The sequence below is a fragment of the Micrasema longulum genome, unplaced genomic scaffold (assembly GCF_059751315.1).
Source record: "Micrasema longulum isolate JH-2025_06_02 unplaced genomic scaffold, ASM5975131v1 h1tg000594l, whole genome shotgun sequence".
Lineage (NCBI taxonomy): Eukaryota > Metazoa > Arthropoda > Insecta > Trichoptera > Brachycentridae > Micrasema > Micrasema longulum.
The window spans coordinates 113928-174875 of NW_028277790.1; the positions used below are offsets into that span (position 1 = coordinate 113928).

Here is a 60948-nt window from a genome sequence, read left to right on the forward strand (position 1 = left end):
CATAACAAATGAACATACTGTATTTTTGGACAAACAGTTCCAAAATACTGCCATTCTTATTTTATACCCATCGCTTTCTCATTTATTTATTCTATATTAATTTACAATGAGTATTTCTCAAATAAAGTTTTTTTTTCTGGGAGTTGCATTATTATTTACCTTAAATATTTAGATTGTGATGTTTTATTAGATTGTGAAATCATGTGTTTCAATTTATTGTATTTTTGTCATAATAAAATATTTTAACTATTACTTGGTTAATACTTATCATATATTATATCAACTATATGCATACCATTGTTTACTTTTTTACATGCTAATATGGATTACTAATGCAATAAAACGATGAAAATATACCAACAATATATTCGTATACCACTGATTTTCTCAAATTTAACGATTTGGCTAGGTAGGGAGAAATTTCACCCCTTATGTATACCTACAAACTGTATTTGTATATAAAGTGTTAATATAATAAAATATATAACTTTTACGTCCTATTATTTGTATGCTCTATACAGGGTGTTATTTAAACCCTGTCACATCCGAAACCACGATGATCAGTATGGGAAAGAAGACATATTAGCAAATTTAAAAAAATGTTTAGAACCAACAATTTTTTAAAAGAAAATATTAAAAAAAACAAATGGTTGCGTACTTCTGCAAGGGAGAAGTGAGGGGGGAGCCACCGCGTGGTTGACGGTATATCAGACTCCCCTCTCTCCCTCCTCATGTCCCCCTGCAGAAGTAAGCAATCATCATTTTTTTTAAATATTTTATTTTTGAAAATTTTATTCGTTCTAAAAATTAATTTAAATGTGCCAATATGTCTTTTTGCTCAAACTGATCATTGTGGTTTCGGATGCGTCAGGGTTTAAAGAACATCCTGTATTTATATGAATGCATTAATTATGTCTATCTCAGTTTACTTTGAATTGCTTAATAATTCTATATTATCTTTGATTCAAAGCTGTATGTCGTGCCATTCGTACCATTTTACGCTGCTTCACAGTTACTGACTGCTGCGTATAAAACACTATTTCTCACCAAATTAAACCTAAGATCCAGAGTCTCAGTTGAATGGAACACAAGATTGATGCTTAGAGCCGCATTTAGTATAAAAATATAAGGTAGACATTCATAGGTATATGAATGCAAAAAAACTATTTTTTTATGGGGGTTCGTCAGCTACTTTTAAAACATCAATTTTTACCTGCAGTGCCATCTATCGGATTTCGAAAGCAAAATGTAAAATTTAGGGCCACTTTCATCTCTTTTCATTTATAAAACAATGTCTTGCTTACGTAACCTACCTATCAAGGAAAGTCTATTACCATAGAATCGGCGTTGCGTTTTAGCATAGATTTTTAAAACCATAAACAAATTTTACGCCAAAATGGCGATACGTGAAGTCAGCGCCCGGTAATTATTGTTTCATATGACTTTTAAAAGCTTGTTTTCGCTTATCATGTAGGCATATAAGTTTATTTTTTGTGTAAATGTAAGTATTTTATCGAAGCCTTTTATTTTCGTTGTTATGTTGTATTTTTTCTCTACATTCTTGGTTTACTTTCTTATTATTTAACATGTATTTCTTTGCTTACGCTCTACGGAAGGCGGTATGTGGAAAGTGTAGTAAATAGTAAATAGCTGAGCTCTGTTACATATCATATTGTAACTGACATTTAAAATTACACATAGTTCAGACAGCAGCTTTCACGTCTTTTTACGGTTACAGGTGCGCTGAAGATGCACCTGAGTGTTCCATCCCGTCTAGATAAAAAGAAAGGAGTGAAAAAACTATCCCTGATTAAAAATGACAGAAAGAGGAGCTATACAAGTGATAGTGAAAGTTTGGAGGGTGATAATGTAAGAAAAAATATTTCTGTAACTCGGCCGTTTCAAAGTCTCACAACTGGAATCAAACGACCACTGGAAGACAAATCCTCTCGAATTAACGTCAAATTTTTCATAACTACTGGTAAGTGATATTTGAACTCTTAGGAATTATTGGTTTCTTATATTATTTATGTCAAATACTTCTATGTATTACATGCTTGAATCTGATGTGAGTCTACTATTTTTTTATGTTTCGCCTTATTAGGGTATTTTCAAACGAATGTGAAGATTGAGTCTACTGCATGTCTTTATATCTTCGTTTTCAGCTTTGTTTTCTCACTGCTGGATAAAGGCCTCAGGCCTCTTCCTAACGTTTCCATTTTTTTCTATACCCGCTTTTATCATCCATGTCCTACCGGCTATCGAGTCAATGTCGTCGGCCCATCTTTTTTGTGGCCTTATATACTGTTATACTAGCCTACTTAAATAATAATTTAATAATATCTTGTCCAATTAAAAAAAAAAGAGCCCACTCAAATCAGGGTTTGATTTAATTTTAAGATTTTAACACGGAGTTCTACAAAATAAACACCAACTCCATTGTATGTTTTCTTAAATACTTAATTTTTCAAGCATTCTTTGGCCATTTGTTGTGGCAAGCATTTTGGCAACTCTTGTCCACCTTGAAATCAAATAATTATCTACACCGCAAGACAAATAAATTTACGAGTTCTCAAAAAAAACTAAAATTGACATATAATGAATTATTCTTGATATTTAATTAGTTTTTTTTATATTGTTTGACATATGTGATGACTACTCGTTATTTCAAGGTTAAAATAAAAAATCTTACTCATGAATTGTACTTAGAAATTGCCATTATATATCAGGTATCAGATTACCCGAACCTTAGAGACCCATAACGGTTCATTTATGGTCGAGTGTTTGTGATGGAATAATAAAAGACATGTTATTTTTTAATTCATATTTAAGAAGTAGGTTCTTATCGCTTTATTTTAAATTAAAGTATTTTACATTTAAACATATTTATAACATTTAAAAATATTTAGTACTTAGTGAATTCACCTTTATTTTTTATAACATGTAAAATTCTATTATTTAGAGAAGCGTAAAGCGAATCTAAAATTTCTGATGTTATTTCTTCTTCCCAAACTTGAATTAAGTTTTTTTTTAATTCCTCAATGTTTTTTGATTTTTTTTTCCCGACTTTTTTTTTCATAATCGCCCATAAATTTTCTATCGGGTTCAAATCAGGGCTATTCCCGGGCCACGTCAACGATTTTAAGCCAATTTTCTCCTTGAATTCATTGATCTATAAAAAAACAATAAATTATTTATCATGTGGTCACAAAATGCATTTAAAAATATATATATTTGTACTCACAGTGCGGGCTCTATGGCACGGCGCAGAATCGTCCTGAAAAATTGGGTCCGCGGTATACTGCGTAATGTCCTCGATTGTTGGAATAATATGTTTTTTTAACACTTTTTTGTACTGAATGGCATTCATCGTACCCTGTACAAAATTTAGAGGTCCTAAACCGTATGCTGTCATGCACCCCCAAATCATCACGTAGGGTGAATGTTTAACGGTTCGAGTGACGCACGACGGATGATATCTTTCCCCACGTTTTCGTCGAACTATCTTTCTGCCGTCTGGACCAAAAAGGTTGAATTTTGATTCATCAGAGAAAACAACATTTTGCCAATCCTCCAAGGTCCAATTCTGGTGCTCTTTCGCCCAATCCAGTCTAGCCTTCTTCATTTTGTCCGTGAGTAATGGTTTCTTTGCGGGACTCCGTGCTTGGAAACCATGCTCCAACAGCCGCCTGGACACTGTTTTTACTGAAAATGTTGATGTGCTGGTAGACTGCACCTCTGCGTGTATTTCAGGTGCCGTTAAAAATCGATCGCGCATAACAATTTTTTTTATTAAGCGATCATCTCGGGCAGATGTCACGCGCCCCCGTCCGCTTCCTTTTTTCCGTTCTATGGATCCAGTTTCTTGGATTTTTTTTAATAAAAACCTCACTGCACCTTCTGAATACCCAACTCGACGAGATATTTCACAATTAGATATGTTTTCTTGCGACAATGTGATTATTTTGGATTTTATCGCAATCGACATTTGCTTTGCACTTTCCATGATTGTTGTGTTATGTTCACTCAAACGCGGGTAAAACAAGACTGTTGAGACATTTTAAAATGTAAATATTGTAGAAAGGTGACACATAGTGTCCTTAATTTATTAAACAAAAGAAAGAGGTATCGATAAAGGATTTCTTAGAAAAAGGGTTCAGTAAAGTCAAGGGGCGCGGTAGCAGGTAAACTCGTAATTTTTTTTGTCTTGCGGTGTACATGTGCCCAAAGCACAATGAATGAGAACGACTCCCTAAAACAGAATCTAACTCCTCATTCATTTGAGTACGGGTAAATGTCGTTTTACGCTGGGGTTCCGTTCCGAGAGACTCCGTTGTAAAAAAAATCGGCGTAAAATGAACACAAATAATGGAAGATATAAGGTTAGGTTCCGTGCCAAAATTCTAAGAACAGTCTAACATGTTTATTTCATACATATCCTATATATTTTCATAATAAATTATAAATGTATTTTAAATACAGTTTAAATTCGTTTACAAAATAAATAATAATCTCTTGATATAAATAATGTTTTTTTTTAATAATATATACTAACTCACCAGTTCGTCGGTACTAAATTAAATTCTCAAACTTTTGTTAAAAAAACATCCAATTTCATTTGCTTTGATTGTTGCTTCTATTCTTGCAGAATCATAGCATTAAAAAATAAGTGTTCTTTTAATTTTAATAATAATAAAATAAAAAATATAATCATACATTTTTATTTTTATTCAAAACAAAACTAATTTGGAAACAATTTCACACACACAATAGGCTGCTCGCGTACTAGGTAATAGAATAAAACAAAGTGTAAAAGTGTGTCTGCTATTAGAATCGCGGCACCTACTGTTGTCTGGTGTCGGCCAAACCGGGGAATACCACGCCGACACCAACCGGCATGATTGTAAATCGGCGTAAATCGAACCGGCGCAATACGACATTTATCTGTACTTGGGTATTTTTTGTTTCCCTAAACACAGTATTTGTTTCAGTTTTATTTTTTTATAAATCATTTGAATAAAATCACAAATTTTAACATATGAAAATTAAAAATTATAAAAAATAAAATAAAATTTAGAATAACTTCTCTGTTTGTGATGATATATTATGTAGTATGATGTTGATATATAATTAATATTTCTGCATTATATATTATTAACCTCTGGATCGTATCATAGTGAAGAAAGGATTTCATTAAGTTTATTTGTAAAAAAATATAAGTATATAATATTACAACTAAATACAATTTTTGTATAAATATAATAAATGCAGTCGAACGTGTGTTCACATATTTTATTTCCACATAATTAACAAAGATTAATAATAAAATAATGTGACCTCACAGGGGTTACCCGTGCCGAGGACACTTAACAATATACTTTTGAAAAAAATATTTTTACATGTGTGAATATACAAAGAAGACTTAATATACAGAGATAATTAACAAAATGTTCAGACAGTTTTATACACTACCTATTTATGTTTATATTTCATTTGTGTTTACTCAAATTATTTATATTAAAAAACACACAATCAAAGAACAAAAACATAAAATATAATTGATGAACAATATCTAAACATAAAAGATTGTATGTCGTATGTATTGTTTATTGTTTGTGCAATAAACTTGGTTATTAACATATTACAACAGAGATGAAGAACATTTTAACATAAAAATTTTAACAAATTTGGTTATAACGATCGCGGAAATAGCGAGATCTCGGTTATAATGTGCATAGCTCTAAATTAAAGTGGTTTATACAAATTTATAAACATAAAAGTGTAAAATGTCATACCACAAAGTGACAAATGTTTTTGATAGCAATAATATTTTTAGTAGTTTATGAATGACATCCTTGTTTCGGGGGTTTTGTTGTTTTTCTTTTTTTTTTTGTTATGTTCAGTGCACAATGAACATTACTATTGGGTGATGTCAGATAAGTTGAAGCCTAACCCTTGAATTGTAAACATGACTACTAACATGTAAAAGTGTTTTAATTTGTCAAAAAGTGCCAATTATTTCCAAAATATAATGTTGCAAGAAAAATGTTGAAGTGTGTAAAAAGTTTTCTAAATCCTTATCCACAGTGTCAACATTGTGAAAAAATATTCATGTTTATTTATCTGCAATTGAAATTTAGAAAGTGGTATTTTTTATTTTTTAAAACAAATATTTGCGCTCTTATGATTTACCCAAATATTTGATTTTGAGGGCCATTTTCGACGAGTTGTAAATAACTCACTATTAGAAAATGGAATCGAGTTAGGGTAGAGTGGGGTTCGAACCACGGACCTTTGGTCCGTGAGTCCGAGACACTAGCCACAGGACCACAACCCGATCGAAGTTTGTAAGCATTTATTATAATTTTCAATAGTGACAATATGCAATGGCGATTATATTTTAAAAACCTTCCTCTGGTATAACGAGTAATGCTTATGACGAACAAGTTCAGTCCCGTCTTATTTTAGTTTTATAATCGTATACGGCTAAACTGCCTTTTACTTATAATATAAACATATTTGGTTTAATAACTACGTCTTCCTCGTAATAACCAAGTTTGACTATATTTATATTAATGCTTCCCATTATGCAGAAAAAAAAAACAATTCTTGTGTACGTAATGGAAAGTGATGTCTTACAATTATGTGTTTATTTTATTTTTTATCGAGTATTAAAATTTTTCACTAGGATGCATATCGGTAGCTGCTGAAAGGAAAATGTTTGAAATGTAGAGTATTTCAATAGAGATGGTGCGAGACTGCTTTTTCAGGATGCGTGACCTTTGCAGTAGAGACTTTAATTTAGACCTTCGAATGCGCATTGTACGATATTATGTCTTCTCAGTACTTTTTTATTGCATCGAAATGTAGACACTCACCCGAGAAGAATTAAAGCCTTTGATGTGTGGTGCTACAGGAGGATTTAAAAATCTCTTGGGTGGACAGAGTCCGGAACGGTGAAGTTCTCAAACAGATTTTTATAAAGAGGTACTGAGGACCGTAAAGAAAAGAAAACTTCAGTACTTTGGGCATGTGATGATAAGCGAAAAATATAAATGCATACATTATGATATATTGCTCGTCACTCCAACACCGTTTATTTTATATCTTCCATTATTTTGTCTTGTGTGCTAAAGTATGAGTTTTGTATTTTGCTTTTATGACTATACCGCAACCCTATTACACCGCGGTCTGTCTAAATCTTCCATTTTGCAGGAGAGCGAAAATAAACTTTGAAATATTTATTAATGCTCGTAACTTAATGCATATTGAAATTATAATGCCAGGTATTTTTTGTGGTATTTGCTCACTTGACTGTTAAATTATGAGAAAAACACTGTAGCATCATAATTACTGCAGTGTTCTTCTCGATATATTACTCAGTTGATTTCAAAGAATACTGAAGTTTGTGGTATATTTTGCTCAGAAAAAATCAAAGAGTTCTTCCAAGAAAGAGAAAAAGAAAGTGGTTAAATTGCATTCATAACTCAAAACAGCCAAATTTAGCCTTACGATAGTATACTTCTCGGGGTGCGATATTTTCCCTGTGTGTTTTTCTAAAACAATAATAAAATTTTAGAAGGGAAACCGGTAGTATCAAGTATCGGGCAGCATCGGCTCGATATGTTGAATGGCTACCACAACGAGGGCCGCTGTGGGGTGGCCACACTGTCCAACCTCGGAAACACGTGCTTCCTGAACAGCATCCTGTACACGCTGCGCTTCACGCCCAACTTCGTGCACAATCTGCACCATCTGGCGGGAGAGCTGGCGCTGGCCGAGGCCCGGCTGGGACAGGCCAAGGCGCGCAGTTCGTCACTGGGCCGCAACCTCGCGTCGCTGGCCGCCGGCTCCCGCTCTTGGAGCACTAAGGACCTGCAGGCTGTGGGGCAGGCGCATGACATACCCAAGTCCGTCATACAGGTACTTATATTACTACTACTATCACACTGTCAAACTTCGCATCGCTGGCCGCATTTGTAAATTAAATATACAGGCTCTGGTTACTTGCCCAAGTGATGTTCAAGGTTATCCTCTGGCCGCAGATAACTCGCTACTGTGTTTTGGCTCATTTTCCTTTCCAGTGTTCCTGGTGTGCCGTGGACTTTTGACTTTATGGTCACTATGAATAAGGGCCATAATCCAACTGAGATTTAGGTTTAAATTATGTCAAATATATCCCCTATTGCCATCTGTTGAGATTTGTTTATATTTTTTATGATTCTTATCTAAAAAATACAAAAACTTAGCCAAGTTCCAAATCAAAGCGAGCATTCAGTCTATTTTAAAAATTTATATATTGATGAGAGTATGGTAGTTTTTCAAGGTAAATTAAGTTTTAAGCAATATATCCCGTCGAAGCACCATAGATTTGGTGATAATATTATTTATTGTGGTGAAGACAAATGTATAAATGTTGTGTTGCAATATTTCCAGGTGGCAACAGAAAGAATGCACGAGCTGTACGCTGGATTGCGTGCAGCGGAGATGAGGGACAGTAGCGAGCCGTACCAGGCCGAGACCTTCCTGACAGCTCTGCGTAACGTGAACCCCATCTTTGAGGGTAACCAGCAGCAGGATGCCCACGAGCTGTTGATGTGTGTACTGGACAGTATACGGGAGACTTGCAGGTTTCTGCAGAGACGGTTCAATCACCAGCCTGAGATACCTAATGGGTAAGTTTTCCTGGAATACCATTTCTTACAACAGACGCGTCTCTTCTGCACGAGCCGTTTTTATACATAAATATTATTTGATTATTATTTTTCTTAACTTGCATTGTTACTTATTTCAGTTCAACTTCAGTATTTTAAAGAAATTATGACCACAAACAGGCCAAGCCTTCCTATTATATTTTTTGTTATTTTCATTTTTATATTCTATATATTTAGTTTATAAACATCCTGAGGGCTCTTACAATATATAGTTAAAAAGTATGTAAAGTATTATAGCAATTGACATAAAATAGAATCATAATTATTTATTTATTTCACTTAATATATTAATAATTATTTAAAAAAATGAAATTAAGTAAAGATGAATGGAATTAAAAAGAAGAGAATTGAGGGGATGGCCATTTAATGGAAAGGATAGCTGTTTTACTTGCAGCAGGAGTGGTGTGGAGTAAGTCCTACAGCTCAGCGTAATTTAATTATTTTGTGCCAATCTTTGATATTTTTTGTCATATTTAGTATTTTTATGCTTACAGTAGTAAACCATTTTTTTGTTTTTACACATGTTGTTTACTTATATGTGAATGAAGTAGATTTAGAATGATCTTATATAATATGTGGTTAAATTATTTATGTTTTTGAGGTTTCGCAGAAAGTATATCATTTGGTTTAGAATAACTTAGACGCTATTTCTAACAATAATTATCCATACATAGGAATCAAAGCATACAATAAGTATAACACATGTGAGTCATTACAGTGATTACAAAACTAATACTGTATTCAGATTAAAATAAAAAGCTCTTCAATGTTTTATTAATAAATTATTATTTTTATTTGAAAAAAGGCAAGCAGGCTTTTCTGCCTATAATAATGAACTTTGAACTTGGTCAGTAACATTAGAGTAAGATTTGTACTCCACCTGTCAAAAAATAAATATTGGCTTAATTAAAAACCTTGGCTTTGTCAGCTTCATTGTACAGTGGTTAGCCTGTCGTGTTTGCCTACCGTGCAAGAGGTCTCGGGTTCGATTCCCAGCATGGTTGACATGAAATACTTATTTAAAAAGGTGTTTTTACGTTATAATATTTCTTAGTCCCTGGACTGGCACCTGAAGCTTAAGACTGACTGATCATCTTACCTTCATGTAACAAAAAACGATCAAGAGAAGCTGCGATTGGTATACCAATGCAGTGCTCTACGCACCATAAGGTGTGGAAAGGGGAATAAAGAAGATTTGTACTACTATTAAAATAATAATCTAGTACTTCAACCAAATCATTGTGCAATTTTGGAAATATTTTATAATTATGAATTTTCAGAAAAATCTTGACTGAACAATTACCTATGGCAGAGCTTGAAGACACATCTCTAGCCGGTTCGAAAACTTCCTTCGGTCGGATAAGGAAATCTTGGAAAAACAAGAAAAAGGCCAAAACTTCCAAACTGGACTCTCCCACCAAGGACCCTCCTGTGATCGAAGAAGAGAACCCCCTCTCCTCTGGTGAATGGTGCCGAAACATCGGTTTTGATTTTGTCGCCGAGGATTTTGAAGGAACCACGGTGTTAAGGACAACTTGTTTGGAGTGTGAAATGGTGACAGAAAGGAAACAGACAATGTGCGATATATCAGTGCCCATCTCTGAGGATAAGAGCGCAGAGTCAGGTGACCCCAGCGAAGTGTATCAACACGCGTGCGTTACCAGCGAGTGTCTACGGGACCAGAACAAATACTGGTGCGATCGTTGTGCGAGGTACAATGAAGCCAGGAGACAAGTCTCCTATGAAACTCTTCCCCGGCTGGTTGTGTTGCAGTTGAAGAGATTCAGTGGCGGAATGGAGAAATTAACTGGATATATGCCAACTCCGCGAAGGCTCGCGTGCTTCTGCGACTCTTGCTGCCAACTCGGTGTCTCGCAACGACCCCACCAATATGCTCTGTACGCCCTAATCATGCACTTAGGACAGACGCTCACGGGCGGACACTATATCGCGTACGCTCGTGCCAACTACGCCCGCTTCTCCGCCCCCTACGTATCCTGCCAGAGGGACAGCCGCAGCGGCGCTCCGCCAGCTGTAGGGGAGAAGCACAACTTCATGAAAAGCTTCTTCGCTCGCAGCAAGAGCAACGGCACAGCCGGGGGCCCGGAGAAAGGTCCGCCGGTGAAGAGGAAGGTCCCCGTAGCGAGTAATGTGAGCGCACCGGTCCTTCCGCCATCAGAGCCGAGTGTCTGCTCCAGTCTGGAGTGTTGCGGTGTGCGAACGGGTTCATCGGAAGAAAGTCCGGAAAGGAACATGTGGTTAATGTGTGACGACGAGACCGTAAAGCCAATTTCGTACGAAGAATTTGACGAACTTCTCTCTTCGAAACCAAAAGTGAGATCCGCTTCCACTCCGTACCTACTTTTTTATGTTAAGATAGATTCTGATTAGTACACATATCAAAATACTTGTCTAGGAATAATTGAGTACATTTCCGCGTTGTGAAATTAAAATATCTTCTTTTAATGAAACTAGAATAAAAGGATGTACATATTTTTAATTAATCGGCACCTGAGAATCCACCTGACAAGAGTGAAATCCTGAAAAAACGGGGTCACTGTTTGACTTGTGTTTTTGAACGAATTCCTATATTTTTATGAAATTTTCTATAAATCACAAAATGTAAGAATACGTTTAGTAAAAAGTATTTTTAAAGTGTTAAAAATCAGGTGGAACTCATCTGTTTCCTTACAAAAAAGAAGGGTTTATCATGAAATGGAATCCATTTCACCAACAACGCATATAGAATTCATGAAAATAGATCGACTGATATTTTGTGACAGTTAATTATTGTTTTTTCAAAGTAAATGTAAACTGCAGAGTTCCCAGTAAATATTTTTGATACCGGACAAAATACATTAGCGATCCCACTCACTGCCAGACAGTTTGGTTTAATTACTTTGGGGTACTGGTGTGCTTTTTGGGTTTCTAAAGTATAACCATGAAAGATGGCGTAAACTTTGTAATGTTGACCTTTAAAAGGGAAAGCTCCACACCCGACCGTTACTGCAACAAGACAATGCGAGATCACATACAGCACACAAAATTAAGGGAGTTTTAAGTGATTGGGAATTACTGCCACTCCCACCTCATTAACTGGACCTGGCACTCGGCGACTAAAATATTTTTCCAGAACTCATAAAACCTCTTCATGACCATAATAATCCAAAATTTCCATTATTTTAGAAACACCCCTCGTACATAATTTGACACACATCACTAGATAGATGTTCCATTTTATAACTTAAAAAAAAAAAATCTGCCAGAGGTAGATTCAAAGTAGGTTTTGAGGTTTAAAAATAACATTTTATTAAGAAAGTGCGAGGTGCACATTCATTCTGGCTATCCTACCCCCAGAACACTAATAGGTTATATAATAGATAATTTAGAAAACAGGGAAACTGTTCACCCTCTTATATCAGGCTGTAGAGAGTTGTTAATGTATTTCTTTTTGTGACAACAGCGACAAATATTTTTTGTTAAAATAGATTAGAGAAGTTTGAATCGTTTAATAAAAATATACCTGAGGTAAAATTTAGTTAGATGGTACCATATTATTCTCAGGTGTCGTATTGCAAATTCTGTTGAACAGAATAATGAACAAATATTAATGGCACTTGTAAGTAGGTTTTTGTTTTTTGCAAGATGCAGTGGTGCTATTTAAATATTGTATTCTCAATTCCTTTATGAAACAGTAATATTTTATTTTTTTAATATACGTTGTAATAAATGTGCTCGGATGGAATTGATTTCAATTGTTCAGTCGTCCATAGAATGTCTATTGTTGTCATTCTTTTATTTTATTTTTATCTTCGATTCATTGGTTGTTTTTTATATTTAAATGTTTGTATCCAAAAAAAAAAATGGTTGCATGTTCTTATCTAATGTACTTTTGAGTTGTAAAATTAAAATATTTGCCTCAATGTTTGACCACAAAGTTAATGCTTTAAATATTAATAATGAAATATTTCAATTAACATTATTACCAAGGATAAGTCATTACAATTCACTTGTAAGAACAATGTAGCTTTTTCATTACTAAAACACAATTAATTATCCATTGAGTTTTTGAAATAGACACTTTTTTATTCAATAAAAACATTATACATTCATTAGTTGATTACAGAGACACAGTTTATAGCGACACCACCAGGAACAAACAACCCATGCCTGTGAACAATATATCCATTAAAACATAATTAAAACGTAATTTGCAAACAGTAAACATTCACATCAAGCACCTCTCACCCACTTCCCTGCGATGTGTTGAAAAATGTATATTTTCAGAATAATAGATTTAAAAAATAAATTTAATACCCTATTTTAATGACGGATGTCAATAGCTCGAAGAAAATGCTTAAATTGTAATAATCCTGTTCGAGAAAGCGAGTTTTGAATCTTGGCCATTGTCAAATGTCTCTGTGATAGTAGCATACAGAATTTGAACAGTTGGATCACATGCATGTGCGTTAGTCTATGTCGAAGTGCTAAATGATGTCCAAGGATTTATGGCGTTACTTTTGAAGATACGTTGTAATAATGTAAAATGAATTCAATTCAGTATACCTAGACATCTTTGATATGTGTACTTAAGTATACGATGCACAAAAATTTGTAGGAATGTGTAAAATGTATATAAAAAGCTAACATATTGTAAAATGTTGAATTATTTTTATTTCAAGTGATTTTCATTAAGGGTGTGGCTGGTGTTGAAGTAAGGCAGTGTAATTATTAAAGTTTTTTTTCTAATATTTTTGCATGTGTCCTTTTTTTTATTCATATTCACTTCTGTATTAAATAGAGGGGTGCCCGAGCGATCATTGCAAATGGGTTCTGAGCGAGCATTGCAAATTTACTAAATCCCTGACATTTAGGTGTGGCACTTACAACTATAAAATAGATCAGGAATTGGTCCCCGAAAGATTATTCTTTTACTGATCTTTCAATTCAATTTCAACGTTTTAGTTTACTATGGAAACAGGTGTGTTTCCAAGATCCGTAATTTTTGTTTTTATTTTCAGTTTTCTAACTTGTTTTGTGTACATACATTGTTTTCAGATTCATCGAACAAATAATACTTTTTTATCTGTAAATATGTATAGATCCCCATTATGCCCATGAATTTTACATATTCTAATTTAAGTTCTCTCTAATAGTATTAGACAAACATTGTGCATGTTTGAATATGAACTCCCCAAGTATTGCGTGTTGTCTACTACGGAGCTTCTCGCCGACAGTATTTTCGTACCCTTTATAGATTATCTATGTCATTGCGTTATCGATGAGAAATGTACATATTTTAAACGATGTTATATATTTTTAACGAATGTATTCGAGTGGAATCTTCAAAAGCAATAAATTAAACAAACTAACTGTTTTCACAATAATTTTCTTAATTGCACCAATATTTCATATAAATTTAATTTTGTGAACGCTTTGTTACGGAATGAACTAATTGTAAAGAAAAATGTGTCTAATGTTACCCCCTCCATTCACGAGTCCTCAGTATGTATAGATAATCCCATTCTAAACTGTTTCAGGACCTTAATTTCCCTGTGACTAAACAATACATAAAATATTAAAAAATGTACAATATATGTTTGCAGGTGTAAATTAGATTATGCTGAGATTGGAGAGACTAGTATTTATAAGGGAATATGGAAGTCCTGTATATACCTGTCATTGGCTGGTTTAAGTGGCCACTTTACACACTAACATTGCCATTATGTGTAAACATCCACATTTCCTCAAATTAAGGCAGAATAAACCAGCCAATCACAGGTCATAAGCCCTGTAAATGCCTAGACGTCCATATTCCCCTATCAAAAATGTTTTCCCTCTCTGTTGCGACAAATTTAGATCTAAATAACTCCCTAAGGAGGAAATCCAGACAGTCTACAAACATTTAGACATACTCAAAACATTGTTGTCATTTATATTGTTTAGTATAAGAGTAAATAGATTATGAAATAGTACATCTGACAACCAGCTGAATATTATCATGTTTGTACTGACAATATAGCTTAATAACACTTTCAAGTCATTACTTACATATAAGGTTTTGAAAATAATGATAAGTTAACAGTCTGAGACATTTTGCCGAGCAGTCTTTATCTGCAAGGAATTGATAAGGATGATCAGGGGATATTAATCGGAAGTATGTTTTGTTTTTTTTAAAGTCACACAAATAAATTAAAATGGTTAGCGGATATCAACAAGACCAAAAATTATATGTATTCCCAATTGAATTATCTCGGCAAAGGGAATATTCTTTATTAGAAAAGGAATAACCCTGCGCAACTAAACAAATAAATTGTAATTCCACTCTAAAAATTTCCCAGCTGCAATGTTGTTCGACAAGGTAAACCTATATAACATAGCTATAGAATTGGCAAAAAAAAAACACAAAATTGAAGACAGGAATGGGTGGAGACGTCATGTTGCAAATTTTTCAAAATGTTCCTTTTTTAAACATAAATGTAGATTTTATGTACAGCCCTTTCGCATAAAGCTAACTACACCATCAAAAAGTAGCAGAAAAACGATTTTAAGAGCGAATGGCGTTATTTTATGAAATGTACTGGTATAAAATTTCTTGAAAACTTTTAACCCCGGATATCAGCTTTTTGTTTTGCCACATTACCTTTAACCACTCGTGTCGTCGATTGCCTTATTCAATATGCTGGCATTGCGCATTTTCAATTTGAAACAAGCAAAAGTTGAGTTGAATTTTAAAACTGATTTTCTTTTGAGGTCTAGATTTTTTTAATAACAAATAAAGTATATTTTGAAAGTTTAGTAAAGCATAAAACCAATATGAAGAAACATAACACAACGTAAACGGACCTTTCTGTTTTTTGGGAGCTAGGATTATAAGTAACTTTGAACAATTTCCCCTTGTTAAATTTCAAAACATTCCATTATTATTGGTGTCCATTTTCGTCTTCTGTCTTCCACTGTGAATATTTATGTAGTTATTCCCTCGACTAATCTAATGTAATAAAATATTAACAATATAATCATAAAAAATTCAAGCTTTCTTATCTACTCACAGTTCCATGTTTCCGATTATTTTTTATGACGTTTGTAAATGCAAACATATTGTCACTGGAAATTTGAAATGCTTTTAACGATAAAAATCTCAAAACTGAATTCAAATGTCATTTAAAGTTTTTCGCTATCATTCTATACTATTCAATTCATTTTTTGATGTCCATTACAGCTGTTTTTTCCCGTGATAGTAAGGGTAAATATAGACAAAGTTAAAAAGCTTAAAATAATTCTGGATTAGCATACAAAAGAATATACGTATTTTTTTTAGCTTTATTTTTTGCTCATTTGAATTTGCACATTATCGTAACATAAATTTCCAGTCAAATAATTAATAGGATCAATATGTATTTTATCTAATCAATATTTTTAAACCATTCATTATTTAAACTTTTTTTTTTCACAAGAGAAAAATGACGTATGTGTTTTTCGCCTCATTGAGTTTTTATTGAATTTTAATACTAAAGAGCGGTGATTTGCCAATAATGGCAAACCATTAAAAAAAAATTTAACCAATGCAGCTACACATTAATTATATGGTATATTCCACAAATATCCTTCTAGGATTAAGATGGTGTTAAATTATAAAACATGGTTGCTTTTTGCAGATACATGTACGCAGGCAGTACGGTACATAAAATGTACACAAAAATATTCAAAGCTTAAAACGTATAATTTGTAAAATTCTCACAATACTTCTTTCTTTTTTTTAGTAAATTTGTTTTAGTATTATTTCACAAGTTTTTATAGTGGCATCTAATAATGAGTGAAATATAAACTTACCATAAATGTGTGAACATTGGATAATATTAACTAAACTTGTGCACCTATTGAACATATTCACATGTTAGTGTTTACACAAATTGGAAAGTGCTATAATATTATTTTCCCGGTCGGTGGTTATAAATAAGAAATCGGATGAAATATTTGTATGCAAAATGAATGGCAACTATACAAGTGTAATATTATGTATGTTTATTGGTAAACAAATGTATTTTCCTAAACCAATCTGACCACAAAATCTTCAAAATATAATGGACCACCAGTTTAGTTAAAAGAATAATATTTATTCTGATTGCTTTTTATTATAAAAATGTAATATATGGACATTAATATTGTTTAATAAATTTATTTTCTTAAATAATAACACTTTTGTATTCTTTTTACACATTTGTTTTTACTAATTTATTTTACACTTCAAATTCAAACAAACATTGGTAAAGTTAGAAATGCTATTATTTGTCTCCTTCACACAGTAAAGAATACGTTAATTTTAAAAATGGTTTATGGGCGATGAAAATCTATCATTTAAAGTAATATCTCGGAGAGATAAACTGACAATCATTTTAAGCGCTCATAAAAGGCGAAATATAAATTTAAGACTTTCTAAATACTGTTTTGATTGGATGTCGGGTATTCTTCTAGCGTTGTCTGCTTTTTAAGCTATCTACATTTAAAATTTTCAAATATTTATGTATCATATTGACCCTTTGAGAATGCACAAAATGATAATAATGTAAAGGTAAAAAAATCAACAATTAACAAATATTTTGATTCATTTTTGAAGCGCCCGACCGATATCAAAAATATATTAGAGTGGGTATTGATAAAACTCCCAGGCACGGGTTAAAGAAAGGTTTGTATTTCTCATAAATAAAATGTATCTGCCACTATCTGTATGTACTTTGTGTGGAACTTTGCTATAAATCTAGCAGTTACGTATTTTACAAAATGAAGATTGGATCAAAAATAAGTATCTGATAATTTTATAATATATCCGATACTGCGTGTTATGAGTAAAGGTACTTTGAAGTTTATCTGTTTATACATACATTCCAATAAGCTAAATAAATAATGTATCATTTATCAAGTTTTTTGTGAATTGTGAGTATAATAGACCTACCTAATAGCACATTATAAATACTCAGAGATTAGTTTAATCCTGCAATATTAAATAACCAACCGACCCGATAAACTGAATACAGTGTAGTTAAAAAGGTGTAATAAAATATTTTTAACTTCAGTGTGTTTATTTAATTTTTCAGCAAATTAATTAAGAAATATGTGAGAAGCCTACAATGCTAAAGGATTTTTTTTTTTAAATTTGCATTAAAATAGTATTATTTTACCCGATTAGTGGAAATTAGACTAATTCAAATTCCAGACTGCAGCCCCACTGTTGAACAACAGAAAAAGTGTTTTGTCTTGGGGTTCATTTAATAGGCAGAATGGTTAATGTTACATGGAGTGTAAAGTAGTCCCCTTAATCAGCTAATTTTGTATGTTTTTTTTATCTGTCCCGCCAGTTAAAATAAGTGTCTGAAAAGAGAAAATGTACCTCTCGTTAGCAGTTAGAAGGAACATACGTTTTGCAGTAAATAAGTATAAGCCTTGTAAATAATAAGGCAAAAAAAGAGCAACTCCTATCTTTATAAAAAAATTGTCCGAAGAAAGGTCATAATTTACATATTCCCCTCCCTAGTAATTCCTTAGTTTCTGTTGAGAAATCTGTCTATCTAGTTTAAATTATCGTTAAAAATTCAGTAGGTACTCGCCTACAAAGATCTGGACATACCCACTAAAGGGTAAATTATTAGAAGCATAATTTTGCATCATTCCAACAGAAACAATATTATTGATGACTGAACTGTTAATTCTATATCGAAAGTTAAGCAAATATCTGAAGTATACAGTGATTGAAATCTCGAATTAAATTTTTTTAAATCCCATGAGAAATAAATGCAGAAACTTACGTAAAAACTTGCAAAAATGCCCTTTCTGTCGTGCTCCGTACGCCTGTTACATTTTTTAAAATTAAAAAATCCTTTCACAATCCCATATAAAATAAGTTAAAAAATACTCTAAATGCATTGAAATCACTTAAAAGTAATTAAATTTGCACTGTAATGAGGAACTTTAGCCCTACGGGAAATTGAATACAAAAATGTTTTCTTACACGCGGTAAAAGTTATAACATTAAATTGGATGGCAAAGTTTCTTGAAAATGTACAAAAAAATTATTTAATAAAAATGAACTCTTTTAAATGACGTAACTAGTTCATATGAATCGACCAATAATAATAGAGTTGCGAAAAATTGCAAGGAGACAAACTTTGTACATAAAATACCTAGCTTTGACGGGTGGCTAGTTTGTTTATGTTTTAAAAATAATAATTTATAATGAAGTTACATCCTATACAATTGGTAAAATATAAATAATGAAATATGTTTGAAATACCTTGTAGTAATAATACAAAATAGGTGATGATGATAATACAGTCAAATATTTATCAGTAGTACAAATGTGGTGAAGTTGGAATGTATGAATATTAGTTGAACGAATTTATATTACTTCACCTTCGGTTGAATGAAAGTGAATCTTTTCAGATAAGGCACAAAATGTTTTCAAGACAAACCAGTGTAAGTACATGTCATCAGTATAAAATTATCTACATGTTAATTAATAATTACGTTATTCGAGAAGTTCACAGATAAATACATAACTTATATATCAGAGGGTAATTACTTTAACTAGGTAACTTCAAAATCAGCATTCGTGAGTTACTCACTAAAAACATAATGATAATTACCTCCAAATCACTGAAAAAAATAGCATAAAATATTTAGGCATAATAATTGATAAAAATATAAAATGGAAGGAGCAAATAAATAATATTGTAAATAAAATGAGAAAACTTAAATATGTATTTCTTAGATTGAGAAATATACTAACCACCTGAAAAATTAACATCAATTTACTTTGCACTAGCCAATCCATATTACAGTATGAAATAATTGGGTGGGGGTGGTGCTTTTAAAACAAATATTTTACAGGTCGAAAAAAGGTTACTCAATTATACATTCCATGAACATTGCGATACAGTAATAATAATAATAATAACTTGTTTGGAGTTTTCTTTATAGCCCTAATATTTTATATGCTGATTTTAACATTATTTTTCAAATAAGTAGTTTTCAACAATAATTCTAAAATGTGTATATTTGTATGAAAATTTTAAGTATATTCATCAGTAATCTGTAATTCAACATGTTGAGAAAAAAAAATGGATATAGAAAACTTAATTTTATATCATAGATAAAATTTAAGATAAACGTTAACTTCCTCTTGTAATACGACAAGTAAGAGGTACCTGGTTTCATATGACTATATAATAATTCTTATATCACTTAACAATATTTAAATAGGATTTTTTTTTTTAAAGTCTAACATCCAGATCTTACTGCTGTGCCCGATGTGTTTTCTTTTCCTTTTCCCCTCAATCCATCAACGCTAAAAGTCTCCTTGGGTTATCTCTATAAAATATTTGTTTTCAATATAGTTGATTCCCCTTCATGCTGCTGCGGATATAGGAACATTTTTTTCTTTTTCTTTTCACCAGAATAGGCCCATTTTCAGTGGTGAGTTACAGCACAGGACACCCAGGCTTCAGAAAAAAGTTTTGTAATCTCATGTGCAATCAATTTAATTCCAGTCAGTGAAGAATTTCACTTCCCTCTCATCCTCAAATAAAGGAAGTATTGTATTACCTATCTTCTTCTATCAGCACAAAGATGCCAAGATTACAGAGAACTCTTTTGGGCAGCTTTTCTATTTCGGCAATGAGCTATTTTTCTTTGCATGTGGGCACCACCAAGGAGATTTCAGTCTTCAGATGCGGCGTGCGGTTTGTTGTGGGCATACTGCAGTGATCAATGTATCATTAATTGTATTAAAAGAAAAGAAAATAAAAACACATTTAAAAAAATCTATGATTGCAAATCGATATTTGCACATTTATAAAATGATTGAATCGGGTTGTGGTCCTGTGGCTAGTACCACGGACTCATGGATCAAAGGTCCGAGGTTTGCACCCTGCTCTACCACAACTTAAATTTCATTTTCTAATAGTGAGTTATTTACAACTCGTTGAAAATGGCCACCAAAATTTAAATATTTGGGTAAATCATAAGAATGCAAAGATTTATTTAAAATAAATAAAAAAAAACAATGGATTTTTATAGTAACGATATACAATGTGTTAGAATTTTTCATTAGTGCCTGTCAGTGAACCAAGTAAATCTACAAATTTCGTTTGTGTTAGTAGGCACACTCGAGTATTTTATTTGAAAACATTGCCACCTGCACATAAGCCAAGGATTTTTTTTTTTTTAAATCTTAAAGTAGGGCTCACATGAACACATATTCGTATGTGTGCTCTAATAATAATAACAATGTACATATATTTAATTTATAAGTTGTTTACCATATATTTCTTAAGCTTCAGTTTAAATTTTGATTTTTTTCTTCTTAATGTTTTTTCCAACATCAAAATATTTTTTCACTGCCTCATATAAAACGGAATTTTGTGATTTCGCCTTTTTTCTAAATGGTAGTCTGATTTTTACCCTTTCGCTAGTATTGTTCATGTTGGCTTTGACCAATCTTTTTCTGAAATTCTGTGGATTTTTTTGGAGAATTAATAATATTATACACAAATATTATTGTATTGCAAAATATTCTTTGCTTATAATATAAAAACATTATGTTAGTTCTTTTATTTAATTTAACATCAAATTTACACTTGTGTATAGTTTTTTTTCCAAAATAATTATTAAGGCTTTGTTTTGCAATATGGTTAGTTTGTTTAAATTTTTTTGGTTTGATAAAAATAATATGCTGCTGCAGTAATTTGTGTGGTTTAATAAGTGGTTTGTAAATAATTTTGCTTAAATCCTTATCAACAAATGTTCAAATTCTTCCCAAAATTGTTTTTTTTTTGCAAATTACCATCTTAGTGTTTTGATGAAATGTAAGTTTTGAATCTATTATTACACCCAAATATTTAATTTCACACACTTCATTCAGTTTTTCATTATCTATTGCAATTGACGAAGTTACTTCCATTCTTTTGTTTCCTATATTCATACGCATTGTTTTATTTATATTTAATTTTAATTAATTAATTTTTAGCCATAGAGATACATTTTTTAGATCGTGATTCAATTTGTCCAATATTGTATTATAATTTTCTCCTGATATATATATTAAGGCGTCGTCTGCAAAGAGTCTTATTTTAGAATATTTTAATTTCTCTGAGATATCATTAATGTATGTAATAAATAAAACCGGTCCGAGAACAGATCCTTGAGGCACTCCCAATAAAATATTTAGCGGCTCAGAAACTTCGTCATTCACTTTTGTTATTTAAAATCTGTCTCTCAGATTAAAGATTTGCATGGACTGTACATTGTTTATATTATAAGTCGATTTTCTGTTCAGAAGGCTCTATTTGGCCTGCTGTTGTATATTCCAGGCTGCTTGATTTAAAAAAAGATTTAAATTGAAATTATTAAAATCATTTTTGTTTATTTGATAGATTTGAATGCTAAGATATAGTATTGGTATCATATTTTGGATGATGCTTTGGCTAGATTTCAACCATCCCAATATTTTTATAGCTGTTTATATAGCTAAGTACATTTTTTGTATTGGGAATTAACATGAAACCGTATTTAATAACACGGATAGATCGAAGCTGTACGTAAAAGAAATGCCGGATTGTGAGAGGTCAATTGGTTGTTATGAGTAAAAGGTTGACATTGTATGACATTGGAGCTGCGCAAGGAAACAATTGCGAAATGTTAAAATGTGGCGGGAATCAAGAATCGACCACCGTGCGCCATGAGCCATGAGACACAACGACACGCGACAACACGTGACTTAACGCGCAACCGACGTACGACCGAATGCCACGATGCGACCAATATACGACAGACCGATAACTGATAGCAATTTGATTTCAAATATTAGTACGCTAAAAAATATAATCCCCCATACGATGTATTGACAAGTTAAAATTACTAACATTTTTAATTATTCAGTGATCCGCAGACATCAATACTTTTCGATTTTAATCCATAAAAAAAATATATCATATAAGTATAGGAAGGAACGAGACCTAGATTTTTCTGTAAATCTAATTAAAAATAAATAATTTTCTCAAAAGTCGTTTAAAACCAATCTTTATAATAATTTTACAAAAAATAGACAGTTATATGAAATGAAAAATTTTAAAATCTGAAATACGACATACGAGTCGCATGATACGACCCGTATTTGTATTGCTAGTACTTTTAAAGTGCTTCATTAAATAAAAATAAGTCGATAATGTATCGTAAATTACAGAATCAATATGAGATTTTTTTGCTTTACTTATTGACGATTATGAAGATAATTTACCACGTTCCATACGATAGAAAGCGCTGCAGTGCCTCAAAAATGAAATATAATTTCGAAAAATGCATGTTTCGTACGTTGCGTTCGCTTTGCACGGCGGCGTTTGTCGGCCGGTCGGTTTGGCGTGACCTTCCATTTGCCCTTCCATGACGTTTCCATTGCCTGTGAGAAAAACAGTTCGTTTTTAGCCGCAGTGGTGTCAGTCCGCCCGCGTGTTTATTATATTTCGCGAAATCATGTCAAAGGTAGGATCAATTAAAACATTATAAATGCGCAATATTCCAGCTAAAACACACGTTTATTTGATTTCAATGATCATGTTACGCCCGCATTATACAAATTTCGAGCACTTTTCGCGTAAATATAAATCCGCAAGTTATAAGTTTTACCGCTGTTCTATTTTTGAATGCGTACTTTACGTAATTTTCACTATTTATGCATTTTATTCTCATTTTTTTTCACCAGAATTTACAAGTTTTTTCTTTACATCAAATATTGTTCCTGCTGAGATTATTTGCTAATTTTGACAGCACGGAAGTTCTAGTTTTTCTCCTGTCACTACGGATTGGCTCGTGAGGTCATCTAATTATGGGCGGAGTGCGCTTTCAAAATATGATTACATTGTGATAATCTTACCCTAATCAATGGAGATTTTACTTTAATTAATGTATTTGAAGCTACATATGATACCTCTCTACAACTACACTAGAACATACCTAATTCGCTTGCCTTGTACGTAAATAATCTATGATCAAGACGATAAAATACAAAATTTAACTGTCGGGTTTGAATTTTTTGTAAAATTAATGCCTTAACAGTAGAACCATAGAATTATAAAAATATTCTTAATAATAATAATAATATACTTTTCTCAATTCTATGAGTAGAACAATATATATATTAATATATATATATATATATATTTTAAAACAGGTGCATTGCAAATAACATTTTAATAAACATGATTAATCCATAATACTAACTTCGTTCATGAAAATAAACAAATCAGGACTGCCCGTGTTATCTTAGATAAGCATGATAAATTATTCACGTTCGAATCAAATACGAACTAGAGATGGGCATTTCGGTTTTTTAAAATAAAAGTAGCAATAACAGTTACCGTTTCACAAATTAAGCTGATTCTAAACGAAAATATGATTATTTTTTGTTTTGTACACCATTTTGTGAAAAGGACCAAAATTATATCGTTAGGGTATTTGTTACAATCAATATAGTGTAAAGTTTCCGCAAACCACGTTTTGTAAAATTTCCATTGAAAATAAACGTAAAAATGGCATTTTTTAATAAAAAATACTAAAGCGCCATCTATGAATAATTAGTTTCATATTTTCGACTAGAATAAACTTAAGCTGTTTCGTGAAGACGTTTAAAAATAACATTTTAGTTCAGTGTACGTTATGAAACACTGTTATGTTATGTTAAAAACACTAGTTCGGTGAAATGCCGGTTTTTTTACTACTAGATTTTTTTAAGTTCTCAATTTATGTATATAAAATAATATTTTAGGCTTCCCATTTCTCTTATCGCTTTAAATATTATGTTATAAGCATAGAATTAAGAATAGTCCAGAAACCGCATACGCACATCAAACAGAAGGCGACTCAACTACTCATAAATGAGTAGGTTTACGTTTTGACCCATTAGTTTCTTTGTAGACGTCGCTCAGTACGCAACTCCTGATTTGAATTCAACTATTCCGTGTTGTGTTCTTTTAAAGTGTAGAAATACTGCTAGGATCTTAAAGAAACAGGATGCAATCACATTTCATGTGTAATTAGCAAATGAATGTGTATATAACAAATGCATTACTTAAAAATTGAATTATTTTTCCATCTGTCAGATTGTCGAATAAACAAAATGGAAATTTCGTAAGTGTTGCCAGGGTAGCCATTATCTAGAAAACATCAAATATTATTTAATATGATATAATAATAAAATATCTGTTTTATGTCAAATAAAATTTGTTTTATATTTTAAGTTCGAAGTTCATTAATTCAATTACTCTTTTTAAAAGACCCTTTACTTATATACTCTGTTGTGTCAATCAATATTTCCGCGTGCGCAATAAAATTTTAGAGAAATTAACAGATTGCGTTTTTTAACCTTACATTTGTGTTATGGTTATATTCTTCGCGATCTGGAAATATTATGCGCAGACTTCAAGTATGCGCGCGGCGAAAGTGTGTCCAAGTGGGGGAATTATTGGACACAGTCCGATGTGTTCAAATATGATTCTACGCTCCTTCTGGACTATTCGTAATTCTATGGTGATTCTAAACGAAAATATGATTATTTTTTGTTTTGTACACCATTTTGTGAAAAGGACCAAAATTATATTGTTATGGTATTTGTTACAATCAATGTAGTGTAAAGTTTTCGCAAACCATGTTTTGTAAAATTTCCATTGAAAATAAACGTAAAAATGGCATTTTCAATAAAAAAATATTAAAGCGCCATCTATGAATAATTAGTTTCATATTTTCGTTTAGAATCACCTCAAGCTGTTTCGTAAAGATGATTGAAAATAACAGTTTAGTTCAGTGTACGATATGAAACACTATGTTATGCTATGATAAAAACACTAGTTCGGTGAAATGCCGGTTTTTTACTACTAGATTTTTTTAAGTTCTCAATTTATGTATAAATATTTTTTTAGGCTTCCCATTTCTCCTATCGCTTTAAATATTATGTTATGAATAAAGAAAAAATATCAAAAATACCAATAATGAAGAAATTTTTTTCCGTTGCTCAATTTTAGTTAATTAAGAAACAAAAATTACAATTTTTCTAAAAAAAAATTTTAATTTTTGAATTATGAACCTTATTAATATTTTTTAGATTAATTGTTTTATTAAATGCAAATAACGTCCTTTAAATTCACAAAATGTCATTTATATTACCTACAATTATGTTTTCATTCGGATTATACGAGTTTTATATGTACTAGAGGTGGTAAAAAAAAATGTAACTGCTGTTTTAAAACTGTTACCCTTCCGAAACGCCTAAAATAGTTTTACAATTATGAATTAAATCGTTTGAAAAAAAAAACAAAAATTAAACCATTAAGTGCAGAAGTAAATTAAAAAAAACTTTTTTCTTCGCGCGAAAAATTCATCGCCCCGCCGCACTCCGCACCGCGCTTCGCCCTAACTTCAAATCTTTATCAATGATACCTACTTACTCGTATTTATAATCTCTAAATAAATATAATGATTCTTAAATGAAACCGCGAGCCGGCCGGCATTTTACTATTTATGGAGGTCGACCTACATGCTACATGGAGAACACGTGATCACCGGTTGCAATAGTCTGAATATTACAGAGTTGACATAACACTTGGTAATAATTTGCACGAATTGTAATTGCGATTGGGACAAATTAGGTCGATTAAATTTTTCTAGCGTTATTATACACGGCCTTTATGCAGGGCCAGACCGGGAAAATTCAGAGGAACATTCCTCATGGTAAACTAAAAAAAATCCTGAGTAATATTTTTTTACAATATTTGAGTTTGTGCAAATTTTCGTAGACAAAAGACTGGATTTCACTCCCTCGGGGGTCATTAAGATAAACAAATTACAACAGGGATGAAGAATACCTTAAATAAGGGAATATGGAGGTCAAGGCATTTACAGGGCTTATGACCTGTCATTGGGTGGTTTAAGTGTCCACTTTACACACTGTGTAACATTCACCATTTTGCCTATGTTTGAACATCCAAATTTCTTCAATTCTTCCATTTGTTGATTTTAGTGAAGTTAAAGAGCTAAAACCTTTATTGTTGTGTGGAGATTAATCTGACTGAATTATTTTACATACTAGGCAACGCCTGAAAACTATTTTCCAATTTTTAAACTTCTTCTTGGACCAGTTGGTTTCATTACAATATTTGAGTTTGTCCAAATTTTCGTAGACAAAAGACTGGATTTCACCCCCTCGGGGGTCATTAAGATCAACAAATTACAACAGGGATGGAGAATACCTTAAATAAGGTACGTGTATGTGTATATCTCTAACTACTAGTTACAGCACCGTTCCTAAAAGTACGTAATACATTATTGTGTATTATACATATTTTGGTATATGCCTTTATTATTATTATTATTATTATTATGGATAACTTTTGCGCCATTTTCGTAATATAATAACCTCAAGGGCGCTTAAAGTGATTCTATAGATATATATATTTAATTGAAGCTTTTAAATTTGTTATTTAATGGCAATCTGTATTGAATGCCGCAGTGAGACTTATTTTCGGAATCTCTAAGTTTAGTCATATCACTCCACTACTTCGGGAACTACACTGGCTACGTTTTCCACAGAGGGTTGAATACAAACTCTGTTGGCTTATGTATAAGTCACTGCACAACTCGGCTCCGGAATATCTAAGGGAACTTTGCATTCCAGATGAACTAGCTGACAGGCGTCTCACGCTTAGATCAGCTACGTCTACGGCGAGAGGAAAAGTTATTATACCTCTACGCAAACAGCGCACTAAATTTGGTGAGCGCGCATTTGCGGTCGCAGGCCCTATGGCATGGAATGCTCTCCCAGCAGAGGTGCGAGGCTGTGAAAGTGAAGTGATGTTTCGGAAAAAACTTAAAACCCACTTGTTCTCTAAATCATTTGAATAAATCCGTAGCACGTGACAACAAAATAAATTATTTTAATTAAATTACAAATTTAAAAGCTTCAATTAAATTAACTTAACAATAGAATCACCATGTAAAGCGCCCTTGAGGTATTTTATTACGAAAATGGCGCTATATAAGTTATCCACAATAAATAAATAAATAAAACAATTTTATTTGTTATCACAGGCTACGGATTTATTCAAATTATTTAGAGAACAAGTGGGTTTTAAGTGTTTCCCCAAACATCACTCCACTCTCACAGCTTCGCACCTCTGCAGGGAGAGTGTTCCACGCCATAGGGCCTGCGACCGCAAATGCGCGCTCACTGAATTTGGTGCGCTGTTTGCGTAGAGGCATAATAAATTTTCTCTCGCCGTAGACGTAGCTGATCTAAGCGTAAGACGCCTGTCAGCTAGTTCATCTGGAATGCAAAGTTCGCTTGGATATTCCGGAGCAGAGTTGTGCAGTGATTTATACATAAGCCAACAGAGTTTGTATTCCACCCTCTGTCGAAAATGTAGCCAGTGTGATTCCCGAAGTAGTGGAGTGTTATGACTGAACTTAGAGATTCCGAAAATAAGTCTCGCTGCAGCATTTAATACAGACTGTAGGCGAGTCATTTTATTTGAAACCAACCAGGGATGCTATTCTGTATCTTCTCGCGGGGATAGAGTGGTTAATTTGTGTATTTTTATTTTTTGCATGCGATTACACTTCGCTTTATATGTGGCCACACTGATGATTTAACGTCAAATTACGTAAAATGAACAGTTTCATAATTGACATTTCATAGTTCGACATTATAAAACTAAATGAAAATCATCATATTTGGTTTCAAGTATTTGTATTTATTTGTCGTTTAATCTTCAGTGTGGCCCAGTGGCGAACAGCGACTTTTTTTACAGGAGAGCTATCTATCTTTTTGTAATTTGTACCCGCGTGTACGTACATCATATAATTAATAATGTATATACACGGATCTTTTTCTGTGGTTTTGTGTGAATACATCATCATCTCTCCGCCACAGCTGCTGACAACAGAAGGCGAAATACCTACTTAATTTTAATTAAAATAATAATGACTAATAATCCATAACTTAAACAACAATTTATAATTTCGCGGTATATGTAGGTATATTCTCCATTATTTTAATACAATACTATAGATTTAAAAGTAGTCCAGAAACCGCATACGCACATCAAACAGAAGGCGACTAAACTACTCATAAATGAGTAGGTTTACGTTTTGACCCATTAGTTTCTTCGTAGACGTCGCTCAGTACGCAACCCCTGATTTGAATTCAACTATGCCGTGTTGTGTCCTTTTAAAGTGTAGAAATACTGCTAGGATCTTAAAGAAACATGATGCAATCACATTTCATGTGTAATTAGCAAATGAATGTGTATGTAGCAAATGAATGACTTTAAAATTGAATTATTTTTCCATCTGTCAGATTGTCGAAGAAACAAAATGAACATTTCGTTAGTGTTGCCAGGGTAGTATATTTTTTTACCCTACTTTGAAATGAGAGAACTAATGAAAATTTGATCTCGAATTAAACAACTATGTGGTGGATATTTGACCGACATTATCTTTAAAACATCAAATATTATTTAACATGATATTATAATAATATCAGTTTTATGTAAAATAAAATTAGTTTTATATTTAAGGTTTAAAGTTCATTAATTCAATTACTCTTATTAAATGACCCCTTACTTATCTACTCTGTTGTGTCAATCAATATTTCCGCGTGCACAATACAATTTTAGAAAAAATAACAGATTGCTTTTTTTTTTTTTTAACCTTACATTTGTGTTATGATTATATTTTTTCCCATCGTGCAACATTACGCGGTGGCATCACGAATGCGCGCGGCGAAAGTGGGGGAATTATTGGACACAGTGCGATGTATTCAAATATGAATCTACGCTCCTTCTGGACTATTCTTAATTCTATGTACAATACATACTATATATGTAAAAGTTAAAAAAATAAAACAATGACAATCAGTAGATATATTTCCAATAATACTGCAGCAAAAACCGCCACGTGACCGCCACCGTTTGCTCAGATTCCTTCCAAAAATAAATAATGGCAAAAATTGACGCATTCACCGAGCGGAGCGGCATTAACATTACCTATGACGCCGACAGGCGGACGAAATAACTGGTGTCATATGTCAACTGTATACTATCAAAGGAAAATAGTCCTTAGGAAATAATGTTCGAAATGCTATTCTCCAAATAGAGAAGCTTCAAATCACACCTGTAATCTGCGAGCTTATTTCAGGAGGAAAAAATACCAATTCGATTTTGAGATGTTAAAATACAGTATACGTTTAGTATGAAGAAGTTAGCTGAAGTAATCGGCCAGTTTCTTTCACCCACTGGGAACGAGCTGTGGCGCTGGGTGCACTTAAAGATGTTTATATTTATTTTTTGAGGAAGATGTAAACGGTGACGTTAATTTATAATAAACATAAATTATTTTATTTTTTCCCATAGTTAAAACTACCATAAAACATAATTATCGATAGTCAAATATAATGATAAGCTGCGCATAATCGCTTATATAACGATTCGCCCCTGATGTGGCCATATATGAAGCAAAGTATAGTCGCATGCAAAAAAATCCACAAATTAACCATTACCTACCCTCGTGAGAAGATTCAGAATACAATCCTCATATCTCATATCATAGGGTACACGGCTAAAACGGGCTTATTTTTTTTTTCGAGATATTAATGCCATTTTTTTCTCCTGAATGGAGTTTAATAAAAAAAAAATGTGAGTCAAAATCCCACGATTGCTCCGAAGAGTTCGTTTTTGTCGGTTCAAAAAAAATGTTTTATAAAAAGTAGACGTTTTTGTTTGTTCTTTTCTCTGATTGTATGTAAAAAATTTATACTCTAAGATTATATTACACCATTGACATATTAATCCATAGACTCGCGCCCTATAAAGGAAAATAATTGAAAAATTAGTGACACTAAAAGGTACCCATAGTCACGAAGTTTGTTCATTTATACCAGAGATGCATTCAACGATCACACATATGATTTGAAAAATTAGAGGATACTCATGTTTGGTATATAAAAAAGTTAATATTTCAACGTCAATAATCAAAATTCGTTTTTGGCGGACCCCAATCAGATTCTTTCCTTAATTTCCTTATAATTTTGACCCATTTATTTATTTTCACTGGATTTTGGGGAATGCAAAATAATATTTTAAAAACGTATTCTTATCAGTGCAGGCCTATAACTAAGAAGAACTTCTGAATTGCGCCGCTAGGCGTAGTTTGACGTTTACAAAAACTAATATTTATATTTGTATATTAATTGTTTTAAGCTTTGTTAATGATGAAAAGTTACACAATCCTTTTTACAATGTTTATCTGAAAGGTTTTTACACGTTTTCATGACACAAGCAGGCATTTTAGTTTCGATTCTAATCGTCACGCCTCGCTGGCAACGACTAAATACGTGTTAGGCGCGACTGATCGTTTGGGCACGAGTTAAGTGCCATCATTTTTGAGGGCTCAGGACATTTATATGTGTATTACGGCTGTAGTCTGGTAAAACGCACGCAAAATGAGGAAATGATACGATTTTGCCATTTTAAAACGACTGTATTTTTACAATCGCGCAATAATATATAAAAAAACATAAATTAGATAAAAACAATATTTTTTAAAGGTATTTCTGTTAATGAATATACTTAAAAGTTTTATTTTACTAAAATATAATTACTTTTAGACCGGCAGATTACGCCATTTCAAATTTAGACTAAACTTAGGTATCTGGGATCTCAATAAAGACTAAGTGTTAAACTTAAATTTGTTGTAATAATTTTAAGATAATAAATTGAACATGAAAGTGGCCGAAGCAAAAATTTATTTTTTTGTTTTTGAAAAGAAATACGAGCATTTTAAAACACATTCATTTTTGTGACATGGACCGCCACTCACATCTATCCAGGCATACAAACCTAGCTTCTTCCACATTCATACATCTTGTCATACATGCCCTTCGGTTCTGTCTGCTTTTGACCTGACCAGACTTAAGATTTTGGTTTATCTGATCATGCCACGTCTTCCTTGGTCGTCCTCGTCTCACGTTGCCGTTCATTTTCGCCATATATACTTGTTTTACCATTCTTTCGTCGTCCATTCGTTCTACGTGACCAAACCATCTCAGAGACCCTTTCTTAATCTTATCAATTATACTTGACTCAGATTTACACTATCGAATACGTCTCACTCCTGTATTTAACTCGATATTTTTAATATTGTTTGGTATCATGTTAAATATTTTAGGTATACTGTATTGCTGTGTCCTTTTGCCATATTTATTGCAATATCTAGGAACGGTTAGCCCTTCTATGCTAGTAAACCTGGTGTTGTAATCATGTACCAGTTTGTGTTTATACTCGGAGTTCGACGCGTGCTGTCAAATTAAGTTGTTCCAAAGTAGTGCCGTAATTGATAAATTATTTACAGATTTATACATTAACTAGCTGACCTGACAGACGTTGTCCTGCCCGAACATTAGCTTGCTTTTATTGATAAGTAGGTACCTAGGTACTTATTTGTGATTAAATTCCAAAACTAAAAATTGTTAATATTCAAATATTGAATTTAAGTAGGTACTTGTTTATGGTTTTTTTTAAAAAAAAATTTTTATTATTTTTTTTTTATATGGGAGTTGCTTTATTATTTACCTTGCTTATAATATACAAGGTTTATATTTCAAAAAGTGGATTTTTCTGCAATTAAATATCTTAAAATTTATCTAAACTATTGGGTGATCCCTGATGGAGGGATATATTAATGTGGGCTAATCAGGAACTTCTCAGCATTTGCTCACGTGGAGAGGAAACCACTTAAAACTCTTCAGGAGAAGCCGGCCTGTTGGCAGTAGTCATCAGGCCTTCCGTTCCACTAGAGGAGTGTTCGCATTTTGTTCCCTACTTTGGTTTATTTTACCAATTTCCTGCGCTATATTTATCATGTATGATACTACCTCTCGTGTGAGTTCTTTATTACCTATCACCGATGGGATGTCGCATAGATCTTCACCCAGGCCTCTGCATCGCGCCACCAGCTGTTGTCTTTGAAAGCTGAAAAAGGGGCAATGCATCAACAGGTGAGGGACATCTTGAGGAGTTTCATCGTCGCATGGGCAGCTGTCGATCTCTTGTTTATGGTTGAATTCCAACGTAAAATCAATTTTTTTCAAATATGGCATTCTTTTTGCAAACGTCTAACTCCGGTCTTCTCACCAACAGAGGGGTGTACTTATGTAGGAATACGGTTTTTAAAAATGTATTGAATTTTATTTTATTTTGGTATTACCAAAAATCCAGTAAAAATAAAAATATGGTCAGAAGTTATAAGGAATTTAAGGAAAAAATCTGATTGAGATCCACAAAAAACAAATGCTATTTGTAAACATTAAAAAACAAACTGTTTTTACACACAAAAAAACAACATCATTCCATTTTTTTGTAAATGCATTCTCCTCGAATGCAACCTTGGTAGATCGACGAATAAAACATTTATGCTCCTTACTTCTTTTTTACATATAAGATTGAAGATTTTAATATCATCTATAAAGACGCACAGCGCAAAGATGTATATTTCTCTGAAAACAGCACGTAAATCGGTTAAGCCGTTTAGGAGTTCAGTGACATCACACGTACATAGGAATTATATATATAAAGATGATATTGAAATATTGTGTCTCTGGCGGTGTACATCTTTATGTAGTAGCAATTTGATCATTGAAGTTTGCAAAGTTTGAATAAAATTAATTAATTAAAAAATGTTTCGAATATGTCCAAATGTTTGCAGACGATCTAAATTTGTTGCAACAGAGAAAAAACATTTTTGAGAAGGGAATATGGAAGTCTAGGCCTCTATAGCAACAAATTTAGATATGCATAACTCTCCCTAGGGAGGAAATCCAGCCTGTCTGCAAATATTTGGACATATTCAAAACATTGTTGAATAGAGGCTGTTCGGTGATTGCTTTTAGAACCAAGATTTGAAAAGTTATTGAAGCGTGAAGAACTACGTTACCTTCCCGCAGCGCGCAGCTCGAACTTGGCACTTTTGATCTCATATTATAATATTATGACTTTATGGAACCTTTCTTTATATGCAAGCTGTTATATTTATTTACGTTTATTTAAATGAATGCGAGTATTTATTTAATGGAACTGACGTAATTGGGTCTTATCTCGCAAGATTGATTAAATAATGATGCTCTATCGTTATATTTTATGTCTGTAAAGTAAACAAGGCACCGTACATTCACGGAGACTGGACCGCTGTGCACGTGCAAACCACGAGCCCACTGCGTGATATCGCATGATTGGCCCATTTCACACCACGGCAAAAATCTACACGGCATGATCAAATACAAATATGTACGGTGGATCGATATTCACTGTTTTGCAATTATTTATTTATTTAATGCCTGGCAAACACAATAGCCAGTACACCATGAGACCGACTAATCTCCTTTTATTTTAACCTTTGCAGGATTTTTACCTTAGAATACTCGCTAAATTTAAATAATTATTTTGATAAAATTATCGTAAAATATACATTTTGTTAAATTTTACTATATTATTTGAATCGGGTTGTGGTCCTGTGGCTAGTGTTGCGGATTCACGGATCAGAGGACCAAGGTTCGAACCTTACTCTACCCCAACTTTATTTCCTTTTCCTAATAGTTAGTTATTTACAACTCGTTGAAAATGGTCACCAAAATTGAAATATTTGTGTAAATTATAAGAACACTAATATTAAATATATATATTAACAGAGACGTTTTTATTGATGCTTTTATTAAAATCGTTAACTATGGAGTTTTATAAAAAAATAAAATATATAAATATTATCAAATTTAAATAGGTACAAACGAATCTAATAAATGTCAATCCACTATACTTTACCGTGCCGTTTAGATTAAGATGATATGTGTGAAATAGGCTTTTCTCCGTCGAATATCACGCGGCTGGTTTGTTTATTTGGAAATTCTTGTAATAATGAACAGACTTCAGTTTAATATTTTGCAACCACATAAACGTGAGCAGATTTAGAAAAAGTCATACATTTAATATAGATACCGATTATAGGTGCTTTATGCAGGATGAACAAGACAGCACGGAAAGCCATAGTTTTGTTAACTTGTTAAGTATTTTTAGGGTGCACGTAAAACTTGTGACATGCAAAATTGATTCCCTTAGTTTGATCGTAAACTTCCAAATATTTGTGTGCTACGTAAAAAAATATATTTTGTCTTATAGCATGCATAGTATATCATACATTCTACAGGATACATTCTACAGGGCTCATATTGACCATATCGAGTCTGTCCTACGCCGTTTTCTAAGAAAAGTGGCATGGTTGCTCGGATTACCAAGGGGTAATTATTCCTATTTTTAAATATAGCAATATCTTAATCTGTCTTCATTGGAGAGACGTAGAACTGAGATGGGCCTTATATGCATTTTCAAAATACTTAATGCTTTAAGCGATGTTCCATCTCTGTTGCAATCAATTTCTTTTCATGTTCCCAACCGTGTCATCAAAAGTCAACATCAGCTATTTATTAAATCTTTTAAGAGCAACCTTTGTTTTTATGCCCCTATGTCCAGAATGTGTAGATTAGTCAATTTATCGCACGACTTGGAATTCTTTGGGATATATCTTCCGGCTTTTCGTAGATCTCTTCGCGTCTAAAACAGTGTGGGATGAAGTTGGATTGGCATGGTTTAGCTCGAAGTATTATGCCTTTCGTTTTTATGAATATATTGTATACCATTATTGCATTGCTTATTTGTCTTTGCTACATAGTTTTATGTTATTTTTGTTCAGTTTCTTGTATTTATGTTTCTTCATGTAACTGTTGTAATTGGCTTAGGCTGTATATAAAATAAATAAATAAATAGTATGAAGATTATACTTTGGTAGTTAATTGGAAATTATCGTTGATATTAAATATTTACCATATGCATCGCAACTCTTATATGAGACTACGTCTAATTACGATAATTTTTCATTATCATTACGATAAGATTTATTTTTCATTGTAATTTACAGCGCGTATATTATCTTTATCAATTTCGTAAACAATTCCGGTGAAAACATTGGCGGTAGATGTGAGAATTTTCCCGGTAACATTCATCAACAGTTTTGATTGGAGCGATTGTGATACTCGTATGACTTAATTCGCGACTTCCGCATCGACCTCGCATTAGCGAGGTGTATTATTAGATACTTGGTTCCAAATAATAATGAATCTGTCGTTAGGATCAGTTCTAATGCTAGTATTAACCGCTGTTCGTCGAAAACAACGTCCGCCTCACGAAACGTAACTGAAAACATTGTAAAAATATCCGTTACTTCACTCTGAAACACGATTTTCGCGGCGACATTTTCCCCAAATGTCAAAACATTTCTAGGTTACGTAATGCGGAAAATCGATAGCGGGACATTGTCTGTGGTCCGGAAAATGCGAATCCCGAAAACCCGTTTTTAAAAAAAGGAACATTAATTTCAGAAATAAAACAAATAAATCGAGCTTTATTTTTAAATATCTTCATGTTTTGTACATTGGGGAAAATTCGAATTTTAGTCTGAGTTTTATAAACGAATTTAACTTGCCGTATTGTTGTTTTTTAGGTTTATTGATAGTCTGTCTTATAATTATGAAAATCTAACGATTTTTTTGTTTTAATAAATAGAGTTAGGTACTTTTAAAGTGCTATTTTTCGGCGGTAGGGGGTAGGCTGTGTAGTGAAGGGCGACTGAAGAACAATTACGTCAAAGTGTTATTTAACAAGTGCGCGGCGGCGGTCGTCTTTCAAAAAGCTTTCCGTACAATCCCCGTTAACATGGTTTGGTCGACGGCTTTCGATATCGGAGACTCGCCCGTAAAGGTAAATTAAATAACGTATAGTATTTGTTTCATTTATTTCCAACTGCATTCCCCGCCGTGTTCAGTATTTGGTTTGACATTTAGGTTAAGCGGCATTGTGGTAGGATTTTCCCCGATCGATAAAATTTTCACCTTCCTGCTGATTTTGACGTTTGCGAAAAACGGCGCACGCGACAAACAAATCAACATTGTTATTTTTTTTCTGTTATGATCAAGCGTTTTTATAACAAATGTTGAAATTTATGTAATAGTTTGTTTTTTTCATAACATATAACACTGAAAACCCTCATAATTTAAACTTAACTTTTTTCTCGGTTTGTTTAAATGAATTAAATAAAATTTTAGGCATAAGGGATTTTAAAAACCTCGCCATCTTAAACGCGGAGCTTAGATAAACCTGTTTTTTCGCTTCACGATTTATGAAAAAAAAAAGATGATGTAAGATTCAAGGCCTCCTCGTGATGTACATATTATGTATATATAGAATAAGGGAAGGTATGTGTACATATTTAACATTAGACTAATTTCGAGTTGCGCAGTGGTCAGTAAATCGACCATACATCAACGGTGTTTAAATAAAAGACGCCACACATGAAAATTCTTTGAAAATCCTACGTACATAATATTTATTATGAAAAAATAAAATTTTAAATTATAATGACGTCAACAAAACTCTCTAACGCAAACAGAGTCTATGCGACTCGACAGTGGAATCATTTATTGTGAAAGCAGTTTTTTTTTTATTTAGAATTTTTGCACTTTTAACATTTCAATTTGAAAAAATTATAACAAGTAACAAATCCCACTAAGCCTTTTTCTGTGGCTTGTTGGTGGAGATTTATATCAATCCTAACTTGTATAATATTAACAAAATTTGTAAAAAGCCATGAATTTACAGATATAATATGGTATATTTTCTAATTTGTATTTGTGATTCAATTTTTATTATTACCTGTAAGTTTTTAATTTACATTTATTTTTTTAATTATTAATGGTATATTTTCTAATTTAAAGTTGTGCTTCAATTCTTATTATTTTAGGTATGTTTTCTAATTTATATATATTTTGAATTTTTAGATATTATTATTATTATTTAAATCTTTTTAATTATCATTTAATGAAATGAAAAAAAATACATGTAAAAATCAGGTCCTTTCTAAACACAGGAATTTCCTAGCTTTGTTACATTTTAAAACTGTGAAATAAAAAAAAAATTAACAGTCTGAAAGATCAGTAATATACATACAAATAAACTTTTTTTTCAAATACAAGAAAGAAAATATATAAAAGTATTTACGCATAAGCTAGTTTAATAACTATTCATATTATATAAACTTTTGTTCGGGTAGCCACTTTCTTATTTTTACTTGTTACATTGTGTGTTAAATTTAGGTCAGTTCGGTTCAGTTCAGCGTCGAAAATCGGCGTTTATTATAAATAAAGCACAGTTGTCCTGTACAAGTCACAGTTTGGACTGTATTCCACAATCCTGAAGCGAGGGGTAGGTGTTGGCCGTGTCTCGCTGCCGTCGTCGCTCTCGGGGTCGTCAATCCCGAAAGTTATGATGTCTTGAAATCTCTCAAGTCCAGTGTCACTGCGTAGGTCGGTAGAATATACTGGTCCGCAGTCCTGGGGTGAAGCGATGGTCAAGTCCAAGGGGGAGATTCCAGTAGTAGAGCGGGAGGTCGGGCGGTGTGACGAAATAAAACGACGTGACTAAGGCGAACTCATTTGATAGTATTTACTAATTGTCCTTATGGACAATGGAAGTAGGTTGTACACTTTCATGGAGAAGTAGACCAATCCTCTTTGACCGAAAGTTGTGTTAATTTTCGATTGCTTTCTAGTAACTCTGGTAATTATGTTCGGAGTCTTGGGAGGTATTGAATAATTTTTGTATGCATATAAATAAGTAAAACTTTTACACACATTTGTTTTTAGTCATAACATTAAGTTTTTCGTATAGGAACTTTCGACATTCAGGATATTTTTTATTAAAGCTTTTTGTGCAATGATAAGTTGTTTGAGTAATGTGTCATTTGCACATCCCCATCCAATTATACCATATTTCAAAACTGATTGACAAACTGAATAATAATATATTGCCACGGGTTAGCTCGAAGACTTATAATTTTATGTTGATTGGTATATGTTTTATATTATTTTGTTCAGTTTCTTGTACAAACTTTATAAACCACATGTTCGTCCACTCCTGAAGCATGTACCAAATCTGGAGTTCCTATTTAAAAAAAGACATAGAGTTGTTGGAGAAAATCCAGATAAGAGGAACTAAAATGGTAGTTTCTCTAAGAAATAAATCATATGAGGACCGCTTAAGGAAGCTCGTGTTAAGTTCACTGAAAGAGCGGAGGCAGCGTGGTGACTTGATTGAAACGTTCAAAAGCTCAACTGAGCAATATAATGTACCCAAGTTGAAATCAATGTCAACCTCAGAGGTCATTCATTGGAACTAAACACTACCTCCTTCTCATCCAACCCCAGGAAGAACTTCCTGACAAACCGAGTCGTGGAGAAATAGAATGGCCTAGTGCTAGTTCAGTTAATGTATTCAAAAACCGCCTGGATGCACACATCAATTTATAATGTTTAATGACACTTGATATACACGCATCAGCTTAATAGCTGCTAGTGTATTTTTACTATTATTAATAATAATATGTTTCTTTATAAAACTGTTGTAATTGGCTTAGGCCGTATATAATATGATAAATAAATAAATATCTCTTTCTCACATTAATGTTTGCACGTGTATCGTGATTTGCAACATCTTTGTTGCGAATTGTAAAGGGCAACTTTTAGATGATTATTTTTACACGTCAGTGCTGCTACCCGTGTAATTTGAGGACAAAAATCGTTAGTGATTGATTGCGTTGAAGCCCATTTACATAATAATAGGAAGCTGTATAAATTCACATTCACAAAGGGTGAAAGTGAAGATCGTATTTCATATCATAGCTGATGGGTGATTTGAAAAGCTCACAGCTAAGATAAAGTAGATAAAATGTTGTAATGACCGATTGAAAGAAGATTTTCAACCGAAACTGAAATTTATTTAAACGAGTTAAAAGTCGCTTCAAAACGCCTTAAATTAGACTTTTTTTATTGTCAAACCTAACGAGTTCATTAAAATAAGTTTGAAATATTATAAACAATGAAATAAAATGTATAAATTTCACAAGTATTTTTTAATATTTTTTGCGTTTTTTGGTTCGTTTTTATGTTATACCTACTCGTATTTACAAAAAATTAAATGAAATATTCCACAATATTGGCTGCATTTCCTTTTCAAATAAATAATACAGTAATATAAATAATTTTTGCCACTAATTTGTGACCGACCGAAGTTTCGGTTTCGCCCAAAAATTGGCCTAACCGCAGCCTAAAAAAAATAAAAACTAGACCTATTTTGTTTTGTCGACTATAGTTAGTAGTTCCAAGATCTTTCATATTTATATTTTTGTAATTCCTTATAGTTAATAAGTTACAGTTCATATAGTTACAGTCAATAAGTTACATTGAAGAACTCTTAAAAAAAAACTAATTATTTAATTACAAATTCACGACTGAACGAAAATGTAAATATAAATTTCAAGGAATCGAAACTATTCTCCTGACTCATATTTACATTTTGTCAGAAAATAATAAATATTATCTCTGAGTCAATATTGTTATTGAACACCTGCGTAGTAAACACATACCGCAAGAAAAATTCAACGCATTTCGAACTTTTCGACTTGTTGTTTTGCATGACCATCTCTTAGCTTAACGGCGACAAAATACAAAGAAAGCAATACGCCCCGAATCAGTAGATGAAAGCTAATAATGGATGATACTGGAAGAAATCGTAAAAAAAAGACTTTGCATTATTTGTGTAAAACAACAACAGATGGGCCTCTTTAGAATAATAATATAATTAATTATCACAGTCAGCATCCTGGTGCATAGGGCACTGAACTGCATATATTTTTTATTTAGATTAGATTTATTTATTTATGACAAAATACATCGTTTTTAACTTAACATATTACATTACATTACATATTTTATTTGTACGAAAAATTCCCAATCAGCTTAAGTGCTGGTATGAGGGGATATAATATATTATGACTCAATAGTCACACTTCAGGGTGCCTGGAAGAATTACTAGACAGGTGCCACCGTTTTGTAGCAACAATTCACGGGCAGTGTATACCTGTAATGCCGTATTAAACAGACTTCATGAACTAGGCAATAGTTATTCCTACGTATCTGATATATTTAGTGTAGGGTATTATTCCTATAGAACAAACATTTTGAACTTTTTAAAGATGGTGAATGGTAATTATATTTATTTTTTCATGCATTTCATAATATATACAGTTTTTTGTTCATTTTGCCCAGCTGTATGAAACAGTACTTATGATTTTCTTGTTGTATTACTGTAGAATGTTTTATTATTTAATTTTGTTTTTTACATTTATTATTTAATCTTTCTACTGAATATGCTGTTTAATTTTTAGGTTAATTTTTGAAATATAAATCTTGGATAATTTTTAGGTGTAATCTTTTTTTATAAATCTTGGGTATAAGGAAATTTATGTTAAAAATAAAATATATATTAAGCCAAATATGTTAGTATTATAAATTTCTGTAAAAGGCAGATTTGCCGTTAATGTTAATAAAATAAAATAAATACTTTTAATAAAAAGTCGATAAAATAACATCACATATCACTCGCCACACGGGCTGTAAGAACTGTTTTATTCAGGTGTTTTTTAAGTACGTATATTTATGTTTATTTCACATAAACTTTTTTATTTGTTCTTTTCTATGTTAACACTTCACTGGACATAACCCGCGTCGACGCATTCATTTATAATATGTTTATGGTATGTTCAAGTTACAGTGGTTGGTATCTATAATAATATATGCGCATACATAAACACAGATAAATGTATGAGTAGATGTACACATACATGTATAAATAAATAATAAAATCAATAACAATAAGAACAAAAATCGTAATAGTAGTAAAATAATACATATAGGTACTGTGCAGATATTTTTATTTTTATATAATTTTTTGAAGCCCAATCAGAGTGGTGAATCACGACACAGAATACCCAGGCTTTTTCTAAAAAAATCACATTAAATTTGTTTGTTCTCACCGGGAATCGAACCCGGAACCTTCCGGGCGTGATACAAGCATCTTGACCACCACACCACGGAGGCCGCCGTCATACATAATTAGTATTAAAACTAGAGATTTTCAAACACAAAAAGACCAATTAAGTTTTCATAAATTAATTAAAAGATGTTAGCATTAAATGTGACATTAAAAAAATAAGCGAGAAAAAAATAATCATTAAAATTTACGTTTTCCATCTTCTTCTTCTATATATATATAAATGAAAGTATGTATGTTTGTCCTTTATAGACTCGATAACTACTGGACCAATTCATAAGCGGTTTTTTGCAAAATTATCTAATTTACGTGAATTAGGTTTGTAAATAATAATATCTTCAATATGTTCATCAGAAAAAAAGTTCGGAACAAATATGTGTTTTTCATCGAACTTTCAGGGTTGCATTCGACTAAAATGCATATTCCAAAAAAATCGGAGAATGTTATTTTTTAACGTTTACAAACATAAATTATTTTTAATGGATATTGAATTGATTAATTTCCTCACAACTTCTTAATTTCTACATATTATCTTATTTTTAGTAATGCTTAAGTAATTTTAATTGACATTTGATACATTAAAAAAATAACGGATTCTTACACAAAATGCACCACTGTTGGTAAGTAGCGCGGAGTTTGACATTTGCGAAAAGAATTTTATATTTGAAAATGAATTATTTTATATTTTGGAATTCAACCATAAAAAGTACCTAGGTACCTAATATTCAATATTTGAATATAAATTATTTTTAGTTTTGGAATTCAATCATGCACAAGTACCTAGGTACCTACTTATCAATGAAAAGTCTTTTTCCTTTTTATCCGAACAATTTTTGTACGTTTTCACGACACAATCAGGAATTTTTCTTTTAATTTATTTTGGTTTCGAATTAAAGCTCACGTCAAAACACGGCTGGCGGTTAAAGAATGACTAAATTCGCGTTGGGCATGGGTTGAGTGTCATAATTATTGAGGGCTCAGGGTAAATCGCGCTCTGAATTTTCTTCATTAACACGTATTCTCGTATTTTCTCCATGGATTATGGCACTAGTGCTCTAGAGCAGTGATTTTTGCACAATTTTGATTTGAGTACGACAAGGACTCTTAGTCAATCACATTAGGAGATAAAACGAAAAACTAACCCTTATTACAAATATATAAATAACTCAAAAAAGGCAAAAATAAATAATGTGTTTCCTTATTTACAAAAAAACTTTTGTTAAACCAGCTAATAGCTGGCAAGCCAACGTTCGGGCACGACAACGTCTTTCGGGTCCGCTAAATAAATATACCGAATGCACTATCTGTCATTCATGCACACCTATATTATGAAATATGATTGCATACATATATATACACACATGCATACGCACATCTACATGCATATATAAAACATATACATACACATGCAGTACATATTATAAACCACGCAGATGTACATTTAACAACTATCCCAAATAATAAATTTCATGAAGAAATTTTCTGTATATGTGCAATGTGCAGTTAAGAATGTTGAATTGTAAACTAAAAATAAAACGTGCTTTACCAATATGGACAGAAATACATAGTCACGATCACTAATATTTATAGTCCTTAAAATATAGCTTGATAAAAAGACAGCTGCCAAACTAATGTCAATAGTGATGGGAAATTACCGATCACTGATCATGTACCGATCAAATCGATTTTATCAGTTTTTTCATGCAAACATGAAACTCTGTTTCCAAAAATTGATATAAAACTGCCAAAACAAGCCTACTATAGTGTGTTTAAGACCACTATTCACCAAAAAATAAGACATTTATACTTTTTTCATAAACAATATCAAATGAATTATTTTTTTATTAGATCAATTTGTTCCATCTCTAACGTTTTTGCAAAATGATGTAACCTTGCAAGAACGTCGTTAATAATTAGGTTTATTTTAGTTTTTTTTTTAGTTTTAAATCTGATTTTATAGATTTATGTTGATTTATATGTCAAGCATTGTATTAAAAAAAAAATTAACATGCCAGATACTAATGATTTTTCGAGTGTCAATATAAATTACTCTTTTGACGTTACTACAAAGTTATGTTGTCACTTTTGCTGACAACTGTCATTCTAATCAAGCTATATTTAAAGGACTATAGTTTACTCTCTGGTTTTTTCTTTGATCATTAGTTCTTTAAACCCTGTCACACCCGAAATCACGATGATCAGTATGGGCGAGAAGACATATTAGCATATTTTTTATTTTTATTTAGAATTAAGAAAATTTGTAAAAATAAAATGTTAAAAATAACAGATGGTTGCTTACTTCTGCAGGGAGAAGCGGGTCGCACGGTTAACGGTGTGTCAGACTCCCCCCTCCCCCCTCCTTGTTTCTCCCCTGCAGAAGTTCGCAACCATTTGTTTTTTTAAATATATATTTTTTTAAAATTTTATTAGTTCCAAAAATTTATTTTAATGTGCCAATATGTCTTCTTGCTCATAATGATCATCGTGGTTTCGGATGTGACAGGGTTTAAAGAACACCCGTATAATTATCATTAATTTAAAAATGTAGAAAAAAATAAATGTACATTTTTTTAAATAGGTAGATTATGTGGTGCCAGCATCGCAGCTGCAAGCTGCCAATGCGGGGACACATCTGCAGCACATGTGTTCTCTGGACATCGACTCTAAGGCTCCCTTTGTACGCCTCTCGGGCATCATCTGCACTATTGGTAAGTTCCTCGTATGTAGGGGAGGAATGGAGTGTTGTAATGTAAATGTGTGTAGTGGTCAGTGATGAGGGTAACCTATGGCACGCCGAGACATTTTGGGTGACATGAAATGGAGCCCGTGAATATAATCTACCAGTACATTGTGAACTTGTTACATGACCAGTTCGGTATTCAATCAATTTAGATCCCTAAAACATAACATAACATTATTGTAGTAGTATTTTGTTTTTTGCTACTGAAGAGGAAAAAAATAAACTTACTGTTCTGCAGAATAGGGCATGAGAGTAATTTTGAGAAAGAATAGATACGCTAGGATAAAGTTGATGCTGAAACAAACAAACACTATAACAATACATCAACTAATTAATTTTATTGTAATGTTTTTTGTGCACAAAATGGTTAATGGTTATTCCTCAAAAGAGTGTTTTTTTCTAATCATTGTGAACATGGATATGAAACTAGAAATAAAAATGAAGTAAGGCTGCCATTTCGTTATAAGGAAATACCATTCAAATAAGAAAACAAAAAAAAAAAAACATTTAAATCAAAGTTAAAAAAAATATGTGTAGCAGATAAGTTAGCTCTTAAAAAGTAAATGTATTCGAGTTGGCTGTAAAGAAGTGTGGGGGCAGAAGATAATAGAGACGAACGTCTCCCGGGGAGCGACGAGCGAGCGACAGTCTGGTAGTTCACGCGAAGAGGCCAGCACGTGTGTACATGAGTACGCACTCATGCGCCACTTCGCCGAAGCGAGTCTGGTAGTTCACGCGAGGAGGCTAGCACGTGTGTATACGAGTACGCACTCGTGCGCCACCTCGCCGAAGTGAGTCGGTCTCAGCCATGCCACGAGGCATAACTAATAACTTCTAGTAAATATAGTAATATATTGTAACTTATACCCGTATGCAGAGACAAAACTTAAGGTGAGGAAAGTACATTCTATTGTTTTCACCTTCGGGTTATTTTCCGCATTTGAGATTAGAATGTACTTTCCTTACCTTAAGTTTTGTCTCTGCATACGGGTATTAGATTAAATAAAGTAACGTCTTCATTAAATATATAACCCCTGGTTTACCCTTAGCGTATGAGCCCAAATTTGTGACCCCGACGTGATGAAAGAGACTAGGGTTCACGGGGTTAGACCAGCGCGATTTGTAAAGTTTAAAAAAAATGTGTAAATTTTACTGTAGATTTTTTGTGTAAAAGACAGTTTTTACCGCCGCCACCGATACTCAGTGTAAAGGACCTCCCACGAGTTAGTAAGTGAAGGTAGAACAATGGCCAGTGTGGAATTTCGTTAAAGATAAGAAACTGATACCACTGCTGGGCGAAGTGCAATAAGAAAACAATGACAATTCTTCGGCCAGACCAAGCGGTGGGCGTTTGATAAATAAGATTATGAATTCAACTATGTTATAATTTTAAGGCGGTAAAAGTGCGAAAATGATTTTTATGAACTATTTCGGGTGCGAAATATAAAATGTGTCTCTGAAAATAAATAAAAAAGAGCGAGGATGCAGGAAGACGCTTCCTACGAGGAGGAAGCAGGAAAACCGGAGATGGGAGGGTAGCAGTCAAGCTGCCTGCCTTCAACCAGAGCGATCCCGAGCTATGGTTTCCAATGGCGGAGAGAAATTTCGAGTTGGCCAGAGTCCAGCTCGACAGCACCGAGTTCTGCCATGTCATCGGCGCACTCGACAGCCGAGTGAGTGCCGAAGTTTGGGATGTCATACTCAAACCTCCCGCGACTGGAAGACACGAGACCCTGAAGCGGGAGCTAACCCACCGCCTCAGCGCATCCCAGGACCAGAAGACCAGGCAGCTCTTGGAGCAAGAAGAAATTGACAGACTGCAGAGAGTGGGTAAGAACCTGCCTGCAGTGCCAAGCGAATAAAGTGTCTCGTCACGTGTCTGCTCCGCTGGGGTCATTCAATCCACCCTCATCGTGGTGATGCCAATATCAGAAGGATATAGGTACTTCTTGACGTTCGTCGACAGATTTACACGATGGCCCGAAGCGTGGCCAATACGAGACCAAGAAGCCTAAACGGTGGCACGAGCATTTTACGAAGGATGTATCGCACACTTTGGAGCTCCGAGAAGAGTGAGCTCAGACAGGGGTATGAACTTCTTGTCCAATTTGTTCAAGCAGCTAAATTGCTTGGCAGGTACGACCCTGATACATACCACAGCCTACCATCCTGCGTCGAACGGCATGGTGAAACGTTTCCACCGTCATCTTAAAGCGGCCATCCATTGCTATCAGACAGAAAGCCTGGCCATGGTTCTGATGGGAATCAGATCTGCATGGCGCGAAGACCTGCAGACCACATCTGCTAAGCTAGCATATGGAGAACCTTTACGTTTGCTCGGCTAATTTTTATGTGAAAACCAGCAAGAGACTGAGAGCGCCGATTTTTTTTACAATCTGAGAGAACAGTTTAAGGAAATACGCCCAGCATCCCTGATTCGTCATGGGGAGAAGAAAATATTTGTTTTCAAAGCTTTACCACACTCCAAGTTCGTGTTTGTACGCGATGATAGGGTTCCTAAACCTCTACAGTCACCATACATGGGTCCTTATGAAGTAATACGCCGCAACGAGCGCGTGTATATATTAAAAATCAAGGGTCGAGAGATAGCGGTCACAATAGATAGATTGAAACCTGCTCACACGACAGAAGCAGAAGAGACAAATCCAGGGGGAATGCAAAATAAACCCATGCTAGTGACAGAAGAAACTGCCACGCAAAGACCCCCGGAAGTAGAAAGAAAAACTTCCACACCCCATATGACAACCCGTGCAGGACGTAGAGTACATTTCCCAAAAGGCCTGTTCGAAATTAGATTCATTGAAAAAAGAAAACTAAAGAAATAGACACTCTAATAATATTAAATATAATTATCTCACTCAAGGAAGTCACAACATGTTTTAAGTTTATCAGTGTAATATGACTCTATGCTGAGGGACCGCAATAATAAAGTGAAAATTAGACAATAAAAAATAACATAAGTTTTCAATATAACCCCTGGTCTACCCTAGCAGTTAATATCAGGACATTCATATATTATGTTTGTTCTATTTGAAGACTAAATAAAAAAATATTTAAAAAAAACAAGCAGCTTAATCAATCAAATATCCATCTACAGTACTTAAAAATTAAATGGTTTTGAATGGACACAGTCTGATGATTTGGAGTTGTAACTTTTAGAATCTGGGTTCGAGAGTTCGCCGACGTGATGTCCAAATTCATGAGTATAGAAAGAAATTGTTTGAAGAATGATGACGAGTGTCACTACTGGACTGGAAACATTATTAATATTACTAGATGCGATACGACACCCGGGTCAATCCAGATTTTTAGGATTTTCACACGCCGAACTAAAAAGGTTATCCATCTCTGTAGTAGATACTGGATTGCATACACAGTGAAAAAGTCTAGTGATAATGTTGAGTGATAATGTCAACCACAACCATAATACAAGATACTCTAATAGGGATCTGATACTAAGTGAAGGGGTCAACACTGTTCTGGCATCGAGACAACACTATAACGTAGGCAAAAAGGTCCATAACCTTTTGCCAGAATCGTGGAAAGACGGGAGTGTTGTCAAGTTACGGAAGGTGTTGACCTCGCTCTTTCATGACATTGGTCGCAGGGAGTCAGAAAAGTTGATGCATGCCACGGATTGGAGAACCTTACTGGATGTTAAAAATATAATATAAAAAATAAGGAATAATTTAAAAAATATATATTTATAGATGACAACCATGAAGTTTCGCATAAATAAATTGTCTATGTTTTTATGAATGTATGTATGTGCATGCGCATGGGTGTATGTACGTGTGTGTGTATGTACATGTGTATATATGTGTATATTTATATATACATGTGTGTATATATGTGTATGTCTGTATGTATATGAATCAAAATGTGTATCCGAATAAGTTTATATTTTGTTTGTCTGTGCTCTATATTAATTTGTTAAGTATTATAATATATTAAAATGTAATTGCCTAGCTTGGAACGGGGTATGTACCCTTGTTAGCTGGGCAAAGTGAATATAGAATTGTATTTTGATAAAAAGTGTGAATAAATAAATAAATAAATAAATAAATAAATAAATAAATCAAAAAAAAAAAGAAGAAATATTTAGGGCAAATATTTTGTCCAAGAACTTTCATATGTAAATATATTATAGTAAACATATGATCAAATGGATAAAGCAATGTTTCGGCTCTTCTTTGTTAATGCATCAAGTTTATTGACAAAACTGAGTGTCACAAATAGCGAAACATTTGTATGTATCTAAACACCTCAACATAAGAAAAGTTGTGAAAATATGAGTACATACATATTTTTAACTCACTGGCTAAAATTCACTATTTATCTTGTATCCATTTCACAATAGTGTTTATCACCTTCATTGGCCGTTTCAGTGATCACTTTATTCATTGCGTATATCAATATTAATACAATCTTAATAAAATCCAAAAGATAAATCTTTCTACAAAAGTTTATTTCCCAACATACTAAAATTAGAGATGGACATTGTCACCCCCCTGCTCAGGGTAATAAATAATAATATTCCCCCCAGTAATGAGGAATCTTAAATTATTTTTTTAAAATGATAAAATGTGCAATTTTCAAATATTGTTAGTAAAATATTTATCTTAATTGTTTTAAGGGCCCGCCTCGAGGGATGTCGCCATCCTAGAACAGATGATGGAGACCGGCATGAACATCGCCCGCCTCAACTTCTCGCACGGCTCCTACGAGTTCCACGCGGATACCATCAAGAATGTGCGCCAAGCCGTAAAGAACTACAGCGCCAAGCTTGGCATGGCGCATCCACTCGCCATCGCCCTCGACACCAAGGGACCCGAAATCAGAACTGGACTCTTAGAAGGGGTGGGAAAACTTCTCCTGTTAATCTTAGAGCCGACAAATCTAAACAGACTTTAGTAAAAATTTATCCTCCAACAGATCCTCAAACGCATCTTAATTTTAAACCAGAAAATAAATTAAACTAAAATAGCACATTCATCAAAACATAGTTTTTGGTTTTAAAATGATTTTTGTAACGAAAGTTACATAAAAGCAGATGTTATTAGAGGTAGACATGAAGAGATGATAACTGTACATACATAAATTCAAAGATTAATTTGATTTATTTGGTTCTTTGATATTTCCAGTGTCAGTAAAAATAAATAATATTTTTTCTTCTAGGGTGGTTCTGCTGAAGTTGAACTTAAGCGTAATGACATCCTGAAGCTGACAACGGACAAGAACTATATGGAAAAGGGAACAGCCTCTATTGTTTACGTAGATTATGACAACATCACAAACGTGGTCAAGGTCGGAAACAGGATCTTTATCGATGATGGTCTGATCTCCGTCGTCTGCGAGGACGTGTCCGGTAACACACTGATCTGCAAGATCGAGAATGGAGGAACCCTGGGCTCCAGGAAGGGAGTTAACCTCCCCGGGCTGCCTGTAGATCTGCCCGCCGTGTCCGAGAAGGATAAGTCGGATCTTCTTTTTGGTGTCGAACAGGAGGTAATAAAAACTTACCATGTATTTGTTTATCAACAAGAGATTGATTTTGAAAATATAATATATAACAGAATCAATATGAGGGACACAGCATGGGAATAGTTTAAACAAAATATCAATCAATCAAAAATCAATTATGATACTTTCTCTACAATATGCATGCACATTTGTAATATTGTGAAGCTAATAAATCTCCGTGTCGGGGGGAATGAAGAATACAATTCTGTGTGTGAAATAGAACCCGAATCTTGGACGAGCGTATTTGACTCAATGCTTACTCTCAGATAAAAATACTAAATATAAAAAAAATTGGAACAATTAACACAAAATCAGAAAAAAAATCTATTTTATTTTGACCGTCTCGATTCAGAGCGAGTTCTTGTCTCTGTAGGTAGTAATAAATTTCTTTCCATATATTATTGTTCAATTTGCTCTTTGTGTCTGTAGATCTCATAATTTATATTTTGAGAATATGTTTTACATGTCAGTCGTAACTCTATTGTCATGTGGTTATAGGTTGATATGGTTTTCGCCTCGTTTATCAGAACTGGATCGGCTCTTACTGAGATCAGGAAAATCTTAGGAGAGAAGGGAAAACACATTATGGTCATCTCAAAAATTGAAAATCACCAGGGAGTGCAAAATCTGGATGAAATCATTGAGGTATTTATTTGATTTTAGTTAAAGATTGTGAAATACATACAAACATTGTAATATTAAAACTCAGTTGTGAATAAATTCTTTGTTAGTTTTTGTACTTAGGTAGTGGATATTTTTTATTTTTTTAATTAAAAAAATATTTCTTGATTTTTTTTTTCTTAAAATTACATAGATTATGGTACATGTCAATAAAAATAGAACAAAATTATTTTCAAAAAACCCACTCAGGTATAGCCTGTGGGTAAACTGATTTAATCAGTTTTACATGATGGCACAAAATTACACACGCATACACATATATACGCATACACATGCATAAAAAATACACAGTATAAATATTTTAGTACAAAAACCAAAAAGTAACATATTTTTCTAGCAATTTAGCTAAAGTAATCAAGCGCATCTCTTTCCATGACCCAATTTTTAGCATATTTTTCAAAGGTGTGATTAGTTAAGCTCTCATGTTCCTCACGCCATTAGTAAATGATAAATAATATATTTGAAAATAATTTTCTAGGCTTCTGATGGTATAATGGTTGCACGAGGTGATCTTGGCATCGAAATCCCCCCAGAAAAGGTCTTTTTGGCCCAAAAGGCCATGATCGCAAAATGCAACAAGGTAATTACTGCTATAAAACAAAGTTTAGGAAACTTGATGGATTACTTTACAGAATGGAACAGTTTTTTTTCTTCAATAAATGAATATTTTACAGTATATGCGCAGGTTTACTTCTTGGACCAGCTCATTGCTATACTTTCTTATTTCTAGTTCAGAGTTCAGATGATTTTTATAGCATTGATTGATTTGTGTCAAGGTCGGCAAGCCGGTTATCTGCGCCACCCAGATGTTAGAGTCCATGGTGAAGAAACCCCGACCCACGCGAGCGGAGACATCCGACGTGGCCAACGCTATACTGGACGGGGCTGACTGTGTCATGCTGTCGGGAGAAACAGCCAAGGGAGACTATCCACTGGAGTGTGTGAGGACCATGGCCAATATTTGCAAGGAAGCCGAGGCCGCCATCTGGCAGAAGCAGATCTTCAGCGATCTTGTAATGCAGGTAAGAACAGACATGAATTTATAATAAACTGCCTAATTTAATTATTCAATCCATTGGTTGGGCAAAAAGTACCACAAAACATTTTTTTAATCCCAATGAATGATGCCAGATTCGGTTGATTGCAGAATATCAAATGAAAGGATTGTCAGATTAATTTTAATATTGTATGAGGCGTGCTTTTTAAGCTAGTACTGTTTTAATAAAAAAAAAAACAAGTAAAATTTTTGTAGCAATTTTATTTTTACATGAAAGACCACAGTTTTATTTACTTTTCCACATAACTACCATCAATATTAAGACACTTGTCATATCAAACTACAAGCTTTTGTATTCATTCGTGATAGAAGTTTGCCGCCTCCGTCAACATTTTTGGTACCCATCGTGAGCACAGTTTTCGATAGTCTAAGCGTTGGGTAACAATTTCATAGAGAACACTTCTTGAAACCTGAGGGAACTGCTCTGCTTACGAAGAAATCGTCAAGCGTTTATTCTCTTTCACTTTTTCGTCGACTTTCTGCACCAAATTGTCAGTGATCACTGGGGGTCGCCCACTCTGTTCCTCATCATGAACATTCATTCGGCCATCTTTGAAAGCTCTGACCCATGTGCGTATCATCCCATCATTTATAATGTTTTGTCCATACACTTCACAAATTTGACGGAGAATGTCAACTGCTTTCACTCTTCAAGCACTAAAAAATCATATAATTGCGCGTATTTTACAGTTGGCGGGATTCTCTATCGGCGGAGGCATTTTAAATCAAAGGCCAATGTAAATATGATCAACCGATGTCGCAATGGCGTCTGTGGCTTGTCAACAGATGTAAAGCTCATATGTTTTGACTGATAGACTTTATGCTATTAGTAAAAATTCAGTACAATCTAATTTTGCATAGAAATGAGTTAATAATTTTTCATATAAATCATGCTGGTGGCAAGCTATCAAACCATTTATACACAAGAAAAGATGCTACTTTTAAATTACTCTTTGCTTGACCAAATGCATGTTCAGCCTCGTCAACATATGTTGAATCTTTGTATATCTGTCAGATTTCACTATCCTCCGATGCATTTAGGCCACAGCCCCCATCGGTGCAGCCCACTCTGTAGCCATCGCCTCTGTGGAAGCCTCAGCCAAGTGTATGGCAGCTGCCATCATCGTCATCACCACCTCGGGTCGTTCCGCTCACCTGATCTCCAAGTACCGTCCTCGCTGTCCCGTTATTGCGGTCACTCGCTATGCGCAGACTGCACGACAGGCGCATCTCTTCAGAGCTGTGCTTCCCCTACAGTACGAAGGTAACTAAAATTTATTTCAATTGGTGTTTTTAAATTTTTTTGAATACGTGGTTCCTTTATGAGTAGTGAAAATCCTATGATCCCCAGGGTTGGTATTCCAAACACTCTTGCGGCCGAATTATCTTGCATATTTACATACAAAATTAATTCCCATAATATTAAGTCTAAATTAAAAGTATTTTAGATGAGTTATTTTTGACCTATAACATCTTTAATGGTCATCAGAGTCTACCGACGTCATTTGAATTCAAGATGAAATGCTAGGATTATTTTATATCAGAAATAACCTCATATGCTCCACATGTGCATTAGAACATATTAAAATATAAATTAAGGTATAATTAGGAACCTATCTTGAAAACAAATACAATTAGCGTCGTGTCACAATGATGATTATCAATTGCTGAGATTCTGATTTAACAAACTTTCTCATTTTTGGTTTTTTGAAGATGAAAGTTTTGGGCGGCGTCCAAAAACCGCTCATGTTGCAAGCTCTGACCAAAAAAAGCATGTCGACCACCCGTTGTCTGATTGCTCATGAACCCGGGTGACGAAGTACTTTCTTCAAATAATTTTGTTGCAATATCTTGAAATCTTTAAAAATACAGAAAAAATTTGCATAAAACTTTTTTGAAAAATTTGGGGGTGATGATTGTCCCCGTGGGATTTTTCGCATACATTTGTGGCTAATAATCAGCCCTGTGAGATTAAAAAGGTTAATAATGATAAAAAAATATACTAAAATATGCTTGTGTAAAATAAATGGTAACGTCTTTCTTCTCAGGTGCTCCCTTGACAGATTGGCTTAAGGATGTCGACGCTCGTGTTCAGTTTGGCCTGAACTTCGGCAAGATGCGCGGATTCATCAAGGCCGGAGATTCTGTCGTGGTGGTCACCGGGTGGAAGCAAGGATCTGGTTTTACCAACACCATGCGCATTGTGTATGTATACTCAGAGGGGGAAGAGGAAATTCAATAATCTGTGTTTGTGTTGTGTCATTCTGCATTTCTGTGTTAACTAACTTCATGCATTTATATAATATCATGATCTGGCATGTTGAAATGATGACCTAATATTTATTATTATAAATGCCTTAGTTTTATATTTTAAATAATATAATCTCCTTAAATTTTTCTTTGTTAAAATATTAACAATTTATTAATTAGGAATACAAAGGTACCGAGTGCGGCATTGCCATCTCCTGAGTTTGAATAAGGCTCGGTGTTGCGAATATTGGTCGAAAAAGGGTGGATATGGCATCAATATTTTTAGGCGGCTGGGAAGTTTCCATGACAGCAGTCAGTTGCAAACATACTGTGGTGTGAAAACTGCATACTTTTGCCAAAACAGATCTATGATGATAGATCTATCAACGCATGTTCCGTACTCTATTTCCGCTTGCTAAGCAGTTTTGGACCGAAAATAGATTGCATTGTTGATGAAAAACTTCAGGGAAACAGGTTCTGTTATCAGAAAAAGTGTACAAGACCTCAAACAGCCCGAACATCTGAGAACATTGACTCAGTCAGGTGCTCAGTTTTGTCGCCTAAATGCTCTGCTTGCAAACTTGCTGCTGACCATCGACTTCTCAATCACTCTGTATGGAGAGTTCCCTATAAAGACCTAGATTTTCATCCGTACGAGATGGTCATTGTCCAAGAATTATCAGAACGTGATTGCCTCAATCCGCACGGAAATTTACCATGTTCCCCAAGAAATGTTTCAGAGAGTTGTGCGATGCTTTAGAGATCTCTTGCAGGAATGTTTAGATAGTGACGTGAATAAGATAAATTTTCCTGTATTGCAATTTTTAGAATTAAAAATTAATTTGATGTACCTCGAATAGCTTTGTCTACCTACAAAATTAGGGAGATAGCAATGCCACACCCTGTAGTATATCATATTGTTTAAGTATTTTTTACTTGAATGCAAAGTATACCTTAATTGAAGTTAACATGAAATAATTAAATGTTTGTATTTTTAAAATTTGAATTGTTCACTTTCTCGAATTTCACTGGTCTTTTATTTTGCTTTGGAATCCATTTTGTTTTTGTCTTTTGGAATAACCCGAGCATGCATTCATAACATTGATTTGTGTTTACTAACAATGGCAGCGAGTTTGTTCTTTTAATGTTAAACATGATTTTTTATTTCCCCTAACTACTAGTTTGTGTACCTGTAACCAGTTTGCATTTTATTATTCTATATATAATATTATGTATATGAATGTTGTGTTGTGTATACTATACATGGTGCTTTTCATTATTACTTATTTGATAAATATTCACAAACAGAAAATACTACTTACAATTTTATTCAAATAAAATTAGCATTTTTGTATCATTGAGTGGGTACTCGCATACCTATTATTTGTATTTAAGGGAGTTTATTATCCAACTGAAATCGAGACTTTTATTGGAAAATTAATTTCCACGTGACATACCCAACGTTGTATGCAACAAATATTGTCAGTCATTGTACAAATTGTGAAATAAATATAATAAAAGGAATGTGCAACTTTTAAGGTCTTCGCTTTACCTATCAATATAAAAATATCGCCTTTACTTTACAATTTTTAATTAATAAGGGTCTATGAAATACCGTTGAGTAAAATTTTTTTTTGTGCTTATTAGTAGCATAAAAAATATTTTTTAATTTGTAATTTTAAATTACCGCGAAAACAGTTCATTGCATTGGCCACGCCTCTAATACGTAATGATTTCTTTGAATTTTGACCTTTGTTTGTGACCGTTTAAATTTAAATAGAATTTCGTTACGAATTTTGACGTCACGATTGTCAAGGCCAAACATGTCACGGTTTTATTGAGACCTATTTTTTTTAACAAGAATCAAAACATTTTTCCACAATATCCATATTGATTTGGAAATTACAATGAGGAAGTTCATTGGTTTTTAATTTTTTATTTACTACTACTAAACTAAGCCAAAAACTTTCTTTAAAATTTTTATGTATCGTAATATCAGCGCTTTGATTTTTTTAAAGTTTTGTCTTTCTGAAATCTGGCATCTCCAGTCTTCGGCTTCTTCTCGGCCAGTTCTGACCATTTCGATTAGTCCATTTACGGTAAATAAACCGGAAATATTTCAAAGCTCTTTTATTATTGGTTGATTGATATGAACTAGTGAGGTCGTTCAAAGTAGTTTTTTTTTTGCATTTTCAAGAAACTTTGAGTACAATTTAATGCTCTTATTTTTACCGCACGTAAGAAAACTTTTTATGTATCCAATTTTCCGTAGGGCAATTTTTCTCATTGATTTTTTAAAATCCATTTCGTATATTTTGATCGGTATTCGTAGCATGTGATATTTCCCTATTATAATAATTACAAAAATACCATTATCATATTCATCCTACATATTAAATAATTACAGTGGAACCTCTGTATTTGTTGTTAATTTGTTTCTGGGGGTCTAATCAATATATAATATGACAAATTAATATAGAAACAAGAAATACCTGAAATTCAATTAATCATTCATCATCATAATCACACAAAAATTGTCATCAAAGTGTAATGATTATAACAAACAAATAAATTATAACATTTTTTGTGTTGACAAACATAGAGCTTCCACTGTATATACATACAAAATAATACAAAACGAATGTGTTTCTTTTTAATGCAATATTTTGGGAATGGCTTCTTTATTCTTTATCATTCAGTTTTAAATATTTTTTCAGTTCTGTTTGTTTTTATATGTGTATTAAATTATGTATGCAAAATGTATTTGTTATGTTAACAGATAGGTATGCCTTTAAATTTGTAAAACAAATCTTGATCAATTTAATCTAATTTTCAATATTTATCTGATTATCTCCTCCTGTGTAAATATACGCATCAAGTACGTATCATAATGTAAAACAAGTGTTAATGTCTACCATAGAGCTAAATTAAAATATTTATGTGCAAGAGTCAATAACATATTTACTTCTATGTTTTTTTTATTTCTTATGAACTTATATAGAATATATAATAAATAATGTGTCAACCTAAAACCACCACAGTGTACCTACCAGTTTCGTTTCTGTACCCCTTGAATACCTCAATTCCTCTTTTACACAAATTTGTTTATGTTAGAAGTCTCAGACCACTCGAATATCGACCTGTACTAATCATATAATAGGCTCACAATACAGAATGCACTTGGAGGTAAGTTTTGTGAACTGGGATAATATTAAGCGAGTCCCCTTGAAGCATCTGAACATACTCTAGGCTTTGTTTTGAAGTGCAAAAAATGCGAGATAGGGTCTACTGACTTGTCGGACTTTTTAATCTGGGGTTTAGAAAAATCATGTTTTTTTATTTGCAAATTTATATTCCTTACTGTCAAATTATTGCAAAAGAGTCGCTTATAAATGTTGCCACTATATTGTCTATTGATTATGTTTTTATTTTACTGCTAACACATAAAAACTACTTAATTTAATTCTTGTTTGATTACGACAACAACAGAACTATCCCTGTAATTTTATTTGAATAAAAATTTTAATTCCCATTTAAACAGAAACTAAATGATTTTTATTTTAACATTGTTTTTAGGGAGTGGCAAAAACAGGTTGATATCGAAAACTGTCAATTTTAAAAAAAGGGTAATTATAGTTAGTAGGTTGTAGAGGGCTAGTATAAGAAGGCAACGAAAAACCACTTTGGTTTTCTGTTGCCTTCTCGGGTGGAATCTTCTATCAGGGTTATCTACCCTTAGCTGGAGGGGTCCCATTTTATAGCGCAGGACATCCGCTATTCATCTTCTCTCTATCTGCTAAGGCTTTGATGTTAATGCCAGTGAGAGTGAAGAGAACACTCATGGACACTAGGGATTCGGACTAATGGTAGTGTTGCTGATGGAATGCAACTGTGGTATTACCCGGCATTTTATATGTACATATTTTCCAGCAAAATATGCACAACTGTGACCCTATCAAAATTTAAGCCCCGGGAAATTCAAAATTGGTTTATAGTTAGGTACTTTTTTTTCTACAAGCATTCAATATTTTCCTTTTTGATCTCTCTATTGTACATACAATTGTTTTTCATAAATTAATAATATTTTGCTGAAAATACAATTTTAAAGAGCGTGCCCCACATTTAATATATCCCAGTTATTATGTTGATCAAGGTTAGGTTAAACATTTAGAGTGACCGACAAAGTTTTCATGAGATTGAAGAGAGAGGTATTTAAAATCTACTTGCACCGTAAATGTTTACAAGAGTTTTGCCAAAGAAGAGGTTCTGATTTAGACTTCACGACGAAAATAAATTTATCTTACAACTGTTTGGAAAACTTCCAACGTATAAATTCACCATCAGATTGAATACAATATTGTTGAAGTGCTACTAGCTTAATGAAATCTCGTTTTTAGCAGTTCCTAAAGATAATATTATTCATGAACAGATTATGTATTCGCAATTTTTGAAATTAATATTTTTATCTTTTTATGTTTTCAGGAAAACAAACTGTTTGAATTGTAATCTTTACGATATTATTTCTCTTTTCAGAATCGCCGAATAATCTCATTGGCCAGACTGTTGAAATTCTGGATAATAGTCATTAATTTAGATGTCGTTATGAAACTAGTAATAAGTATGTATTGTCAACTGTGTTGACTAAACAATAATTGCTTTATAAAAGTTTTTACACTATTGAGAAGCATAATATTTTATTAATGCTGTAATTTGTTTCATTGAACATTTTAATGTGTAAACAATATTGTCTAAGCATAAATACTTATTTATTTATGATTACGAAATTTATTATTGTGATAGAATTATACAACACTATTAAAAATAAATGATGTGTATCAAAATATGTTTCATTAAAAAATAAGGGGTAATAATAATAAAACGTCCTATCCTTTTCCTAGTACAAATCGTTAATGTTAAACAGTTGTCTCAGTTTGAGGTTGGTGTGTCTTAATACATTTTTACATAACACCATTCATATATTTTATACATTTTTTTATTTTCATAGTGAATTAAATTAAATTAAAAAGATACCCAGATATAAAAATAAATCAGATTAAGGAAACACTTTTTTCGGGTAATTAGGTGTACTTTGTGAATCTTTTCATAGAAAAATTACTATTAGATGTATATTGTAACAATAAAAATTAAGAACCAGCAAAATTTACTGACATCAGGTTAAGGTGTGTGTTACGTGGTGTGTTACACATCTAATTGTTAAGTAAAAAGTACCATTATATTAATTTTACATTACATATGTATTTAAGAAGGTGTTTATTGAAGTGTATGACTGATCATCTTACCTTCATGTAACAAAAATGATCAAGATACGCTGCAATTGGTGTACTAATGCAGTTCCCTATGCACCATTAGGTGCGGAAAGGGAATTACGAATTTTACATGTTAAAAAATACCGGAAACCTCAAGTTCTAAAAGCTGTGATTTTGAAATCAAATTATATCTAATATTTGAAAACAACTTAACATTTTGATACCAAAATTTGATACTTCTTCCTACTTGTTGTATGTCCCATTTACTGGCGTCAGCCCACCTAGTCTTCAATCTACACGACGGACTATGAAATTTGTTGCTTGGTTTCTGTTTTACGGCCGGTTGCCACCTGACGCCGTGACAATAACCCCTCTTGCTAACCGGGGCTTAGGATGCCACCGTTGACTATCAATCCTCCTCTGCCATCCTCAACACGGCGTCCCTGCCCGACGCCGCTGTCTCCCAACAACCCATAGCCCGAAGAATGTCCGGGTGGCCTGAGAGAAGACTTGTGCCCCTTTTACCTGTTCCACCGTGCTGATGCACTTCATCTCCGACATCGCAACCATGATCGCATTGTACCTCGCAATACCGGGTCCTCATCCAAACTTAGCCACTTACACACTCCGGTCTATTCTAATGAAAGGTGCCCATCCCCGTACATGGACTGCGCTGAATGAGAATTATTTCAGTGACAACTGAAAAGGTGATTTAGTCCCCCAGGAGCCGGGTAAACGGTCTCGTTTAGGTATGACAGGCAAATATAATATCTCCACAAACTATCGCACGAGACCAAGGGCAATAGGGCAAGTTTGATAGATAAAATAGATATGCATGCATGCGCCATTATGTTGAGTGTAACTTTTACAATGAAAAAGAAAATAATTTTCAAAAGCTGATACCGATTAAAAAAAATATAGCTTACTACTGACACCTATTGTCGTAAGATGTAGTTAAATAATAGCTTAAAATATTTCTAGTAGATGGCGCTAGTGGCGGTTTTTTTACTCATTTTAGAAACTTTGAAAAATAATATTATATTAGAATGAGCAAGTTGCATTTTGCATTACATTACATTTTTTTAATTAGTTAATAGGCTATTAAACTGTTTTAGCAAAAATGTTTTATTTTTTTATTTATCGTATTATCAGTGCTATGAATTTTTAAAGTTTTGCGTTTCTAAAATTACTCCGCATGTGACGTCAGAGATTTTCTTCTGCTTATTCTCTGTCAGTTTTGCCGATTGGTCCGTTTTCAGAAAATAAACCGGATATCTTCCACGGCTGTCTTGGCATTGGTTGATTCATATGAACCAGTGACGTCGTTCAAAGTAGTTCGTTTGTATTAAAATATATATATATATTTTTTTCATACATTTTCAAGAAACTTTGCCTTATAATTTAATGCTCCAATTTTTACCGTGCGTAAGAAAACATTTTTGTTCCCAATTTCCCGTAGGGCTTATGTTCCTCATTTTCAAGCGAAGATTTTTGAAAATGCATGAAAAAAAAACTAGTTCAGTCACTAGTTCTTCCGAATCTATCAATGATAGAGTGTAGTGAAAGACTTTCGGTTTACTGGAAGCTAATCCACCAATCAGTAGAATAACTCAAC

The 60948-nt window shown here is 33.1% G+C and overlaps 2 protein-coding genes across 4 annotated transcripts; both read left to right on the top strand.

Moving 5' to 3' along the window:
* Window positions 1-1387: 1387 nt before the first annotated feature.
* Usp1 (ubiquitin specific protease 1) lies at window positions 1388-12813 on the top strand. Its single transcript, XM_088228541.1, has 5 exons — window positions 1388-1422; window positions 1739-1981; window positions 7580-7923; window positions 8437-8675; window positions 9995-12813. Exons 2-5 carry the CDS (start codon window positions 1750-1752, stop codon window positions 11103-11105), a joined length of 1926 nt encoding a protein of 641 aa, XP_088084667.1. The 5' UTR covers window positions 1388-1422; window positions 1739-1749; the 3' UTR covers window positions 11106-12813.
* A 6243-nt stretch (window positions 12814-19056) lies between these two features.
* Window positions 19057-58907, top strand: LOC148280328 (pyruvate kinase-like). 3 transcript variants are annotated; one of them, XM_088228543.1, is made up of 10 exons: window positions 19057-19184; window positions 44373-44502; window positions 49192-49415; window positions 49734-50063; window positions 50577-50723; window positions 51238-51339; window positions 51536-51781; window positions 52858-53080; window positions 53865-54021; window positions 58600-58907. In XM_088228543.1, the coding sequence occupies exons 1-10, from the start codon at window positions 19164-19166 to the stop codon at window positions 58610-58612; spliced, it is 1593 nt and encodes a 530-aa protein (XP_088084669.1). In that variant the 5' UTR covers window positions 19057-19163; the 3' UTR covers window positions 58613-58907. The 3 variants fall into 3 exon arrangements, with proteins under 3 accessions (XP_088084669.1, XP_088084671.1, XP_088084668.1); XM_088228545.1 differs by lacking the exon at window positions 19057-19184 and adding an exon at window positions 23177-23246; XM_088228542.1 differs by lacking the exon at window positions 19057-19184 and adding an exon at window positions 36497-36610.
* Window positions 58908-60948: the final 2041 nt, after the last annotated feature.

Coding starts and splice junctions, on each gene's coding strand:
- LOC148280328 (XM_088228542.1), top strand. CDS start 36,566: ATGGTTTGGTCGACGGCTTTCGATATCGGAGACTCGCCCGTAAAG. Junction 49,416..49,733: donor GAACTGGACTCTTAGAAGGG/GTGGGAAAACTT, acceptor TTTTTCTTCTAG/GGTGGTTCTGCTGAAGTTGA. Junction 50,064..50,576: donor TTTTTGGTGTCGAACAGGAG/GTAATAAAAACT, acceptor ATGTGGTTATAG/GTTGATATGGTTTTCGCCTC.
- Usp1 (XM_088228541.1), top strand. CDS start 1,750: ATGCACCTGAGTGTTCCATCCCGTCTAGATAAAAAGAAAGGAGTGAAA. Junction 7,924..8,436: donor TACCCAAGTCCGTCATACAG/GTACTTATATTA, acceptor CAATATTTCCAG/GTGGCAACAGAAAGAATGCA. Junction 8,676..9,994: donor CAGCCTGAGATACCTAATGG/GTAAGTTTTCCT, acceptor ATGAATTTTCAG/AAAAATCTTGACTGAACAAT.